This window comes from Xenopus laevis, chromosome 3L (genome assembly GCF_017654675.1).
Source record: "Xenopus laevis strain J_2021 chromosome 3L, Xenopus_laevis_v10.1, whole genome shotgun sequence".
NCBI lineage: Eukaryota > Metazoa > Chordata > Amphibia > Anura > Pipidae > Xenopus > Xenopus laevis.
Genome location: NC_054375.1, coordinates 134,366,294 through 134,420,632, shown reverse-complemented (window position 1 = coordinate 134,420,632; position 54,339 = coordinate 134,366,294). Strand labels below are relative to the sequence as shown.

Below are 54,339 nucleotides of genomic sequence, written 5' to 3'. Positions count from 1 at the left end.
GAGCAGTGAGTACCTGTCTATTTCTGTGTAAAATAAACAAACAAAAAGAAAAATGCTGGGACAGCACTTTTATAATCCAAGTATTGATTTTGAAATTGAATAGAATGCACAGCAGATAGAACACATAGCAACAGGTTGGTTCGTATTTGGCATAGTATTTAAATAGTAACAGCATACAAGAAAAGGAGGAACTAGAACAAAAATTATTTAAAGTAATTCTGTCATGGGAAAACATGTATTTTTCAAGATGCATCAGTTAACTGTGCTGCTCCAGCAGAATTCTCTACTGAAATCCGTGTTTTCAAAAGAGACAATTGATTTTTTTTATATTTAATATTGAAATCTGACATGGGGCTAGACATATTGTCAGTTTACCAGTTGCCCCCACTCATGTAACTGGTGTTCTGATAAACTTCAGTCACTCTTTACTGCAAGTTGGAGTGATATCACCCCCCTCTTTCCTCACCCCCACTGCAGCCCATCAGCAATTGGTAAGCCACCATACCAACATCAAGGTAAACCCCATATGGTTGTCCCTAACTATTTACCTATGGTCATAGTATTCAATGATAGGTCAAGAGACACTTATCCCACCATGCAGGGAGGTGCCAGCCTTAGAATACTATGACCGGAGGTAGATCGTTAGGGACCGCTATATGGGGTTTACCTTGACACGGTATAGTGGCTTACCAATTTTATGATCATAACTTTGTAACTAAAACCCAGTTTTTGCAAATGCATATACTTACATTGATACTAGATTACTTAGGGGAACAGGGGATGTACATTGGTCAATACCCCCTCTTTTTTGTACTTTTGCAGTATATATATATATATATATATATATATATATATATATATATATATATATATATATATATATATATATATATATATATACTGCAAACAGACCTTGTAGTATACATTAAATTTAAAATATACATTAAAAAAGGTAATAATAAAATATATGGAAAGAGCTAGTGGATCAACCAAGGAGCAAAGTCAGATGGATAGCGCCAATTTGAAATATGAATCATTGCAAGGTATTCAGTATAATGTCAGAGTAGGTTGAGATTAACGATATTGTAGTAATTCATAAGAATGTAGGATGAATACTGTATTCCTAGATCGGGGGATGTATACTGAGGGCCAAATTTACAATATCTTCAACTTTTAGCATGAGTAACACTGTCATAATAGCTTCTTGGTACGGTATGATTATGTATGGGAATGTTACAATGTTACCATGGGGATAATGAGTGATGTTGCAAGTGAAGGTTACAAGTTTCCATGATAACAGTGTTACATTTTGCTTTGTGTTTATCTTCCCTTACTAATATGATACACTTTGGCACAAAGTATTTAAATGTATATATGGGTAAGTTTTAAATTTTATGGATTATACATTACCACTACAGTGGGTTTTTAAAAGTCGCTGGTTTCATGACAACGTATGCACGTCATCAACTCATCACTGCTGTCTTTCCCGCCAGTTTGTGTATTTAAGCCAATTTCACTGTTTGTTGGGTACTTTGAGGGGCCGAAACGTTAGTCCATACCTGTAAAATAAATATTACTATTTCTTTTAAGACCTGTGAGTGCTGATCTTTCCTTTTGTATTGTACGAAGCATTTGCTGATCGCGCACCCAGGCACCTATACTGCATTTTTCGTGAGTGCTGGCATTCCTTGGATTATATATATATATATATATATATATATATATATATATATATATATATATATATATATATATATATATATATATATATACAAAAAATTGTAGAACGCCTCCTGCACTCACTTATCTGGGTTTGTTGCCCTGGTGCTAACAGAATATATGTATAAAAATCGAATGAATGCTGTTGCACAACAGGGTCTTGCAAAAAAAGTAATTATTTATTCCCTTACGTCCCCTACGGCAGCACCATGAGATTTATTTTGCTTTCCCTTACATGTAGGACAAGTGAGAAAAAAAGAGTTAATTCTCCCCACCCATAAATACCAGCTACTCAAAACCCCCTCTAGTGTTTTTTGTCCTACCTTCGTAGGCAGGTGAGTGTATTATCCGCGTAAAGGTGGATGCCATATTAACGTTCTTTCTGGTTTTTTCCTAGATTAAAGATGCCAGGTCCCTAGGGGACTTGAAGACCGCAGACTGCATTACCCAAGAGGTCTTTCAGTCGGAGGTGCGAGTGGCCTCTTAGGTTTTGCCGTCGCCGCAATAGACTGTGCAGCCGAGGGTTGCCCATAAACAAGATGGCGACGATAACCTATGACACGCAACTTAGAGTTGACGTGATTGGTTAAGAGATGTTTACACTGATGATGCGGATCAGGTGTGCTGAAGTTCGCACCAGAGGATCTTTAAAGCTAATCACGCTGTGTTCAGACGCTCCCCTTGTATAGGAGTGTGATCAGCCTGCTGCTTAGACGTTGCTGCCTGGGTTGCAGCCTCCTTATTCAGCACTAAGGTACAAGGTACTCTGTGGGCATGCTTTTTACCTAAGATTCCTTTATAATCTATGTGTAAATTTTCATGTTTTTTCAGATGTCTACCCTAGAGCCACCACCTGTCAAAAGACACAGGAAGTCAAAGCATCTGCAGTGTAGAGCATGTGACACACTTCTCCCAGATGACTATGGGAAAAGGTTTTGTAAGGACTGTCTGTCCTATCTGGCTCACAAGGATGTTGAAGCACTTCCTGAAGCTTCTTCTTCGTGGATTAAGGAGTTTATAAAATCAACTATGAAGGATATGTTTAACCAGTTGCAACCTGGCCCAGTCCCTATTGCGGATGATATTGTGAATTCTCCTACAATAGTTAATCCTATATCTTTAGACGGATCAACTCAGGATTCATCCTCGGATGAGGAAGAAATCTTAGCCTTGTTTCCGGTGGAAAGCACTGCGAAATTGATCAGGAGAGTAAGGTTAACGATGGAATCTCTGGAAAGCGAGGATTCGCAGGCAACCACTTCTCAGGTAGCTAAGAAATCTAAAAATTTTCCGGTTCACCCAGTCATGAAAGATTTAATGACTAGAGAGTGGAAAAATCCTGAAAAGCCTCCGTCTATAACAAAAAGACAAAAGCTTTTGTTTCCCATTCAGGAAGAGGAGATACAGTCCTGGGGGACTCCTCCGAAAGTAGATGTAGCCATTGCCAGACTGTCTAATAAAACACTCATTCCTGTGGAAGATGGTTCAGGATTAAAGGATCCTATGGATCGCAAGATGGAGTCCTTACTTAAAAGAGTTTATAATACGGGTACAGCTATTTATAAGCCAGCCTTGGCTGCCTCGGCAGTGGCTAGATCAACCAGGCATTGGCTCAAACAATTCACGGAGGATATCAACAACAACATATCCCGTGTGGAGCTTCTGGAATCCCTGGAAAAGGTCAATATGGCAGTTGAGTTCTTGTGTGACTCATCCATTGAAAGTATTAAGCTAGCTGCGAAAACTATGGCTTTATCTACAGCATCCAGAAGAGCTTTATGGCTAAGAACCTGGTCAGCTGATTCAGTATCCAAAAACAGCTTATGTGCCATGGCATTTGAACCAGGTCGTCTCTTTGGATCAGAGCTGGATAAACTTTTGGAATCTTTGTCAGGCTCTAAGAATAAGCGTCTTCCTCAGGAAAACCAATCAAATAGGAGCAAAAATTCCTTTTTCCGGAATAGAAGAACATCACCTAAAAGAGATAACTACTTTCAAAGAGACAGAAGAAGGAACGATACAAATTCCTTTCGGCCCAATAGAGCATTCAATTCTTCCAGAGGTGAGAGAGGATTTGGGAAAACCTTCCCACCAAAGAAAAGGCCATCCTTCTGACGCCAGAAGTTTACTGCCGGTAGGGGGCAGATTAATTTTTTTCTTTCCAGAATGGAAAGAAACCATTGCAGACGCATGGATACTCCAATTAATTGCAGAAGGCTACAGAATAGAATTTCTGAGTCTACCTCCTCAGAGGTTTATTCTTACTCCCTTAAATTCTCCAAACAAACAGCTGGCTCTCGAGCAGGCCTTCACAGAATTTGTTTCAGCCAGAGTTCTAGAACCAGTGCCTCCACTGGAGATTCATCGAGGAACCTATTCAAAGGTCTTTTTAGTCCCCAAGCCAAATGGGACTTTCAGAACGATTGTAGACTTAAGACAAGTAAATCAGTTCATCCACAAGAAGAATTTTCGTATGGAAACCATCAGGTCGGTGATAAACATACTAGACAGAGGCGACTATATGGCTTCTTTGGATCTCAAAGATGCTTATCTGCATATTCCAATTTTTCATGCTCACAAGAAATTTCTTCGGATTGCTGTGTTCATCAAAGGAGTTCTGCACCATTATCAGTTCAGAGTTCTTCCTTTTGGGATAACAACGGCACCTCAGGTGTTCACCAAGGTTGTGACCTCGATAGCAGCGGTTCTAAGAGAAGAAGGGATAACTCTTATACCTTATCTAGACGACTGGCTGATTACAGCAGTGTCAGCAGCGCTGTTAAAGAAACATTTAAACAGAACCATCGAGCTGCTTCAGTATCTAGGATGGATAATAAATTGGGACAAATCAACCCTAGAACCATCCAGAGCAATAAAATTTTTGGGACTCATCATCAAATCTGCGGAAATGAAGTTATATCTTCCCCAGGACAAGATTTACAGTTTGAGGGAAGCTGTTCAAGAGATAATCAGAAACCCTCTTTCGACAATCAGAGGCTTAATGAGAGTCCTAGGTCTCATGACGGCATCAATAGAGGCTGTCGCTTGGGCGAAGTTACACATGAGACCTTTACAAACAGAGATACTTATGAGTTGGAATCGGAAAGTTTCCTCCATAGATATGAAGATATGTCTCAGCGCAGAGACACGATCCAGGTTGGAATGGTGGCTTCAGGAGAATCACCTAGTACAGGGTCTATCTTTTCAACAGCCGGAATGGATAGTGCTAACTACGGATGCCTCTCAATGGGGATGGGGAGCCCATCTGAGCCATCTAACGGCACAGGGCATTTGGGATCCAATGGAAAGCTCCATGTCCTCAAATTTCAGGGAATTGAGAGCGGTCTACAAAGCCATTATGAGTTTCCAAAGACAACTAAAAGGCAAAAGCATAAAGATTCTTTCAGACAATTCCACCACAGTGGCTTACTTGAACAAGCAGGGGGGGACCAGAGTTCCCTTGTTGAATCAGGAGCTATTCAAGATCTTGAATTGGACAGAGAGACACAGTCCTCGTCTGATGGCGGTGCATATAAAAGGAAAGGAGAATTTCATAGCGGATCATCTCAGCCGGAAAAAGATTGCTCCAGGGGAATGGTCCCTAGATCAACACATATTCTGGAGAATTACAGATCGATGGGGAATGCCAGAGATAGATCTCATGGCCAACAGGAAGAATCGCAAAACACAGAGGTTTTGCTCCTTAAACAGACTAGATCGTCCGGATTATATAGACGCCATGTCAATCAGGTGGAAATTCCAACTAGTTTACATCTTTCCCCCAATACCTATGATTCCCAAGGTTTTACAGAAGATCAGATTGGAGAGAGTGCAGACAATTCTCTTAACCCCATTTTGGCCTCGGAGGAGTTGGTTCTCTCTGTTAATGAGAATGTCCAGAGGACAGTATTGGATTCTCCCGCACTTTCCGAAGCTATTGACCCAGGGGCCTCTGGCATATCAGCATCTTGCGAGATTGAAGATGACAGCTTGGAGACTGACAGGTCCATTTTAGAGTCGGAGGGACTCTCTAAAGAAGTAGTAGACATACTGATTCAATCCAGAAAAGCTTCTACTATCAAGTCCTATTCTAGAGTCTGGAAAAGATTCAGAGACTGGTGCAAGAGGAAACAGATTTCGGAGACTCAACCTTCTGTGCCGGTGTTGTTAAAATTTCTTCAAGAAGGTTTTGATAAAGGGTTATCGGTAAATACTATCAAAGCGCAGATCTCGGCTTTATCTGCTCTCCAAAATAGATCTTTGTCCACTCTACCGCTTCTTAAAAGATTTGTCAAGGCTATTTCAAAGATCAGGCCTAGACTCATTCAATCCTCTCCTACTTGGGACCTACCTCGGGTGTTGAAGAAATTATGTGAAGCACCTTATGAACCTCTGGAAAATATCTCCATTAAGTGTCTATCTTTCAAGACTTTATTTTTAGTAGCCATTACTTCAGCTAGAAGAGTTGGGGAAATCCAGGCTTTATCAATAAAGGAGCCTTACTTGACATTCCTTCCAGACCGTGTTGTCTTGAGAACCCTTCCTAATTTCAGACCTAAGGTTGTCAATACATATAATATCAATCAGGAGATTGTTCTACCAAACGTTCAGGAAGCCCAAGGCCACAGCTCTCAACTAGTCCTTTTGGATGTAGGCAGAATTCTGAAAGCCTACCTAAGGAGTACAGAAGAATTTAGATTATCTGAAAGTCTATTCATCAGTTTTTGCGGAAGAAATAAGGGGCTAAAGAGCTCGAAACCGTCATTAGCACGTTGGATTAGAGAGACTATCCAGACGGCCTACATTAAGGATAATCTCAATCCTCCATTTCCTGTCAAGGCACACTCTACTAGGAAAATTTCTGCTTCATGGGCAGAGGCAGCCAATGTATCCTTGGATCAGATATGTAGAGCGGCAACCTGGAGTAATCCAAATACTTTCATCCAGCACTACAGGGTAGACATCTCGGCTTCACAGGAAGCTTCCTATGGCAGTAGCATACTACAGAAGGCGATATGAAGATACCCTCCCTTGTTACTCGTTAACTCTCATGGTGCTGCCGTAGGGGACGTAAGGGAATAAGTAAATTTATACTTACCGTAATTTACTTTTCCCTTAGTCCCTTAGGCAGCAATAAATTACCCGCCCTAATAAAATACTTAAGCATCGGTCTGTGTGTCTTATTAAAAAAAAAAAAAAAAACACTAGAGGGGGTTTTGAGTAGCTGGTATTTATGGGTGGGGAGAATTAACTCTTTTTTTCTCACTTGTCCTACATGTAAGGGAAAGCAAAATAAATCTCATGGTGCTGCCTAAGGGACTAAGGGAAAAGTAAATTACGGTAAGTATAAATTTACTTATTGTTGCACAGATCGACGTTTCGACCCTCACTGGGGCCTTTGTCAAGATAATGAACATTACAGACAATGAGCTTTAAATAGGCAAACTCACCCAGCCACGCCCAGACACCAACCCCCACCAAGTGAAAAAAAAGTCCAACAGATCAGGCATAGCCTTCCCAGCATGCTCTTTTGTTCCAAAGTCAGAATCTGAAAAAGTGAAAAAAGTGAAAAAATACACATATTTGTAGATAAAAAGCCATAAATTACGTTTTCAATGAACAAGATAAAAACCATAAATATGTATCAAACATTAAAAATACTCCATTAGCGGCTATTTAAGAATGATACAAAAGAGCAATATTCGTTAAGGCCCCTTGGGGAAACTGTATTCAGAGTCTGTATCCAGAAAGTTTCTCTTTGTAACAATAATTTGTTCCAATCACCACCTCTTCTAGGTTTGGTTACAATGTCAATGCCCATGAAACGAAAAGTGGGAGGGCCATGTCCTTTTTCTAGGTAATGTTTGTACAGGGCAATATCACTTCTGCCAGTTTCAAATGCGGCCCGTAATGATGAGCGATGGTTGCCCATTCTCTCCCTTAGAGTATTCTGTGTTTTCCCCACATACATGAGGCCACATGGACATTTAATTATATAAACAACGTGGGTGCTGGTACATGTGATACGATGTTTAATAGAAATATTTTTGCCCGAATGTGGATGCTGAAAATCAGAACCAACGATCATATTACGACATGTGGTACAGCCAGAACATTTGTAGCAACCATTTTTTAGGGGGGCAAAAAGTGAGGGCTTCTTTTCATAGCAGCGTTGAGGGTCAGAGGGCATTAAAATTTCCCGCAGATTTTTTCCTCTGCTGTATCCCCATAAAGGCTTTTGACTTAGTATTTTAGGTAAACTTTTGTCACCGCCCAAAATTTGCCAATTTTGATCTACTATGTTCCGTATAGGTTTCGAGGCTGTTGTATATTGTGAAGTAATCACAAATCTATCCAGCTTTGTGTTCTTCTCAGTGGGTCTATGTGCATTATTTTTAGCACGTGATAGGGCCTGATCCAACACTTCATGTTTATACCCACGTGCCAAAAACCTACCATATGTCTCCTTTAGTTGGATAGCACAAATATCTGTATCAGAATTATTACGCAAAGTTCGTAAGAATTGCGAATATGGAACACTGTTCTTTGAGCTTACAGGATGGAAGCTATTATAATGAAGGATCGTGTTTCGGTCTGTGGGTTTCCGGTATAGTTTGTAACCTAATGAGGAGCCACATTTAAAAACTTCCACATCCAAAAATTGGACTTGATCGCCCCCTTTGTTCAGAGTAAACTTTACAGGGGTTGGCAATAAATTAAGTGTATGTACCATATTCACCAACGAGGCTTCATCACCATGCCAAATTATAAATATATCGTCAATATAGCGATAATATGCAATAAGGTTATTCATATATTGTGGCATGATGTATGAATTCTCGTAAACAGACATGAAGCAATTGGCATACGCCGGAGCCATTGCTGCACCCATCGCTGTGCCCTCCTTCTGCTGGTAGTACGTGTTCTCAAATTTGAAAAAATTCAGTTTCAACGTTAATTCCAATAGGTTACATACAAACGTAATTGGCGGACCATCATATTGTGAAGAGTTCTGTAAAATGTCACAAACGGCCTTAATGCCCTCATCGTGGGGAATTATGGTATATAAGCTGCTCACATCAAGACTTGCCAAAATCACTTCACCTTGAGGTAGTGTTATAGTGGATATCAATTCCAAAAAATGAGGAGTATCACGCAAGTAGTGTGGCAAAGCTTGTACTGAATCCTGTAATAAGAAATCTAGATATCGTCCAGAGGGGTAAAATAAGCTGTTGGTAGAAGATACAATTGGACGTCCAGGAGGGTTGGTTAAGTCCTTATGTATTTTGGGTAAGCAGTATAATACAGAGCAAACGGGGTATTCGGGTAACAGATATTTGTATAGATCATAGTTAATCCAATTGGCATCTAGGGCTTGTTGTAATGTTGCTTTTAATTGTAATTTAAACTCATCGAGAGAGAGAGAGAGAGAGAGAGAGAGAGAGAGAGAGAGAGAGAGAGAGAGAGAGAGAGAGATATATAGATATAGATATATAGATATATAGATATATATAGATATAGAAATAGATATATATAGATATATATATATATATAGATATATAGAGATATATAGAGAGATATATAGAGAGATATATAGAGAGATTATATATATCTATATATATATATATATATATCTATATATATATATATATATATCTATATATATATATATATATCTATATATATATCTATATATAATTTCTAGGGAGTGCTCCCGCAACCCATGTTTTTCTGCATTTGAATAATGTGAAGTAGCTGCCAGCAGTCCCACAAATGCCAACACCTGGTTTTTCAAAGCTGATCACTGCCATTAGTTTGGAATGCCATACCCCTGATAAAACGCCCAAAAGATATAATTGTGCACTCAATTCATCATTTAAAGAAGGCCATTTAGTGACGTTTTTAATATGCTACAAAACTAAACTTGAATGCCTGATAATTCGGTGATTTGAGGTATTTAAGACGTCAGGCCAAGGTCACCAGCTGATAACATTATCTGTTGAGATGGCCCATATTGCCAGCATGCTGGTGCAAGGTGAGAAAGCCAGGAACAGAGCCAGGAAACACAAATGCTCTAGGTAGATAAGGAAAAGTAAAGATAACTAGGTAGCAGGGGACTGGCTTATCAGCACTAAATGCCATAATAACTATGAAGGTGATCGCAACTAATAAGTCTTCGAAAGGGGCAAAGCATGGCAAAGTTCAAATAGTCAAAGAACTCAGTTACATACCAGGTAACAGCATTGAGACACTGACACAAAAGCAGGACACAGAATGTAGCCCAGAGCTGCAACTGGGTCTGCTTCCATCTGAGGCAATAGATGCCATGGCCCTCCCAAATACCTCTAGAGCATGGATTAGAACCAGGATAGCCTGGGGGAAGGCACACGCGGCACTTTGTTTTCCGAAGTCTCCCGAAGTTGCCTCACTGACGACTTTAGAAAACGAAGTGCCGCGTGTGCCGTCCCTCCGGCGATTTTCATTTTAGCCGGTGGAGGGCAGGGGGAAAGGCAGTTCAGGGAGATTTTCGCCCCTAAGAAGAGGAGATTTGTCGCTGGGGTGACTAAATCTCCCGAATCCGCTTATGTGGCCATACCCTAACACTTCAAATACTCCTGCCTTCCCCATGGTCTTCATTTTTCCACATTTGCTACCCTAAGGGCTAAACTCCACGGGCTCAGTAGCGGAACTACCGGGGGAGCAATTGTACCAGGGCCTGCACCCCCTGCAAGCCAACTGCCAGTTCGTGCAGGCGAAAAAATGCTCAGAAAGTCTGCACCCGGGCCCGCCTCCCCAGAGTGCCATTACTGCATGGGCGTCTTTTATTGGATCGTCTTGCGCAGGAGACAAAGTGCAGGAGACAAGTCGGATATAGTTGCAGTCAACAAAATAAAATGGGACTGAATGAAAAGTCACGGGTAAAAACTACATTACATCCAACATGGGATGCGCACACAGAAAGCTGCGTCTTCATCCGACAGTCTTATCGTGTGTCGTTTTTAGCTGCAACTTTTCGTTCAGTCCCGTAATCCTCTGTGTGGTCACAACCATATAAAGAAATAGTTAAATTATTTCCATAACTTCACAAACACTAGCAAGACCAAAACGAAAAAGTTGAATTCCATTGGTTTATTGGACAATAATTGATGAGCCATAAACCCTTTATAATACAAATTAACAGTAATGGCTAGCTACAGTTCATGTTGCATCTATCTATCTTCAAAAAGTTCATGATCATGCAAAATGTAAGATTTAGATCTTTCCGTTCAAATGAAGTACAACACTTTCTTCTATCAAGTAGGGATGCACCAAATCCAATATTTTGGGATTTGGCTGAACCCCTTTATTCCTTGTGAACGATTTGGCTGAAAATCAAACCGAATCTGAATTTGCACACGCAAATTGGGATGAGAAGAAAAACAAAAAAACAAACAAAAAAAAAAAGAATAGTGTGCAGTGCGTGGTTACATTTCCTTTTACTCCCTTACTTTGTGACAAAAGTCACGTGGATTTTAAAGATTCGGTTCGGCCAGGCACGAGGCTTTGGCCGAATTCAAATCCTGCAGAAAAAGGCAGAATACCGAACTGGATCCTTGATTTAGTGCATCCCTAATCAAAAGGAAAGTTACAAATTCAATTGTTATTAAAAATGTTATTTGCATATGGACATTTTGTATACTTATTATGTACTTTATGTGTCAATGCGTGAATCCGAATAGTGGCTCAGGGCTGGCCTTTGGAGTGCTTCACCTGTGCAGTCACAGAGAGCCATATATAAAAGGGGGAACAGGCCAGATTAATATTGTATATATGTCGTTTGTCGAATTGCATATTCGGTATCAGCTTAACATTCAATGAATGACATTTCAAACTTAAAAACACAGATTTTCTCCACTCAGTTGTCAAGTATTATGTACAATGTGCCATTAACTCTATGTCCAGCCCTGGATTTGGGTTCACCTTTAAAACAAACTGTTACTTAGCCATGGGCCTGTCCAAAATGGAGTTGAGGGCCATTTATGCGCCATATAAAGCAGCACATGCAGTTGTTGCTGAACATCCCCCTCATATTGCTATATTATAACAGGACAAGTAATTATGACATTTATCACATAAAGCCGTGCTGTCCAACATTTCCAACGTGGTTGGCGACATTTCTGAATGATCAAATGTTTGGAGGATATGTACTATATAAAAAGTATACAAGAAGTCGTATGAGTTACTGGGCAATCTGGATGCACAACCCCCCCCTGGAGGGCCATATGAAGCCTGCAGCTGGACAGCACTGATGTAAAGGACATAAAAAACATTACTACTACTTCTCTGGGGGAACTGAAGAAGGGTAACAGTCAGAACAATAGAAAACAGTAAAGAAACTAAACTGTACACAATTCACTGTCCAGACGAAATAAATAGTTAAAGATTTACACACAGCGTAGAAAATGGAGGTGGCTCAGGGTTTTTCTATGTCTGAAGAATGTACTTGCTGTTGGTTGCAGAGAGACAAAGGGATTCTAAGAGAAATGTTGATTGATGAGTGAACATTATGTAAGCCTGGGACATACATTGGGCATTACTTTAATTCCTGAATGTTGCAACAAAGCGCTAATCTGCACATATTTTGCACCCAGCATTTCAGGATGGATCTGATATCCTTGTCCTTTAACATCTCCACACATTTCCCCACTGGTCCTGCTGGCAGAGTTGTCACAAAAGGCCACAGTAGAAGATCTTACTCAGGTTTTCTCTTACTTTTGCTCTTTGCATATTTAAAGCTACGCAGTGGGTTCTGTCCCCTTTGGAACTGTAAATGAAAAAAGCAAGGCGTCAGATTGAGGCATGCACTGAAAGACAGCGCTGTGTTTGTGGCAGTCATTTTTAAAGTTTCATAATTATAAAAACAAAGAATATTTTTTTTTTTTTTTTTTAAAAAAAGAGCATTATTTGTAAGTGAGGACATAGTGTCAGAATTACCCACCTTTGACCTTGTGCCCTGGAATCCAGAGCTTCCAGCATTAGGCCTTTTCCTCTTTCTTTTCCTGTTATGGAGATCAGCAACTGCACGCAGGGTTGGGGGAACTGTAGACAAAAAAGAAAGTTAAAAGGAAGTAAAGTCATCAGGAGAGCGATTAAAAGCTACAAGCAGGGCAGAAAAGCTAGTTACGTTTATATGGCTACACAGAGTAATACGTACTGAGGTAGTCTGGGACATTCTTGAGATGTGGTTTGACAATTGCAGGGTGCAAGGGCTTATCATGTCGCAAAAGTTGGAAATCTCGGGGGTTATCCTCAAAATAAGTCTGCGGAGAACAAGAGGAATTATAGAAGATACACCAATGACAGGGAGGCTGGATAACACAGGAAATGAGAGATATGGAAGTTAAAGTAATACCATATGAGAACACTTTTTGGTCTTTCTAAACACCTCCGTCTGAGCTTTAATATATTTAAGGTTTAAAGGACATGTAAAGGCAAAAAATATTAAAATCCCATTTTTACTTTCTTTAATGAAAAAGAAACCTATCTCCAATATACTTTAATTAAAAAATATGTACTGTTTTTATAAGAAACCTGACTGTATGCAGTGAAATTCTCCCTTCATTTACTGCTGTGGATAGGAATTGTCAGACGGTCCCCAACTGCTCTGCAGGGAAACAATCATACTTATGAACAGCAGGGGGAGCCCCCGCCTTACTTCCCAGCCATGCAGAACTCAAGCAGCTTTGTTTGTTTCCCTGTAGAGCAGTCACGACTGTGTAGAGATTTGTATTGGATTTTAGTTTGGCTTTTCAACCCCTTTACTGTTTTCAACTCCAGCTGCAGGGACAAAGATCATGGAGCCAGATTTAAACAGATAAACTGGGATTCTATTTGGAGGATATTTTGCTGCAGCCACTTGTTCTGCAGAGCTGGAGAAAGTTTGTAACAATACAAAAACTATAAAATCCACATTAGATTACATGACAACACAGGACCCAGTGCAGTCTGTATATTCTGATTATTGATCAGTCTTGCTGTATCAGCTTCTGGCAGATATTATTTGACTTGTGCTGTTTTGATAATTTATGACGATCCCTAAGCAGCCCAGACCACACTGAGCATGTGCACAGTCTTGGTCTTGCAAAGATGTTTAACAAAGTTACAAGATGGCGATACCCTGTGGCCAACTTTGAAATAATAAATAATTTGTTTTATTAGGCTTGTCGTGCAGTAAGTTCATGTTTAGTATACAAAATACAGCATTTCTAGCCTTATTCTATTTTAGACTTTTCTTCCCCTTTAAAGGTAATGTAAGCCCTCAAAACAAATTAAATGTGAAATTGCTCAGTGAGCCTTCCTGAGCACTTTTGCAGTTTATGTTATCTTTCAAGATATTGGTAGTTTCTACAATACTATTTTAATTAACCTGATACAACAGCATAAACACGCTCTTCATTTCGTCTGACTGGACAGTATAATATTAGTGAAAAAAAGAAAGTCGTGTGATGTTGCTCTGCTTAGAAATGATCAGAGAAATATCAGATGACTCTTCTCTGCTCACTAACTACATTTTATTAGACTGTGTAAAGTTCTCCAAAATGGTGGAGCTGTTTTATAATGGAATGACTGATACAATGATTGATGAGGAACACCCTAAACCGGTTGTGACAAACGTAATGTTCAGTTAAAAACTTCACTGAAACAAGGAAGTGTTGTTTTTGGAATGCAATAACATATAATTGCAAGTATTTACTTGCCATAGTTAAATGTTTCCAAATAGTGTATACATGGGCCAAAACAATTGGAATAGACTGGAAATGTTGAGAGATCATCTCCTTTATTTTTATAGCTCCAACATATTCTGCAGAGCTTTATAGAGATTATATATCATTCCCATCAGTCCCAGCCCGTAGAGCTTACAGTCAAAGGTCTCTATCGCATTCGCTATGGCCAATTTTATCAGGAGCCAATTAAATCTGCCAATATGGTTTTTGGAGTGTGGGAAGAAACCAGGTGCAGGGAAAGCATACAAGCTACTTGCAGAGAGTGTAAGTATAAATTCTGCTCACACATGGATTGGTGGAAGCTTCTTTGCATTGGATCTTAAAACCTATACTACCGGACAACCGACTTAGATTTAAAGGGCAACCACATGCTGAATGGTTTATTTTCTTTTTCCAGTTATTCAGTTCAGTCATTTGGTGGTTGAAGCTGCAAAGTGCTACACTTTATACGTTGTTGGTCATCTTTCTACAGCCTGTGACGCTGATCATTTGGATTACATGGTTTCTGATTCAGTTTGGGGGGGGGGGGTACTGTGAGATCGGCTGAATAAAACGTTAAAAGCTTTTACGTTCTCTTATTATTATTATTGTTTTCATTGCAGAGAGTGTACTGGATGGAAAAGAACCCCAATTTAAAAAGGCAGCAGTATTACGCTAAGTGAATAGATGAGTAAATCAGGCCGGAGTGTTTTAGGGAAAAAAAAAGCTTAGACCTGATGTACAGGGGTGACATATTGAATCATTAATTTAATCGTAATAGCATGAAATAATAATGGCATTATTTACACAGAATCCCCTATTCAGTGATAGATTGGTGGGCATAGTCAACCAGACGTTTTTTTTTTAAACAGCAAAGATACAAATAGCAGTATCCTATAAATGGAGCGGGAGCTCCCCCTTCTGGCCATTAAATACTACTGGATGTTGTACTTCAAACCAACATCTTAGGGTTTACTTAGCCAAGATGTCAGTAACACACTACATGGTTTTCTATATATCGGCACGATTTATGAATCTAAATAATTTGTTCTGATAATTTTCATTTCCATTAACTGTGCAAAAAGCAGAGTCTGACATATGAAAGGAACTAGCTTCCTAACAGTACTAAGCAGCAGCCAATGTTTTATCAAGGGAAAGGAACATATATGTGTGTGCAGGTGTTGCATCTGCTCTGTTGTATTGTGGCACCTGTACTTTCACATTACTCATAAGGAAGATTCTAAGTAATTACACAATATTCAGCTCTGTTATAAAATGGTTCTATGCAAAGGTTGAAATACAAGATAAGAAGGCATCTATTCTAGATAACTGGTGGGCTAGAGAGAAAGGAGCCAGATTGACTCAGTCTATGATGGCACTATCCTATATGCAGCCTTCAAATCTATTTGTTGCATAAGGATGATCAGCCATCCACAGCCTGCACTGTGAACCAGGAACTGCCACAGGCTCTCTGGTGTTAATCACGATTACAAGCCATTATCCTTTTTAGCCAAAAGATTTTCGGGGCGATAGATACACAAGAGTACTGTGGCACATAATATTCATGCATTTACTGCATCCTTTGTCTTCCTTTCACCCCTTTCTCCTGACCCCGATATATACTTCTCTGCTCACCTTTTTCAGTATTTCCAACTTTTCACTCTCTCTCCATTTTTGCTGTGCCCCTCTCATGACTTCCCTTATTTGGTCTCTTCCCTGGTCAGTTTCCTTTTATTTCCCAACAAATGCCCATTTTTGTACACTTTTCTACTCTATTTCACAGCATTTCACACTGTTTACTGCTGGGCCAGAAGGAGGGACTTACTCTTTGGCCCGAGTCAAAGATTAGATAATACTAGGGGTTTATCCAAACCTGCAATCCATGCCAGAAGTGATCTTTAACCCTGCCTGATAGGTGGCCAACTCTTCCTAAAGGCGACTATTTCAGTGGATTGGAAACACAGTTTAGTACTGTATATCTGGTGCCGATGCACAATTTTACCTTAAGTTTTTCCGAGTTGAGCAGCTCCTCTTTTATCTCTTTTAGTCGGGCTTCTTTAATGGCTTGTTTGGTTACTGACCTCATTGCATCCTAGGGGGTGAAATTACACCACATATCAACATTACATTTTGCAATACTTCATACTTAAAAACGAATTCTCAGAAAAATATTTGCAGGCTTGAACAGTATGCTTGCAGAAATTGTGGGCCTCACAAGTTGCATTGCAAGAAAAGCCATAAAGACATTCACTGTTGTAGAATCTAAGTAGAATATTTAAAGATTGTTTACCTGACACTAGGAAGTTGATGGGTACTATGTGCTTATCAGAAAAAAGTGCTACAGTGCTATCAGTGATAGGTTAATTTAACAGACCTTTAAGCAGAAAGAAATATCATGATGTCAGATTAAGGTCCTGCGGAGATTAGAAGCAGTTTTTTTTATGTTGGATAAAATGCTCTCATTAGGATTAGTGCTCAAACAAGTGCATACAAGGCATGCCAACATTGCACACAAAAAACTGTACAGCATCTACAAATTGTTGAGTATATTTGCATTATCACTTGCTCAGTATCATCCAGGACACGAAGCTTTTAAAAAAAATTGTGCGCTTGCAACTGTGTTGCCATTCTCCTTTCTAGCCTTTTTCTTTTCGGCAAGGTCTCATTAGGACATTTGTCGTAGCTGCGGGAAGACAGAGGTTCCAGTTATATGTAAGTATCCCTGATCAGAACTAACCCGGCAACGGTAACGAAAGCCCTCAACCTCCTCCATGCAAAAACGATATGGCTTCAGTACATATTCATCAGGCACACCTACAGAAAGAAAAAAAAAAAAAAAAAGAATTGTATAAGGCACGGTGAAGATACATGATTTTTGAATTATTACCAAGTGTCCTGCCTCTTGAAGGATGGAGCTTAACCCCATCGCTCCGTGTCCTCCTTAGACGACAGATAAACATGATTCTTTGTTATTGATGCCATAGGCAAATTCTTGGCTTTGGCTCATACTGGGAATAATTAATGCCTTTACGGTAGAGGTTACTGCACACTCATCCTATATACATCCTGCTGGAGGGCTCCTTGTTCTCTAAATGTTTGTGTGTATCTTTATCTATATATACATCAAAACTTCAGCTGGGTGAAATAGATAGGAGTTGTAGCTCACGTTTTGAGAAAGTGGTTCTGAATGCGATATACATAGCAGGTGTTTATAATTTGAGGGGCATAATAGTATATATCTATATATCTCTCTAACTATATCTCTCTCTATATCTATATATTGCTTATTCTGGTAATTCAGCTCATCCATATACTTGCAGCTGCTATATACTGCTTATTCCGGTAATTCAGTTTATACCACTACTAGTAATTGTTAACTCCAATAACTTTTGTCTGTTAGGCCAACTCTGCTTTAGTGCTTCTGATAAATATCTCAAACACACATCTGTGTCCACTCCTCAGCGAACAAGAGATATTTTTATAGCCCCAAACCTGGTTCTGGTGTCTTTGAAACTCTGTCCTTTAATAGCTGGTTAATTGATTAATCAGTCAATTAGGCTCTGTTTTTTTCGATTAGCTACATATAAATTCAGGCCCAGTATAGGGGATGGCACGAGTGCCAATATTTCACAAGTGCTTCGAAATGACAGTTATACAAGGCAGTTGGACAAGGCAAAAGGAACTGAATTCCCCTGTAAACAACAGCGAATCAACTGGGATAAGAAAACAGATTTGTTTGTACCTGCTAGTTTGTTACTTCTTACTCCAAAATGCTTTATCCTGTGTTTCTCCTCCTTTCACTCTCATGCTTCATAAAACATTTTGCACCACCTCCCCTCATCAAGTCACAATGCTATACAAATCTCAGCCGCTCTACTTTCCTCTCCACAAATGTTAGAATTGATACAATAGTTTCTAATATTCCAGAGATGCTGCTGAGAAATGGATCAACTAAATGTTGCAAAATTGTAACAGTTCTGAATCTGCACCTGAATTACTGAGCTGCCAGACTCAAACACCAGAGACAGGGACATTAAACTTTAAACTTAGATTTTGGGAAAACAGTAAAAAAAATAAAATAATGGAAAGTAATTGAAAACAGTCTTTATTTCTGGGGAACAATCTAAAAACAACTAAATTGAAAAAGTGTTTGGAGGGTGAACAACAGCTTTAACAACCCTTCTGTCTCTAAACTTCTTTCACTTACCTCCTCCCTAGGCTTATCTTTGTGCTCAGACTCCCCCTCTCACACCAATGGTAACTCTGGATCTCGTATTTACCAGACTCTGTTCAACCACCAATTTTACTAACCGTTTCTCCTCTCTGATCACAATATGCTCACATTTCAACTCTCACCTCACCCCCTGCTATTCCCCAAACATGTACCTACTGTGACTTGCAAGCTGTAGACGTGTCACATCTCTCTTCTTCCTTTGACTCTCTTCACTCTAATATCTCGGCCATCTCTTGTCCTAATGTGACTACTTCTGTCTACTATAGCACACTCACAACTGCCCTTAATGAGCTTGCTCCTGCAAAAATTAACCATGCTAGACCCAAACCACTTCAACCTTGGCATACTGCTCATACAAAAGCGCTCCAAAGACACCAACGTGCACTTGAGCGTCGCTGGCGCAATCCCGCTCAAAATCAGCCCTGTGCTCCTTTAACACCAGCCTTTTCCGAGCCAAACAAACATACTTTACTTGTTAACTCCCTTTCTAAAAAACCGGCACACCTTTAAAGGAGAAGGAAAGCTATGGAGGCATTTTATTGCCAATAGATTAGCTGCAATAGTGCAAGCTAGAATGCTATATTTATTCTGTAGAATGTTTTACCATACCTGAGTAAAAAGCTCTAGAAACTCTGTTTGTTTAGGATAGGAGCTGCAGTATTAACATGGTGTGACATCACTTCCTGCCGGAGTCTCTCCCTGCTCTGGGCTCAGATTACAGTAGAGAAGGGAGGGGGGAGGGAAGAGGAGCAAACTGAGCATGCTCTTGCCCAGGGCAATGAGGTTTAAGCTGAAGGCAGGAAGTCTGATACAGAAGCCGCGATTATTGATGTATGGCAGCGCACTCCAGACCACATTCAATAGTCACCAACACCGCAGTTGCTTGTTAAAAAGATAAATTTTATTTGAACATTAGGCTAGAAAGCGTCTGAGGTCTGACGCGTTTCGTGTTCACACACTTCCTCAGGTCTCTGAGGAAGTGTGTGAACACGAAACGCGTCAGACCTCAGACGCTTTCTAGCCTAATGTTCAAATAAAATTTATCTTTTTAACAAGCAACTGCGGTGTTGGTGACTATTGAATGTGGTCTGGAGTGCGCTGCCATACATCAATAATCGTAACTTGGCGTTTATTTCTTGGCGACGGACTTGGGGCGGCTGCACCCAGGTCACAGCAGAAATCCGGTAAGCTAAATACTAAATTGAAGATTGGGGCTATCGCAGTTGGGGACGATTTTTCTCTTTCTCCCCCCTTCCTTAAGCGAGAGGCTCGGGGCAATTGGCACCTGAGCCAGTTTAACTTAATGGTGAGAAAGATTTGAAGTTAACAAACATTATCGAATAAGCCTATACCGGATTTCACAACTCTCTGTATGAGTGTGAAATAAATTAATTATCATTAATCTGATACAGAAGCCCATGTGTACACAATAGAAGGAAAGAAATGCTGTGTTTCTTTTGACAGAGGACTCAGAGCAACATTACTTTGGGGGTTTACTGGTATATTTAGATGGACCTTTCTGATAAGGCTTACTTAGTTTTAGCCTTTCCTTCTCCTTTAACACTCTCCTTTCCCCTTCTCCACCCACTCCATGCACATTTGTCTCTGCTCAAGATATTGCTGAGCACTTCAAAAACAAAATTGACACTATCAGAAGTAACATAACATTACTCAACCCCCCTAGGCTTCCACCATGCTCCCTCCACACTCCCCAGTCTCTCCTGTGCTCCTTCACCCCTGTGACTGATGAGGAAGTCTCAAAACTACTACTAACTCATCTATTTAATCTCTCGCTCTCAACTGGACTGTTTCCTTCTCCACTAAAACATGCTCGTCACCCCATTCTGAAAAAACCCTCTCTTGATCCCTCCAAACTTGACAACCTCCGACCTATATCTCTGCTACCTTTCATCTCTAAACTACTTGAGTGCCTAGTCTACAACCGACTAACCTCATTCATCTCTGACAATAACCTGCTGGACCCCCTACAATCTGGTTTTAAACCACAACACCACGCTGAAACTGCCCTGACCCGGCTAACTAATGACCTTTTCACAGCTAAAGCCAACAATCATTTCTCACTACTAATACTGCTTGATCTCTCAGCCGCATTTGACACTGTAGATCCTCCTCCATTCGCTTGGCCTTCGTGACAGAGCACTGTCCTGGTTCTCTTCTTACCTCACCAATCGTTCCTTCAGCGTCTCCTACAACGGAGTAGCATCTTCTCCTCTACCTCTTTCTGTTGGGAGTTCCTCAAGGCTCTGTCCTAGGACCCTTATTATTCTCCCTCTATATTTCCTCCCTCGGCAAATTAATCAGCTCGCATGGTTTCCACTACCACCTCTATGCTGACGATACTCAGATCTATCTCTCCTCTCCTGATCTCAACCCAGAACTCCTAATTTGCGTCTCCTTCTGCCTGTCTACTATCTCTACTTGGAAGTCGAAACGCTACCTTAAAGGGCATGTAAAGGCAAAAAAAATAAAATCCCATTTTACTTTTTTTAATGAAAAAGAAACCTATCTCCAATATACTTTAATTAAAAAATGTGTACCGTTTTTATAAGAAACCTGACTGTATGCAGTGAAATTCTCTCTTCATTTACTGCTGTGGATAGGAATTGTCAGATGGTCCCTAACTGCTGAGCAGAGAAACAATCATACTTATGAACAGCAGGGGGAGCCCCACACCTTACTTCCCAGCCATGCAGAACTCAAGCAGCTTTGTTTATGACGATCCCTAAGCAGCCCAGACCACACTGAGCATGTGCACAGTCTTAGTCTTGCAAAGATGTTTAACAAAGTTACAAGATGGTGACCCCCTGTAGCCAACTTTGAAAGCATAAATTATTTGTTTGATTAGGCTTGTGGTGCAGTAAGTTCATGTTTATATTTAGTATACAAAATACAGCATTTCTAGCCTTATTCTATTTTAGACTTTACATGCCCTTTAAATTAAACCTCTCTAAAACGGAAATGGTTCTCTTTCCTCCAACTAACACAGTAACAGCCAGGAAGTATCCATCATAGTTAACAATTGCACCCCATCTCCCCAGGCCTTGGGGTTATCCTAGATTCTGCCCTGTCCGTCACTCCTCATATCCAGTCACTTATTAAATCATGTCACTTCCACCTAAGGAACGTATCCAAAATAAGATCATTTATCACCCAAGATGCTGCCAAAATTCTTATTCACGCTCTCGTCATATCACGGCTAGACTACTGTAACTCTCTTAATTGGCCTTCCCCTCCAGAGACTGTCACCTCTCCAGTCCATAATGAACACTGCTGTGAGGCTCATACACCTCAGCAACCGCTCCTCCTCTGCCTCGCCATTCTGTCAATCCCTGCACTGGCTTCCTCTACCTTTCAGAATTCAATTCAAATTAATGACCCTGACATTCAAAGCACTTCATAACTCTGCCCCACCCTACATCTCTGAACTCATCCCTATATACTCACCACAAAATTCATGAAAACAATCCCAAGAGCATGCATGTTTGTAGTAAAAAAATAGTTTATTAAAAAGTATCAAAAAATGTCCCCACATGGCCTAACGTGTTTCATGCGTACCTAGCACTTAGTCATAGGCAATAGGCCTACAATATGGTTACTTTATTGTAAATTTATGCAAAAGCCCTACTTGTCCCAGCCCATCTGTAACACTTCCTACTCGCTGAAATCTTTGTCTGTGCAGGGGAGCCGGTGGCACTCAGCACACTGTACTGTAGGACAGGAACCAATCAGCCGCTAAGCTGACCTGATAAGGAACTGAAGCCTGGCTTTGCTTGTCTGACTCCAGGGCTATGATTGGCTGTCCCCCCCCCCTCCACTGGGCTGGCAGGGACTGTTAGGACACGCCCACCCCTCATTTGAAATATGGACAGGGACCAGTAAACAGGGGCTATATTTACAGATCATTTTTAGCAGAATCTGACACCAACACCACATATTCATAACTGCTTACAAAATTAGTCTTTTTTCATTCATCCTATGTGTCTCCTTTAATAATGCAACATTTCTTCCCACCAAACAGAATGTAACTAAAATAGGGTGCATAACTGGTTGGTTTGAATAAAAGTACAAAAAACACTGATCCAGAGTATATCAAATTACAATCTTTTCATGGGTACAGTCCCACTCCACTACTTTAGATGGATTAGCTCTGTCTCCATCTCTGGATGAAGCCACCTTCTTTCTACCACTTAATAAACAACATCTAAAGAGTTTGCTTTATGGTTTGTTGTCAGACCTGCCAACCTCCAAATACCGTGTGACCTGGCACAAACTAGAAAATGTAACTTGACCTCTGGAATCAACCAGGGTTACAATAATTAGATTTCCACACTGCACCGGAGTACCATCGCAAGGTGCCCACAGGCCACCCACATAGTTGGTAAAACAGAGTATGCGACAGGTACCCGCCCTGGTGCAGGATTCTAACGTATGGTCCCTTTACATGAGCAAATAAGCACCTCTTCTTCAGTGTAAAGCCACTTGGCCAGTCTATCATTATAACAGAGATCCACTAATCCCTTTATTAGTTGTTACCCTTCTCTGGATGCTCTCTAGTGCCATAATGTTTTTTGCATAATAAAGACCATAACTGCACTGCATACTTCAAACAAGACCTTACCAGAGGTTTTTAAAGGGTAAGAATTATCCTAGCAATCTATCCCCATGTAATAAAAGGTGCTAAACCTGCCCAGGTACCGTAATCCAGAGCAATTAATAAAATGTTTGCTTTCAAACAGGTGACCAGTAAACGCTACCTGCTTATTGCTTCTACAGATGAGACCTTTAGCAAACAGTCCTTTTATTACATAACCCTGTATAATCGCTTAAATACAGAGCAATATTTTGATGGCCCTTTGTTACGCTGATTGACTGATGCTGCCTACAATTATTAATGTTCAAACTTGCTTAATTTTTCTTCCCTCTTGAACTTGGGTTTGCTTAGAATAATATCACCTATGGAACCTGTGACTATATGAAAAAAGTAAGGTGATATTAGATAGGTAATTCACTTACCACCACCTAGTGCCTCCTCAACCCCAGCCAGAAGGGGGAGCTCGGTGTGTGCCACAAAAGTAAGAGCTACTCCAGGATTGTTAGCACGAGCAGTTCTGAAAAGAGAAAGCATTAAGTAGAGCTAACAGAAATTACTAAAAAAAAGTATCACAGAGATTAAAGCGAAGATGTTGGGAGCCATACAAGTACCTGCCTGCACGATGTATATAGGAATCAACAGACTGGGGGAAATCAAAGTTTAGTACTGTGGACACATTCTGGAAATCAATGCCCCGGGATACGCCGTACTCCTTATCTTGGCCTCTGCGTGAGAGAAAAAGACAGAATAACTGGGGTAGAATGACTACAACATCCAGCCGAGATGTGCTTATGGAGGAAAGCAGAGAATAATTAGTCTGCGAATGGACAGTACTAGAAGAATAAACAGGCCCAAGTGTTGTCTAAAAACTGCATGGTACACTGGGCTAGCATTCGGTCACATCTGCTAAACAACAGGTTTGGTATCCCTGAGTTAGAACAATGCAACAGTGATTGCTGAAGTGCAAACAAACAAGTAAGGAGAGGTTATGTGCTCACTTTTGTCCTCTTCCTCCTTTCTTCTTCCCCTCTCCCCTCCTTCCTTTCACAGAGGGATCTGCAAGGGATTGTTCATCAGTGGCAATAATGTAATCGTAGAATCCCTGGTTAAACTGACTGATGATGTGACACCTGCCGAAGATCAAAAACCAGCAGACATTAAGGATAAGCCCCAGATATACCCCTGGATATCACTCAGTTCTACAAATTCAAGATGCCTGCATGGAATATTCCCAGCTAGCATCATACTGGACAGGAGAGTTTTTACCGTGAATGGATTGGGAGCTCAGAGTTGAGGACACAGGCTGGGATACTGAACTGCTCCAGGAAGAGCTTGAGGCGATAGCTCCTATCAACCTCATTCACAAAGATAATGGTTTTCCCTCGAACAAGAGAGAGTTTCAGCAAAGTGTAGAGCAGCAAGAACTTGTCCTCTTCCTCACACTGGATGTGGTACTGAGTAAGCTGAGACGAATCAGGGAGCTGGGACTCCTCCAGTTTAAGGGTCACCTTAGGATATAAAATAGGATGGTATCAGGAATGGTAGAGCACAGAACTGCTGTTGCGGATGTTTGAGGAGCAATATAGCTCAATGCCTAGAAAGCCACTATATTGTTAGGAAAATATGTTCAGCTGATATGGAACAGTGTGAAAATAGTAGTTATGGATTTCTTTTTTTATCCTTTCCTAAAAATCTACCCACAGCCAATTGTAAGATAGGATTTGAATAGGTGGCCTGGAGACTAGGCATTGCCTTAAGGTCTGTCGCCTGACTAGCAACCTGCCGAGAGCAAAGTTAAATATGCATTAACCAAAGCAGAAGTGGGTAATCCACACAAAGTGGACAGAATCTATTAATAAAGATTTGGGGTTGTAATTGATCACATATTAGGTGCTCCTCATATCGAGCTGTGACATGCCATTAAAGAGTCAGATCTACCATGTGACAAATCGATGTCTCAGTGGAGCCACCTACAGATGTATGCCTCAGTTACGGTCACATTAACCACACTAAAGCGGAAATATCATTAAAAGATGCAAAGTTTGCTCAGGTCTAGTAACCTGGACATGCCTGCACTTATACCTATTGAGCACAACTGCAGATGTACACAGACTCAACACAAAGGAGAACGACAGAGAACACATACCAGGTGTCTAAAACCAAAACCTCCCCCCCCCCCCGAGAGATATTTGGGGAATATTTTAATGTAATAGAAAAACTACTTACAGGATTGTGCAGGACAAGTTCTTTTAGGGCCTGAACATCCTCGCTGAATGTAGCAGACATAAGGAAGGACTGGAATATCTTCGGAAGCTGGCTAAAAATACAAAGAGAAGGGTTAAAGCCCTCTGAATAACTGCAGTTGTACAACTTCATGTCTTGTTGTGCTTCATACACACACACACGTGAAGTACCATGCAATTTGGGGTTCTCACACTACTGAAGTCAACCCATCCTTGTTAAGAACACATCTTACCAAAGTAAGTTTTTTAAATCCTCCTCAAAGCCAAAAGAAAAGATAAGATCAGCCTCGTCTATCACCAGCGCCTGCAAAGTATCCCGTACGCAGATCGTCTGCTGTGTTATGTGGGTCAGCACTCTGGAGGGAGTCCCGACTACAATGTCGGGTTTCTCCATCAGGATAGGTCTAGAGAAGCCATAGAGACAGCTAGTGAGCCACAGAGATAGACTACTAGTGTTTGTGTAAGAAGAGAACAATTCGATACAAAGTAAATGTAACAATTTAATACACAAAGATTAATTAAATATAAGGGAACCACAATTAACATAGGCAAAAATCAACAGCTGTAGCAAAACTTAATGTCTATCACTGCTCTGCAGCACAACATAAGAAACAAGTCACGTAGTATTCTAAACATGGAGCCACCACCCTCAGCACTCACCTCTGAGCAGAAATGTCTGCTTGGCCAGAGATATCAGCAACTTTAATATCCCGTGCGCAATACACAGTTAGCTGTCGGATCATTTGCTGAACCTGCTGACCAAGCTCTTTGGTGGGAACCAAAATTATAACCCGAATGGCCTGTTCTGATACCATCTGTTTGGGGAGAAAAGAGTAAGCCATAATAAAATATAGATCCATCACTATGTCATGGTTATGAGCGCTGGTACAAGCCATTGTTACTTTATGTTTTTATTAATACAACCATTGAACTTTTATGCTGCCAGCATGTGTGAACCTACCATTTTTGCCTGAAGGAGATTCTGGATAATAGGAATAGAATAGGAGGCCGTCTTCCCTGAACCTGTCCTGGCACGAGCAAGCAGGTCCTTCCCCTCCAGTGCCAATGGTATGGCTTTCTCCTGGATCAAAGTTGGCTTGGCCCATCCTAAATCTGCTATTGACTGAAGACAGAATTTAACATTTATTGCATATAGCTCCATTGATACACGCATGTTAGTAATATTACACAGAACAGAATTCTCTTATTGCATGGATTTCCAGTGCGGGGCTCCTCAAATTCTTAACTACAAGAACTAACTCTCCCCACAGATAAAGCTTGTCGTTTTTATACTTTTGATTCTCAGTTGTCCAACTGCAGTAGAACATTGGTTTGGGACCTCTTCAGACAAGAGGCCTAACTATAGAGGAAGCAAATTCTGTTATGTGCTGGGAGGTAGGGATACTGGAGGGGGGGGCAAGTAGGGGCCCTGCAAGGGGGGGGACACAAGTAGGGGCCCTGCAAGAGAGGGGGGGGATAAGTAGGGGCCCTGCAAGAGGGGGGGGGACAAGTAGGGGCCCTGCAAGAGGGGGGGGGACAAGTAGGGGCCCTGCAAGAGGGGGGGGACAAGTAGGGGCCCTGCAAGAGGGGGGGGACAAGTAGGGGCCCTGCAAGAGGGGGGGGGGGACAAGTAGGGGCCCTGCAAGAGGGGGGGTGACAAGTAGGGGCCCTGCAAGAGGGGGGGACAAGTAGGGGCCCTGCAAGAGGGGGGGGGACAAGTAGGGGCCCTGCAAGAGGGGGGGGGGACAAGTAGGGGCCCTGCAAGAGGGGGGGGGACAAGGAGGGGCCCTGCAAGAGGGGGGGGGACAAGGAGGGGCCCTGCAAGAGGGGGGGACAAGTAGGGGCCCTGCAAGAGGGGGGGGACAAGTAGGGGCCCTGCAAGAGGGGGGGGACAAGTAGGGGCCCTGCAAGAGGGGGGGGGACAAGTAGGGGCCCTGCAAGAGGGGGGGGGACAAGTAGGGGCCCTGCAAGAGGGGGGGGGACAAGTAGGGGCCCTGCAAGAGGGGGGGGACAAGTAAGGGCCCTGCAAGAAGGGGGGGGACAAGTAAGGGCCCTGCAAGAGGGGGGGACAAGTAGGGGCCCTGCAAGAGGGGGGGGACAAGTAGGGGCCCTGCAAGAGGGGGGGGACAAGTAGGGGCCCTGCAAGAGGGGGGGGGACAAATAGGGGCCCTGCAAGAGGGGGGGGGACAAGTAGGGGCCCTGCAAGAGGGGGGGGGACAAGTAGGGGCCCTGCAAGAGGGGGGGGACAAATAGGGGCCCTGCAAGAGGGGGGGGGACAAGTAGGGGCCCTGCAAGAGGGGGGGACAAGTAGGGGCCCTGCAAGAGGGGGGGGACAAGTAGGGGCCCTGCAAGAGGGGGGGGACAAGTAGGGGCCCTGCAAGAGGGGGGGGACAAGTAGGGGCCCTGCAAGAGGGGGGGGGACAAGTAGGGGCCCTGCAAGAGGGGGGGGACAAGTAGGGGCCCTGCAAGAGGGGGGGACAAGTAGGGGCCCTGCAAGAGGGGGGGACAAGTAGGGGCCCTGCAAGAGGGGGGGGGGGGGGGGACAAGTAGGGGCCCGGCAAGTGGGGGGGGACAAGTAGGGGCCCTGCAAGAGGGGGGGGGGACAAGTAGGGGCCCTGCAAGAGGGGGGGGACAAGTAGGGGCCCTGCAAGAGGGGGGGGGACAAGTAGGGGCCCTGGAAGGGATTGGGGGCTGGTAGTGGTAGGGCTCCAGTAAGGCAGCCTAAAGCAGTTTCATAAAGTATGTCTAATATCATTACTAGCCCAAACCAATGCTAGAGAGATTTAAAGACACAGAGTGTCAGCCTGTCAGAGTCTTCCTGAAGTAGAAAGTCAGCATTCACCTCCCCCACCGAAACGTCCGGGTTTGTAGGCTACTACCCCATAGTTATGGAACCTCCAAATTTTCTAGATCATAAGTCTCCCTACTCAGACCCAAAGTGATCCATTACCTTCAGGAGACGGTCGTCTAGTCCCAGTTCGTGGAACTGCAAAGCAGCCATCTACACGTGTGTTCCGTGGAGGACTGAAACCATAGAGAGGAAAGACAGACCGTCGAGGAGTGTAGAAAAAAAAATGCAGTCAGGAACGGAAAGAGCGGCTCTAAACAGTCACCATAGAGGCCGAAGTGTTAGGCAAGAGCGAAATAATTAACCATAGAGATGGGGTGGGAGAATGTCTTTTATCATTTATAGCGTCTCGTTTGGGCAGTATGTTATTATTGTAGGCTGTGAGACACTGATGCCTAAACTGAAATACATGACAGCTGATTGAGACTAACAACATACGATTTGGGGTAATTCCCATTTGTTTCTTGGATACTTGTACAAACCCAGTCCATTGAGGCTACATTTGGGATTGGAGGGAACATGTTTTCACTGATATGCCTAGAACTTAAAGGGGAACTAAACCCATAGTCACTGGGGTGAGCCAATTCCTGTCACCCAGACAGAAAAAGCTGTATAATAAAAGTTATTTCAAATTAAATTAAATCCAAATTATATTTTCTATTAAAGCATTCATAGCTGTTGTAAGAATCTCAGCTGTCAATCAAATATTGCCTGCCCTTCCTCTATGTCTATGTAGCCAGGACATGGGGATGGACATCAGGCCCCCCATTCTGGTGCACAAACAAGATTCTGAGATGATACAAGGCTTGTCTTAATAACAGTGTCCACAAAATGGCTCCTGCCTACTTGTTGTAATAATGAATTCCCAGACTGAAGGAAACAAGAAATTAAAGTTAATTTTGCTTGACTAATGTGATACAATAGGATTTGGAATTATTATTTTGAGTGACGGGTCCCCTTTAATTTGCTCTCTAGTCGCGGGAAAACGTGTGAAATTGCAGGTCACCCTCAACCCCCCATGAGGAGCAGAAGGAGCCCGGAAGTTTGTTTTTCTTTTTTTTTTTGGGGAGCCTGGGGACCTGAAGTTATGCCATTTTGCTTTAGTGTGCTGCCATTTTGCCTCTATCCCCAGTGCCACTCAGGGAGGGTTCAGCCATTCAGTGAGTACTGCACATGTACCAAGTTTTATATGATACTTTGAAACAGGCAGCAAGAAGGTGGCAGCATTCTCAGTAATGATATGCAGATTTTGGAGCATCAAAAAAATAAAAAAATCAGTTTGGGGTAGAGTCATTAGGGGGTGCTTAAAGGAAAACTTTACACCCAAAATCAAAATTTAAGCAATAGATAGTTTATATCATATTAAGTGGCATATTAAAGAATCTTATCAAACTGGAATATATATTTAAGTAAATATTGCCCTTTTACATCTATTGCCTTGAACCACCATTTTCTGATGGTCTGTGTGCTGTCTCAGAGATCACCTGACCAGAAATACTGCAGCTCTAACTGTAACAGGAAGAAGTGTGAAAGCAAAAGACAGAACTGTCTGTTAATTGGCTCATGTGACCTAACATGTTTGGTTTGTTTGTGTGCACCGTGAATCCTATGATCCCAGGGGGGCGACCCTTATTTTTTAAAATGGCAATTTTCTATTTATGATTAACCAATGGCACATACTACTAGAAAAGTATAGTATTATTGAAATGTTTAATTTACATGAAGCAGGGTTTTACACAAGTTGTTTTATGCAATATATTTATATAGAGACCTACATTGTTCAGGGGTAAAGTTTTCCTTTAAAGGGGTGGTTCACCTTTAGGTTCACTTTTAGTATATTATAGAATGGCTAATTCTAAAGCAACTTTTCAATTGGCCTTCATTATTTTTTATAGTTTTTGAATTATTTGCTGCCTTCTTCTGACTCTTTCCAGCTTTCAAATGGGGGTCACTGACCCTTATATAAAAACAAATTCTCTGTAAGGCTACAAATGTATTGTTATTGCTACTTTTTATTACTTATCTTTGTATTCAGGCCTTCTCCTATTTGTATTCTAACCTCTTATTCAAATCATAGTTACATAGTTAAATTGGGTTGAAAAAAGACAAAGTCCATCAAGTTCAACCCCTCCAAATGAAAACCCAGCATCCATACACACACCCCTCCCTACTTTTAATTAAATGCTATATACCCATATCTATACTAACTATAGAGTTTAGTATCACAATAGCCTTTGATATTATGTCTGTCCAAGAAATCATCCAAGCCATTCTTAAAGGCATTAACTGAATCAGCATCACAACATCACCCGGCAGTGCATTCCACAACCTCACTGTCCTGACTGTGAAGAACCCCCTACGTTGCTTCAAATGAAAGTTCTTTTCTTCTAGTCTAAAGGGGTGGCCTCTGGTACGGTGATCCTCTTTATGGGTAAAAAGGTCCCCTGCTATTTGTCTATAATGTCCTCTAATGTACTTGTAAAGTGTAATCATGTCCCCTCACAAGCACCTTTTTTCCAGAGAAAACAACCCCAACCTTGACAGTCTCCCCTCATAATTTAAGTCTTCCATCGCTCTAACCAGTTTAGTTGCACTTAGTCTCTGCACTCTCTCCAGCTCATTTATATCCCTCTTAAGGACTGGAGTCCAAAACTGCACTGCATACTCCAGATGAGGCCTCACCAGGGACCTATAAAGAGGCAGAATTATGTTTTCATCCCTTGAGTTAATGCCCTTTTTTATGCAAGACAGAACTTTATTTGATTTAGTAGCAACAGAATGACACTGCCCAGAATTAGACAACGTGTTATCTACAAAGACCCCTAGATCCTTCTCATTTAAGGAAACTTAACTGCCATTTAGTGTATAACTTGCATTTATATTATTTTTGCCAACGTGCATAACCTTTATCATTTATCAACATTGAACCTCATTTTCCAGTTTGCTGCCCAGTTTTCCAGTTTAGACAAATCACTCTGCAAAGTGGCAACATCCCGCATGGAACCTATAGTTCTGCACAATTTAGTATCATCTGCAAAAATAGAAACTGTACTTTCAATGCCCACCTCCTGGTCATTAATAAACAAGTTGAAAAGCAAGGGACCTAGTACAGAGCCCTGCGGTACTCCACTAACAACACTGGTCCAATTAGAAAATGTTCCATTTACCACCACTCTTTGTAGTCTATCTTTTAGCCAGTTCTCTATCCAGGTACAAATACTATGTTCCAGGCCAACATTCCTTAATTTAACCAGTAACCTTTTGTGTGGCACTGTATCAAATGCATGGTTGCTAGGGTAATTTCAACCCTAGCAACTAAATTGCAAACTGGAGAGCTGCTGAATAAAAATAACTAAAAAAACACAAGTTTTAAAAATGAAAAATAATTGCAAATTGTCTCAGAATATCAATCTCTACATCATACTAAGGGGCAGATTTATCAAAGGTAGAGGTGAATTTTCGAATTTGGAGTCAATTGCTGGACTTTGAAAAATCAAAGGGTTTTTTTCTGGAAAAAACTTTCAATCAAATTTGATTGAATGTGCTATTCCTTTGAATCGTATGATTCGAATTTGGACCTATTAGATCAAAAACGGACCTATTTGACCAAAAAAAACTTCAACTTAATTTCGGTTGGTCTTTTTGAATTCGAATTTCGAAGTTTTTTCAATTTGAAATTCGACCCTTGATAAATATGCCCCTAAAAGTTAATTCAAATGTGAACAGCCCCTTTACCAAATTGGCTGGTATCACTTAGGGTTTACAGACTCATCCAGGTTTTTATATATATATATATATACTGTATATATAGCTTTGACCCAGCACCCACAGTATCTCCAAGACTGGATCAGAGTGCGAGTGTTTGTCTATGTATATATATATATATATATATATATCTGCCCATGTGGTAGATATCCTTTTGCTGAAATGAGTCGCTAACTTATTTTTTCACTTAATTGTTACTTCATACAGTTGTTGCATTAGTGATTGCTGCTGCCATGTTTCTTTCTCCTTCACTATCCTTTCCTTTGCTATAGCAACTGGACACTGTATGTGATTTGAATTACTTTTGAAGGCGGGCATTTGGGGTCTTGACGCGTACATTTGAAATGCTCCAGATCCCCTGCTAGGCTTGACACCCAACCAGTTTTTTACTCGCCTAGTCGGTAAAACACCTGCCGGGGCCAGTATTACAAATTTACCGGCAATGTAGCTGCCAGTAATTTGTAATACCCTTAACAAAAGCCCTCCTATAGAAATGTACCTTTTCTTCGTCATCTGGTCCTCTCGTGGCATGGCCCCACCCCTTTTGTGGCATAACCCCCATGGCTCCACCCCTTTTTGCATCACAGGCCGCCCCTTTAGTTACCGCCCCCACCACTGGGCGGTAAAGTTTTTTCAAAAGGTGCCAACTAGGGATGGGCGAATTTTTTCGCCTTGTTTCTCCGCAAAAATGACGCCCAAAGACTTCTATGGTGGCGTGCGTCAAAGAAAAAAAAAAGACGCGCGTCAAAAAAAATTCGCTGCACCCATTTGGCGACATTTCGCTGGCGGTAAATTTTTGGCGAAACAGGTCAAATTCACCCAATCCCAGTGCCAACCCTATCCCCTGCTAGTGTTGTATGCGCAGAATCATAGTCTTGGCTACAGAGAGACACTTTCTGGGTAATTGCAGTTCAAGTAATTGGCTCTAGTTTAGGAAAGAAGCTTCTGCTACATGAAAAGGTAATTCAGCAGCACTGCATAACTGAGGCTTTTCCTATGAGATAGGTTTGTTGGGCTTTCCGTGTCTTTTAAATGGAATATAATGGAACATTCATGGACCTTGGATACTTAAGTGTAATCCCAAAGCATCTCATCAGCTGGCTCGTTGGTCTAGGGGTATGATTCTCGCTTTGGGTGCGAGAGGTCCCGGGTTCAAATCCCGGACGAGCCCAGTTTTTTTTCCATCTCATCCCCAGAGCTAAATTTAGCAGTTAGTCTGTGCTGCTCTCATATTACTTGTGTTACTCAGGGAACAGTGTAAATCACTGTCAGATATGACTCATTGTACATAATAAAACCTAATCCCACTGAGCTAGTTCACAATTAATGGCTGCCAGTCAAAGCCTCAGGCACTTCGAAGGCATAAATAATGTTTATAGAAATACAGATAACACCATTATAAACTGAATTCTGAACCAACACCACCAGCATTTTGCTACATACCTGTAACTTAGAGGAACCAATCAGAAGTTAGTTCCCTCTGGTCTATTGTAGATGTAAAATGATGAAAATAAATACCTTACTGGTTGAGCAAACATTGCCTGTGTTTGTGTTAAAGGGGATGTTTACTTTCAGACAGGCCTGTGCCATTCACTTGGGAATCCTGCAGAGTGATAGGCACCCATTATTTTTTAAAAAACAAGTTCAATTAGGAAAATGTTAACTTTCAGTATGATGTAGAGAGTGATATTCTGAGACAACTTGCAATTATTTTTCATTTATTATTTGTGTTTTTGGCGTTATTTAGCTTTTTATCCATCAGCTCTCCAGTTTGCAATGTCAGCAATCTGGTTGCTAGGGTACAAACTACCCTAGCAACCATGTGTCGATTTGAATAAGACCGGAATATGAATAGCAGAGGCCTGAATAGAAAGATGGGTAATAAAAAGTAGCAATAACAATACATTTGTAGCCTTACAGAGCATTTGTTCTTTAGACGGGGTCAGTTACCCGCATTCGAAAGATGTAGTCAGAAGAAAAATGCAGATTATTAAAAAACTATAGAAAATAAATAATGAAGACCAATTGAAAAGTTGTTTAGAATTTGTAATTTTATACTTAAAAAATAACTTAAAGGTTTCACATTTGGACACTAGTTGGAAGGTGAATATCCCCTTTAATCCGAGGGCCGTGGCACACACACTGTGATATCAAGTGCTAGTGACGGGTAAAATCTTATCCAGTGCAGGCAATGACCCCATCAGAAACTTTGGGCCCCCCAGTTACTTAGGTAAGTAAGCCCTAGCAACCTTAATAGCTATTACAGTCCCAAGCCTGACAAACACAACAAAAAAATAAATCACAACCAAAACTGTCTTTAAATATCACTGTCTAGACTCTAGATCTTACTTACATATCTGGACTACTCCTTAAGGGTTAGTTCACAAGAGGAGATTCGGGGAGATTTTGTCACCTGGCGACTAATCGCCTCGTCTTCTGAGTGACAATCTCCCCGAACTGCCTCAGTATGTTTTCCCATAGGCTATAATGAAAAGTCGCCTGCGCTATAAACCACAAGCGGCGATGCGTTTTCCATAGTCGCCCGAAGTTGCCTCTGTGAGGTTGCTTGTTTTTGGGTTTATAACTCAATATACATCTGGCATAGAGCCGTTGTAACTAGGGATGGGCGAATTTTTTCGCCTCGTTTCGCAGAAAAAATTACGTCCATAGACTTGTATGGCGGCGTGCGTCAAAAAAAAAAGACACACGTCAAACCAATTTCGCCGCGCAACAAAATTTTTTTGACGTCCATAGACTTTAAAGGGCATGTAAAGGCAAAAAAATAAAATCCTATTTTTAATTCTTTAATGAAAAAGAAACCTATCTCCAATATAGTTTAATTAAAAAATATTTACCGTTTTTATAAGAAACCTGACTATGCAGTGTAATTCTTGCTTCATTTACTGCTGTGGATAGGAATTGCCAGATGGTCCCTAACTGCTGAGCAGGGAAACAATCATACTTATGAACAGCAGGGGGAGCCACCGCCTTACTTCCCAGCCATGCAGAACTCAAACAGCTTTGTTTATGATGATCCCTAAGCAGCCCAGACCACACTGAGCATGTGCACAGTCTTAGTCTTGCAAAGATGTTTAACACAGTTACAAGATGGTGACCCCCTGTAGCCAACTTTGAAAGCATAAATTATTTGTTTGATTAGGCTTGTGCTGCAGTAAGTTCATGTTTATATTTAGTATACAAAATACAGCATTTCTAGCCTTATTCTATTTTAGACTTGACATGCCCTTTAAAGGTGAACAACCCCTTAAACATAAGGAAACCATGCATTCCCCTCCCAAACACAGACTAAATGATTCCACTTACACTTAGAGATGGTATGGTCACAACTCTCCTTTATTACAATCAAAAATAGCGCCTCCGATTCAAGTGTTTTTGACAAACTATTAACAACAACCCTGTGTGTTAGATCTGCCATACATTTAGCCAGTCTCTGTACAGCAAGTTGTGCAAGGAAACTTGTATTTGCAGCTGCAGATCTGGCCGGTATGTACTTCTGTGTTGGCTACAGAAAACCAGTGGGCTGAATCCCACCATCTCTATGAATTCTTTCTAGATCAGCCTCTTGTGAACCTTTCCTTCCATGTGTTGCTTATCTGACTGCAATTGGATTCTTTTTGTATTAGAATGTCAATTATGTATTTGCGGACAGTGGACAGAAAAACTGAAATTGGCACTAAAACTACAATAATCCCCCCCTTCCCCACACCTGCTATAAATACATATCCCCAAAACAATATTATTCTGCTTTATTACAAAATAATCCAGGTATTATATTACTGCTTATCTGAACTATATACATGATCTAGTGTCTGTTGCTGGCAGATATTCCCAATTTCCCATGTATCTAGGGTTGCCACCTTTTCTGGAAAAAAATAACGGCCTTCCTTTATTCTTGCCGTTTTTTTTCTATTAATAACATTGGCCTCAATCATTATTTTTACCGGCCAGGCCAGTAAAATACCGGCCACGTGGCAAGCTTGCATGTATCACAGGTGTGTGGGAATGGCTACCAGAACATCACTGTAAGGGTAGGACTTCACAAACGTTTTTCGGTGCAATCCGACGCACTGCATCAAAACGCTGGCGTCAAATCGCATGCGACGGAAATAAGGTAAGTGAATGCATTGTCGGATGAAGTCGCAGCGTTGATCCGACACGACCGGACTGTCATATTTATATGGGATGCAGCGAATCCACTATTTTGGATTCGGCCGAACCTCCGTGAAAGATTTGGCCGAATACCGAACCGAATCCTAATTTGCATATGAAAATTAGGGGTGGGAAGGGGAAAAAATTTTTAATTCCTTGTTTTGTGTCAAAAAGTCACACAATTTCCCTCCCCGTCCCTAATTTGCATATGCAAATTAGTATTCGGTTTGGCCGGGCAGAAGGATTCGGCCGAATCCTGCTGAAAAAGGCCGAATCCGGAATCCCTAATATTTATCAAAGAATGAAGTTAAGAGATCGCCACAGTCGCTGGAGTGAAATTCTGCCACTCTCCATTCATTGCTATGGGATTTATCGATGGGTGGATGTGAAAGTTCATCCTTTGATAAATACGAATGAATGGCGAGTGGTGGAATTTCACTCTAGAGGATTGTGGCGATCTCTAACTTTACTCTTTGAGAAATATACCCCCAACTTTAAAAGAAACATTCACTAAGAGGCCCATTTATTAAAGTCTGAATTTATCTCACTATTTTCTAAAAAATACTCCGACCAAATCCACACCGGTTTTTTCCCCCCGTATTTATCAATACATTTTCCTGAAAATGTTCCGTGTGGGAAAAAACCCAAAGAAAAACCAATTGTAGGAATTTTAGGATTTTCCACCCGAAAACCGAATTTTTTATTTCAGATTTTTGTCTCAAAAACCACAAAATCTTCAGATTATTGCATGAGACCCAGCGCAGATATCTTTGGGGCTTCTCCCGTTGACTTATACGCAACCTCTGCAGTTCTGAGATGCCGGATTTCGCATTCTGACTTTTCCCATCCTCGGGGTATAATAAATCCCGAACAATTCGAGTTTTTTTTTCCCCACTAAAAATGTTATAGTAAAAAAACCATGAGTTTTTCGGGTTTTTGGCATCCGGAGTTTAATAAATAACCCTCTAAGTCTCTTGCAGCAAATGAGTCCATTATTTTCATTTTCAAGTTACAATACAGATTGGACTAGGGATAAAACCGGCGACGAGCAGACGCAGAAGTACTTGATAAATCTTACAAAGCTGCCATAGACCATTTCAAATGTTTGCCATATTTAGAAGTGTGTGCAGCCGTGCAGTGGAGAAGTAAGAACAGTTCTGATTGGTAGAAATGTTGTCATTGTTTTCTCAGTTGGATAAAGAGAAGCAAGCATACACAGGAATGCACTGTTCAGTCACCAAAGCACTTAACAAGTAACTTTCTTTATTGGGCAACGGGTTCAACTCTTCTGGCATGACTTATGATATATGGAGGATATCAGTGTACATTGTAACTAGGGATGCACTGAATTTTGGATTCGGCCGAATCCCCGACTCCTTTGTGAAAGATTAGGCCAAATCCCGAACCGAATCCTAATTTGCACATGAAAATTAGTGGTGGGAAGAGGGTAATTTTTTTACTTTCTTGTTTTTGACAAAAAATTGCGCGATTTCCCTCCACGCCCCTAATTTGCATATGCAAATTTGGTTCGGCCGGGCAGAAGGATTTGGCCGAATCCTGCTGAAAAAGGCTGAATCCTGAACCGAATCCTGGATTTGGTGCATCCCTAATTGTAACTGAAACACTGCTCTATGGATGCCACTCTGCTGTAGACCTCATAGAGGTAGGCAATGGGGAGAATACTTTCTCAGCATGGTAATATTACTGCCAAAATGTCGGAGGTGGGCAGATTAGAACATACTGTATGAGTACAGATGGTTAGCCACTCCACCATTCTGACTGTACCCTCCCATCAGAAAAACGGTTATACAAGTATAAAATGTAGTGGCATCACCTGAGCCGAGTCAGTTACAAACACACATTTCTGGCTTGTTATTAGTTGGAATTTTGTGTGAGCTAGTTTGTGTACGTGGGTATGTGCCGCATGGGTATGTTTATTGGTGTGTTGTGGGCGTATGTCTGGAGACATGTCAAGTAAATGTACAACGTAAGAGGTTTCAGACCAGCTTCTTGGCTTCAAAGAAGCTCTTGAGATGTCTCATTTGCCAGATGCCTGTCAGAATAAGGATGAGGGTCTGGGCAATGGACCACCACAGGACTCGCTGGTTGGTGCTTTCGCTGGTCAGTCGGAACCGCTCCTCTCGGTACTGAAAAGGAAAAAGTGGCATGTTAGATTTAAAGGAGAACTAAACCCTAGAAATGAATATGGGTAAAAATGCAATATTTTATATACTGAACTTATTGCACCAGCCTAAAGTTTCAGCTTGTCAATAGCATCAATGATCCAGGACTTCAAACTTGTCACAGGGGGTCACCATCTTGGAAAGTGTCTGTGACACTCACATGCTCAGTGGGCTCTGAGCAGCTGTTCAGAAGCTAAACTTAGGGCTCGTCACTAATTATCCAGCAGAAAATGAGGTTGGTCTGTAATATAAGCTGATGCTACAGGGCTGATTATTAGATTCTGATGCTAATTGCACTGGTTTCTGTGCTGCCATGTAGTAATTATCTGTATTAATTACTAATCAGCCTTATATTGTGACATTTCTATTCTATGTGTACTGTATATTGTGAGTGGGTCCCTAAGCTCAGTAAGTGACAGCAGCACAGAGCATGTGCAGTGAATCTGCATAACAAAGATGGGGAGCTAATGGGGCATCTTTGGAGACACAGATCTTCCCTGTTAAAGGCCTGGGGTTGCCTTGGGCTGGTACAACATTTCTAGCTACTTCTTTAGTTAAGCTTTAGTTCTCCTTCAAGGGCAGTGGCACACGCTGCTACTGGGGGGAGATTAGTCACCCAGCAACAAATCGCCTCTTCTTCTAAATGCCTTCCCACCGGCTAGAATGTAAATTGCTGACAAGATGGAACTTGGATCACTTCGGCTTTCCAAAGTCGCCCAAAGTTTCCTCGTGAGGCGACTTTGGAAAACAAAGCGATCCGAGTGCCATCTCACTGAAGATTTACATTCCAGCCGGGGGGGGGGGGAGTCATTTAGGGGAGATTAGTCGCCCAAATATGAGGCGATTTGTTGCTGGGCGACTAGTCTCCCCCCAGTATCAGCGTGTGCCACTGCCCCAAAGAGGCAGCTTTATAACATGAAAGAAGTTGCCTTGAGATCAGAGGACAAGCAGTGTTTTCTTTAAACCCACATCATGATTTCCTATCATATCTCTTTCCCAGGTTGGTGATTCAAACCATCCCATGCTCCACTTTTTCCCTCCTGTACAGGGATCAATCAGTTATCCCTTCCTCCACAACCATTTCTTTCTGCACCTTCACAAAGGGAAAAGCCCTTGTACACCATGCTGCTCCCTCCCTCACCCTCTGGTAGTTCTGCTCCTTCTGAATTTGCTCCACTTGATCCAGCAGCTGTCGAACCCGAAGCTGCAGCTCTGTCAGTTTGTCTTTTGCTGCAATCTCCGGGTAATTATTGGTGTGTTCCCCGATCTGGATGTCTAAGTGAACTCTCTGAAACATATGAAAAAAAGAAAAAGGGAGGCCCAAATCATGTTGAAACATTCTGGCTAGTTTTTTTTTTTATAAAGAGCAAATAAAGTTTCAGCGCTGCATTAAAAGATACTTGCAAATAAAACATGCAGATAAGAGACCAAATAGCCCTATTGGGATGTGATCTAAAGGAGTGAGATGGATAAACAGAAGAAGTTCAGTCTCATGTATAAGACAACTGTCACACTGATATACAGTTAGGTCCATAAATATTTGGACAGACAACTTTTTTTCTAATTTTGGTTCTGTACATTACCACAATGAATTTTAAATGAAACAACTCAGGTGCAGTTGAACTGCAGACTTTCAGCTTTAATTCAGTGGGTTGAACAAAAAGATTGTATGAAAATGTGAGGAACTAAAGCCTTTGACAACATGTGGTCAAAGGAGCTCTCCATGCAGGTGAAACAAGCAATCCTTAAACTGCAAAAACAGAAAAAAATCCATCCGAGAAATTGCTACAATATTAGGAGTGGCAAAATCTACAGTTTGGTACATCGTGAGAAAGAAAGAAATCACTGGTGAACTCCGCAACGCAAAAAGACCTGGACGTCCATGGAAGTCAAAAGTGGTGGATGATCTCAGAATCATTTCCATGGGGAAGAGAAACCCCTTCACAACAGCCAAACAAGTGAACAACACTCTCCAGGAGGTCGGCGTATCCATATCCAAGTCTACCATAAAGAGAAGACTGCATGAAAGTAAATACAGAGGCTGCACTGCAAGGTACAAGCCACTCATAAGCATCAAGAATAGAAAGGCTAGATTGGACTTTGCTAAAAAAAAAAAAAATATATAAAACCTCTAGCCAGCACAGTTTTGGAAAAACATTCTTTGGACAGATAAAACCAAGATCAACCTCTACCAGAATGATGGCAAGAAAAAAGTATGGAGAAGGGGTGGAACAGCTGATGATCCAAAGCATAGCACAGTTGTGTATAAAACATTTGGGAGGCAGTGTGATGGCTTGGGCTGCATGGCTGCCAGTGGCACTGGGACACTAGTGTTTATCCATCATGTGACACAGGACAGAAGCACAAGAATGAATTCTGAGACACTGTCTGCTCAAATCCAGCTAAATGCAGTCACATTGATTGGGAGGCGTTTCATAATGACCCAAAACATACAGCCAAAGCAACCCAGGAGTTTATTAAAGCAAAGAAGTGGAATATTTTTGAATGGCCAAGTCAGTCACATGATCTGATCCCAATTGAGCTGCATTTCACTTGTTGAAGACTAAACTTGGGACAGAAAGTCCCACAAACAAACAACAACTGAAAGCCGCTGCAGTAAAGGTCTGGCAGAGCATTAAATAGGAGGAAACCCAGAATCTGGTGATGTCCATGAGTTCAAGACTTCAGACTGTCATTGCCAGCAAAGGGGTTTCACGCAAGTATTAGAAATGAACATTTTATTTTCAGTTTTTTTAACTTTTCCAATTACTTTTGAGCCCCTGAAATGAAGTGATTGTGTTAAAAAAATTCTTTAGTTCCTCACATTTTTGTGCAGTGTTTTTGTTCAACCCACTGAATTAAAGCTGAAAGTCTGCAGTTCAACTGCATCTGAGCTGTTTCATTTAAAATTCATTGTGGTAATGTACAGAACCAAAATTAGAAAAAAAGTTGTTTCTGTCCAACGATTTATGGACCTAACTGTAGAATTCCAGTCATTTCCCTTGCAGATATTTTACAATTCAAAGCATATTCAGCCACACAACTACAACATCTGCATCTGTAGAATTGGCACATCACTGCCTGAGGTACTAGGGAAGCTGACAAGGTATTCAGTAGTTACACGGTTGGGTCAGGCTGCTTCTTAAACTCCCCCCCCCCCATCAAATCCATACAGAAGAAGGACATTATTCTGGCCTTACCAGCTTGCCTCCGGCAAAAAAAGACATTCGTGTTGAGTTGGAGTGAAGGCAAATTTGGTGCTCACCCGGCATATGTGACGTGAAGGTAAATCTCCCTTCAGATCCATACTGTCTGGATAGGATGACCTAAAAGAGACATTAAGCACAATGAAATACCAATGCTCCTTAATATAAACTCACATAATGTGTAATATAGAACAGAATTTGACCAAGGGGGCCTTATGCAAGCAGGATCAGTTGGGCTGTGGGTGGCAAGATCCTCTTCTAGACTGGACGAGTGTTAAAGGAACAGTAACACCAAAAAATGAAAGTGTTTTACAGGAACAACAATATAATGCAGTGTTGTCCTGCACTGGTAAAATCTGTGTATTTGCTTCATAAACTCTACTATAGTTTATATAAACAAGCTGCTGTGTAGTTATGGGGGCAGCCATTCAAGCACAGGATACACAAATAGATAACAGATGCGTGCTGAAGAATCCCATTGTATAATATAGAGCTTATATGTTATCTGCTGTGTATCCTTTCTCCCTTTTCAGCTTTGAATGGCTACGCAGTGGCTTGTTTATATAAAGTATTTTAGAATTTGTGAAGAAAACAAAGTTTTACCAATGCAGGGCAACAGTAAATTACATTTTCATTACTTTAGGACACTTTCATCTTTTGGTGTTCCTTTAACTTGTACTTAAAGGAAAACTATACCCCTCAAACAATGTAGGTATCTATAAAAAAGATATTGCATAAAACAGCTCATATGTAAAACCCTGCTTCATGTAAATAAACCATTTTCATATTAATATAGTTTAGTAGTATGTGCCATTGGGTAAACATAAATAGAAAATGGCCATTTTAAAAAATAAGGGCCGCCCCTGGGATCATCTGATTCACGGTGCACACAAACATACTATACATATTAGGTCACATGAGCCAATTAACCGACAGAGTTCTGTCTTTTGCTTCCACACTTCTTCCTGTTACAGTTAGAGCTGCAGTATTTCTGGTCAGGTGATCTCTGAGGCAGCACACAGACCAGCACAAAATGGTGGCTCAAGGCAAGAGATGTAAAAGGGCAATATTTACTTAAAAATACATATATCGGTATGACAAGATTCTTTAATATGCCACTTAATTTGATATAAACTGTTGCTCAAGTATTCATTTTGAGGGTATAGTTTTCCTTTAAAGCTGTAGAGGATTCCCACCATCCACAATGTAACATTACTAACAGGTGCAACTGTCTGTATGCTACTGAGCTAATCACATAATGCCTTCCAGTAATGCTGGACTGGGGGAGGCTTACAATCCAAAAAACAAAGCAGAAAAGGGGGTCACAGCCATTACCTTGGCATCGCTGTCTTTCACCTCCACGTGCATACCAAGACCAGGGGTAGAGGGGAGAAATGTCTCAGATTGCTTGTCCCATAACTGGGTTTTGTAATTACCTGGAAAGGGACAGAAAAATGTAGAAGGAAATGAATAAATTAAATATAGAGAATATGCCTTAAAGGGGGGTTCTAATTTACAATAACTTTTATACTACATTATAGAATGGCCAGATCTAAGCAACTTTTCAATTGGCCTTCGTTTTTTATTTCTTAAAGTTTTTGAATTATTTGCTTTGTTCTTCTGACTCTTTCCAGCTTTCAAAAGGGGATCACTGACCCCATCTAAAAAACAAATGCTCTGCATGGCTACAAATGTATTGCTACTGTAACTTTTTATTGTTCATCTTTCTATTCAGGCCTCTCCCATTCGTATTCCTGTCTCTTATTCAAATCAGCGCATGGTTGCTAGGGTAATTGGGACTCTGGCAACAAGATTGCTGAAACGGCAAACTGGAGAGCTGCTGAATAAAAAAAAATAAAAAAAACGAAATAATTCAAAAATCACAAATAATACAAAATGAAAACCAATTGCTACATTATACTAAATGTTAATTTAATCTGGTAGCTAGGGTCCAAATTACCTTATCAACCATGCATTGATTTGAATAAGAGACTGGAATATGAATAGAAAGAGGAGTAATAAAAAGTAGAAATAATAATATATTTGTAGCCTTAGAGAGCATTTGTTTTTTAGATGAGGTCAGTGACCCATTTGAAAGCTGGAAAGAGTCTGAAGAAGGCAAATAATGCAGAAACTATAATAAATAATGAAGACCAATAGCAAAGTTGTTTAGAATTGACCATTTTATAACATACTAGAAGTCAATTTAAATGTGAATCATCACTTTAAAGCATCACATATACTTCGTTCGAGACATTGCTGTTTGAGGGTACAGGGGTAAGTTCACCTTTAGGTTAACTTTTAAGGTGGCCATAGACGAAAAGATACGCTCGTTTGCCACTAACGGACATGGCTATATTGGGGGTAATCTGAACATTCGGCCCCATGGCCAAACGATCAGATTACGATGAGAGCGCAATGGGCTCCGGCGGGATCAGTCGGGACAAAATCAAACCTGTCCAATCGACCAAACGAAAAATGTTGGGACTCTCCACACATGGCTTGGCAGGAAGTTTTGACCTGGGAAATCCTTCAAAATACTGTCAAAACCAGACAGGTTGCAACCCTAATCTATATTCTGCTTCATAGTTAAACCCAATCCTTTAACTGCAGGTGTGGGATCTATTATAGAGAAATCAGTTATCCAGAAAGCTCTGAAATACAGCAATGCTAATTTATAAAAAAAAACACTTATTTTTGACAGATTTGTTTTTTTTTTTTGTATCTGTGATAATAAGAAATGAACTGCACTTAATAGTAACTAAGCCATGTTGAGGTGAGTATCTTAGAATTTAAATGCTTTTCGTGTACGGTATTGGCCAGATTATTGTTTGGGTTTCATAAGGCTGAAAACCAAACAGAAAGTTCAGACCCGAACAGGCCTTACAAAAACCGAACTGTTCAGGTCAGTGTTGGACTGGGATGCCAGGGGCCCACCAGAAAACCTTAGACCAGTGATCCCCAACCAGTAGCTCATGTGCAACATGTTACTAACCAGCCCCTTGGATGTTGCTCTCAGTGGCCTCAAAGCAGGTGCTTATTTTTGAATTACAGGCTTGGAAGTAACATAGTAAGTAAAGTTGAAAAAAGACACATGTCCATTGAGTTCAACCTTTTTTTTTCCTTTTTTTTTATATTAACTACCTATCTGCCAGTTGATCCAGAGGAAGGCAAAAAACCCATCTGAAGCCTCTCTAATTTGCCTTAGAGGGGGAAAAATTCCTTCATGACTCCAAAATGAACCAGTCCCTGGATCAACTTGTACTATGAGCTATTACCCATAACCCTGTATTCCCTTACTTGCTAAAAAGCTATCCAACCCCTTCTTAAAGCTATCTATTGAATTAGATATTAGAATTAGAGAATTCCACATCTTCACGGCTCTCACTGTAAAAAACCCCTTCTGAATATTTAGGCAGAAGTGAGTTTTAATTGCATAAAAATTAAGTATATTGCCAAGTAGAGCCTCTTGTAGGCTGCCAGTCCACATAGGGGCTACCAAATAGCCAATCACAGCCCTTATTTGGCACCCAAGGGACTTTTTCACGCTTGTGTTGCTCCCCAACTGTTTTTACATTTGAATGTGGCTCATGGGTAAAAAAGGTTGGGGATTCCTGCCTTAGACTGTGGGCCCACCTTAGACCATGGACTCACTTTCCAAACTATTTTTCCTCCTCTCCTCACTCAACCTCTTTATTATCCTAGTCTTTTATATCTACTTAATATATTCTTCCAAACCTGATCTGATTGTACTATATAATACACTGTTTTTTGAACAATAGGATTTTGGTTTAAATACAGGAAGTGCCTATTTCATCCCCTTTTTCTCTATACCCCCTCTACCCATATCCTTATCCTTACTAACAACCCTCCCTTTCCCTTCCCAAACGGTATACCTGGTAACGCGTAGAGAAATATGTATGCTAAATGAAAGTATGCTGTATAACCAACCTGCTTTATTTTATTTTTTTTTGGAAAACAATAAAGAATATTTGGAAATTAATATATTCTTCCATTATTAAGCATTTGCTTCCCATAAAGAAATAGGGAATGACCATAAAATATGCTAAATGTTTAGAAGCAAGAGGGCCCACCACCACCGGGAGGTTTCCTGGTATCCCGGTGGGCCAGTCCGACACTGAAACCGAACAGCAGGCAACCCTATCTCAGAATATCACTCTCTACATCATACCAAAAGTTTTCTTCTTCGTCCAAGCGATCTTCTTCCTATACTGATCGGCGTTTGGCGGAGAATGCGCAGTAGGAGGCATTTGCCGGTTGGATCTACTGCGCATGCGCCCAAAGTTACCGATTTCTTTTTTCATAAAGTTTGTGATTTTCGGGACATGCGCAGTAGATCAAACTAGCAAATGCCTCCTACTGCGCATTTGCCGCCAAATACAGGAAGAAGAGCGATTGGACGAAGATGACGCCCGTGAACTTGGCAAGAGAGGACCTGCATGGAGGGGTGAGTAACAAGTTAGGGGCATTTCCCCAGGGGGGGGGAGGTAGGCCAGGAGGGAGGGGGTCTGCGGGGGGAGGGGTTTTGCGCTGAAAGGGTTACCTTCTCCTTTAAGTACAAGCTCATGAGCAGAACACTGTGGGTCAGTGATCATTACTGCCAAGTGCCTAGCAATGAGATCCCGAGTTTTATTTTGACCTAGGCCATATTGATTTTCAGCAGTGCAAGTGCTCACACCCAGTGTCAGGAAGGTACAGAGTACAGTGTTATAGAGTTGGGTGATAAGTGAGGGAAATGTTCATGCATTCACTGGGGGTCATTTATCAACACTGGACAAATGTGCCCATGGGCAGTAACCCATGGCAACCAATCAGATTGCTGCATTCATTGTTCTACTTGCAGCTGGCTTTAAAAAGCTTATCGCTGATTGGTTGCTATAGGTAACTTTGCCCAGTGTTGATAAATGAGCCCCACTGAGTCTCCTAGAAAGTGATCATTGTGAGACATCAAGCAGCCTTGCCTTGGGAGGTGCCAATCTGATCTCTGTGTTCACAGACATTGCTGACACTCATGTGGGCAGAGTATCTATAGTAACAGACAAGCCCCGGCCCCTGACTGTATAATAAGAGCTAAGGGGGTCACGTTGGAACGATTACCATGGTAACTGCTATCCTGCTCACCTATCACCATGGTCTCATCTGGGATTTCCTCAATAAAACACCGCTTTTCCGTCTCGCCAATGTGGAAATAAAGTCCTCTTGATAAGCCAAGCTGTAGTAGTCCAAGGAGTAGCAGAAACATCCACGGTTTTGAGGTCCCGGAACATAAATCGAGGGGAGACATGACGTTCAGGTAGAGACAGCAAAATAGGCAAGAGACACCTCCAGCGTACCAGGCCTCGCTCTGGACAACAGCCTGCTGTTATGATTGGATAACTGTACCGTAGGAATTAGATCAAATCCATCTCAAAGCGAGGCCTGAAACGCCAGTGCCGGCAACGTCGCCTTCAGGCAGCCATCTTTACATCCTGGTCCGGCGCGGCCACGCTGTGTTTGCTGTTGGGCGGGGCAGGTCGCCATAGATGTTACTTGTGATAGAAAGACGATTTTAATAAGTCGTTTTGGCGCATGTTCCTTTAAATATTTTTAGCATTGCAGCAGAGAAGTCAGTGAGCTCCGTGACATCACAAGGGAAATGCGGGGCCCTAGTCTTGAATTTATTCCATGTTCTTTGCACTATTAATTAATATAATTAGGGTCCATGTTTGATGTGTTACTATTGGAACAGGGATATTCCTGACTCATATCCAGAAGCAGCAGCAACAGTCAAACTCAGGACTGGGATTCACAATAGGCCCTGGCGTTTCAATTACACAGAGGCCCAAACAGCCCCCCACAAGCCCAATATATAGTGAGTGTCTCTGGCATCTCACAGCAGCCCCTCTGGTATTTGTCTGACTCCTCAGATTGGCAGTTTGGGCCTGACTATATGTTGTGAGGTTCTCCATGGAAACATTTGTTTTGTGTGACATAACACTCTCCTGTTGTGCAGTCCTGAATTCCAGGTCAGTTTTTGCCCTTTCCAGATCCCATAAATATAAATCAGGTTCCTGGGAAGACCACCTGTGCTCCAATGGGAAGGTCTGTCAAAACCCTGTGGCCCCTACAAGAATCCATGGCCATGTAGTAAAGTTGAACTCTTGACTATATACATGCAAACATGGGCACTTTTAGTTTCAGATTTATTTGTGAGTCATCACTCTTTCATGCTGCAGGGAGAAGAGCAGCCCAAGGGATCCAGGGCAAGAAGACGAGCAGCACGAATGGAGGGAGGACGGGGAGGAGACAAGCAGCATAAGGGAGGGAGGAATGGAGCAGAGACAAGCAACAGGGAGGGAGATGAGCAGCAGGAAGGGGGAAGAGACCAAGGGGCAAATTCACTAAGATGCGAAGTTCGCCAGGCGTAGTTTCGCCAGGGCTCCGCAAATTCACTTAAATCCGAAGTTGCGCACAGGGGTAGCGTAAGGTTGCGGAGTTGCACTAGCGTTGATTCGCTATATAAAGCGAAGTTACGCTAGCGAAGGCTAATTTGCATACGGCGCGAAATTCAAATTTCAATGGAGGAACACGTATCTGCACTACAAATGCCTAGAAAACCTTCAAATCAGCAAATAAAAATTTTATTTTGCCCTACACATGTGCCCACTGTCTAGGTAAGTTGCCATGAGTCAGGAAATGTAGGGGGGAGGAAGGGGAGCCCCAAAAAATTTTCAATCTTTTTCAGCCTATCAGCCATCATGTAGAAAACACGCCAGCGTTTTTTGGGACTTAGAAAAAAAATTAACTTTTTTTTTAAACAATCCCTATCTACTCTATTGCGCTTCGCCAGGTCTGAGGTGGCGAAGGAAGTCTAGCGTAAAAGGTAGCGTTCAGTACACTGCGCAAGTTAGTGAATTTGCGTAGTTTCGTCGCTAGCGAAAATTCGCCTGGCCTAAGGTTGCGAAGTAACACTAGCGATACTACGCCAGCGTTCGTTAGTGAATTTGCGCAGTAGCGAAAATGCCAAACGCTAGCGAATTAACGCTAGCGTTCGGCGCTTCGCGGCTTAGTGAAATTGCCCCCAAGGGAGGGCAGGGAGAGGAGAAGAGCAGAACGAAGGGAGCGCAAGAATAGAAGAAGAGCAGCATGAAGGAAGGGCGGGAGAGGAGAATAGCAGCACTAAGGGAGGGCAGGGAGATTAGAAGAGCAGCACGAAGGGAGGGCAGGGAGAAGAGAAGAGCAGATATTATTTGAGCCCAGGGCACTTCTGTAGAAATGAATCTGCCACAATCTTCTTCCCCTTCCGTTGACTTTCCTCTGGGTGTGGGCAGGCACAGAAGAAGATGGAGACGATGGATTTCTGCAGCAATCCCCTGAGCTGGTGCCGTTTGTAGAGAACAGAAGCATCCGTTCTGGGTAACATTTTGGCACCCACCGTGATTTTAAGTGTAGCTCTCCTTTAAAGGGACACTATCATCATCTAAATAAAGTTTTTTCGGTACCAAAATATTGTCAGTCCAGATATGCTTTATGGACTTTTTCTTTTTTTTTTCTAATTGGCACCATTACAATAATAAAATTGCTAACAAACAGAGAAGCCAATAACATGTATAATATATAGCTTTATTTATTTAAAAATTGTCCTGAATTAATCATCATGTATTTAGGCAAAACATTATTTCCACAAGAAATGGTTAAACAATGCTCTCTTTCTTAATCAGGACCAGGCTGGCTGCCAGAGAAACAGAGGGGCTCTCCAACCAACCTTCATTTGCTACCCCTAACCTATAGGGACATATTTACTAACTGGCGAAAATTCGCCAGCATCAACATCGCACCCAGCACAACACTTCGCCTGGCGAAAATTTGCTCAGACTACGCTAATTCACTAAAATGTGGAGTTTCGTCATGGCCGCCGAATGCTGGCGAGTTTTCACTAGCGCTAATTCAGCAATGCATTTGATAGTGAAGATGCGCTAGCGTTCATTTCTGCCTAGCCAAACTTCGATAGGGATCTTGCACTCAGGTCATTTTGCATAGGGCAGGAAATTTAAAGTTGTATGGACGTCTTTATGTTAAATGTTGGTACATATACTTACAAATTACACTTTTTAAAACACATGCCCAGGGAACCTAAATAAAGACAATAGAGTTATTATAATGCCCTACACATGAGCCTACTGTAAAATGAATGTTCCATATGTATGTGGAAAACAGGTTACCCAAAAAAAAGTTTAAGTGAGGTCTTTTGCAGGCAATCAGGCTGAAAAAAGGAAAAGACGCCAGCGTTTTTTGGACTTTGATACATTTTCGGCTAACAGAATATAATGTAAGTGACAGAAGATTGAGGAAGATCTAGCTGCTTTAATGCACTTCACCTGGTCTGAGGTGGCGAAGGCAAAAGAGGAGATGTTTAGTAAAATCCGCACTTTAGTGAATTTGCGGAGTAACGTCCATTCGATAGAGTGCGAATGACCGCTAGCGTCTGTCTCTTTTGCTAGCGAATTGTGATGCTCCTGCAGACACTGATGCTAGCGTTAGCCACTTTGCACTTTGGTAGATCTGCCCTTAGCATTTTTTACATAGTGTGTGAGAGGGCCCCAGATGTCAGGTTCTTTGGTGGGCCTGAGAAGGCCCAATTTGACACTGACAGCCTCAGATGGGAATGATATCCCTCCCTACACAACTGTGAAAGCCTCCAAATATTATGTATGTCACATCGCAAACTGAAAATGGGATTACCACTAGAAATTCAGATATTATTTGAGCAGTTTCTTGTTTGTACCAGTAGGGGCCACCAAACAGGCAGAGATATAGCATTTCCTTGTTCCAGGGCTAGAAACTGCACTACAGATGCTAAAACTGGCTGGAAATAGAGGAACTTAAGGGCACAAGTTATTTTAGGACACAATGCCAGGGTGTATGAACATAGCAAGTTGTTAGTTTTCTAATTAATGTAAGCAGGACTTGCATTAGAAATCATTGTGTCTTATACACCTATGTTAGCAGGCCCTAACCCCTAGGGTGTCTGTGAAATGTCTGCCTGGGCCCCTTCCAAGTAGCATGTGGTCCAAAATGAATAATGCCATTTAAATAAGCCACTGCAGGGGAATATAAGAGTAAATGCCTCTGTAAAAGGACCCTATAGCTTTTGTGTCTTTTCCATGTGTATCATTGTGAGTAGGGATGCACCGAATCCAGGATTCGGTTCGGGATTCGGCCAGGATTCGGCCTTTTTCAGCAGGATTCGGATTCGGCCGAAACCTTCTGTCCATCCGAATCCTAATTTGCATATGCAAATTATGGGCGGGAGGGAAATTGTGTGACAAGGAAGTAAAAAATGTTTTCCCCTTCCCACCCCTAATTTGCATATGCAAATTAGGATTTGGTTCAGTATTCAGCCGAATCTGTCACGAAGGATTCGGGGGTTCGGCTGAATCCAAAATAGTGGATTCGGTGCATCCCTAATTGTGAGCTATCACTGCTGAATTGTCAACTTCTCCAATCAAAATTAGTGACGCCCCTAAAGAACAACTTTTCCCGTTGATTTTACCTCTTCCCTATGGCTGGACATGGGAATGCAGATACACCTGCCCTTTGCACTTGCGTGTTTAGCCCCGAACTTGTGTTTATCTTATATTATGAACTCTCACCTTGAACATTCTGTTTTTGGTTGTCAGTTTATTATCAGCAGAAGGTTAAATACACACTGGAAACAATTCACTGCCTTGAGAACGTCACTGTGAAGCAAAATGGATTTTCTACGTTCCAGTGTACAGAGTCTTCAAATATATTAAACCCGTGTCAGGGTTACCTTCATCTACTGTCAGGGAATGGCAGAAATGTATGTGCATGGGCACCAGTGTTCAGAATTCACTTTGTGGAGGGGTGCAAGCAGGGAAATCTATGGGGCCACATAAAACTGCAGCTGTGTGCAGTGGGAAAATAAAGCACTTCATCTTCTCCCACAGATTTATTCTTTCAAAAAAGGAACTGCAAAGAAATACTTTTATATATATATATGGTTTGTGGGCCATGGGCTTTGACACCAGTAAAAACAGCCCAGATACTGATCTCCTAAGAACCAGGCTGCCTTTACCCATCCACTGTTTCTGCCACAAACCAGATCTCTGTGTATTTGCTCTCTGCTCTCAGGTCATATTCTTTCTATACAAAGTTTAAAGGCAAAATCAATATGTTAAATGAGCATGTGATTAGCCACCAACGCTCCGCACGTACCACTCTAATCTCAGCTCTAGAATTCGCCCGCAATGTACTTATTCTGCATATTATCAAGTGCTGATTACTAGCTGCCATTTAGCTGCGGGCAGGGCCGGGCCGAGGTAGTTTGGCACCTTAGGCAAGAGCTTCATTCAGCGCCCCCCCCCCCAGTCCTGCATTACCATTTCCCACCTTACCATGTCGGTTTTTAAATAAAGAAAGCAAGAAAGTGTACAACATATTAACAAATGAAACTTTTCATTTACATAAATATATACTGTTAACAAAAATAAGATAAACTGAAAAATGTCAAAAAAACATAACATAGGATAATTTGATTCTGTTAACCAAAGTGCAAATGAATGGTAAACTGAACACCAATACTGGAATGTCCACAACATTTTACTTTTAACACAACTCCTATGAGAATAATGCAATAAGCTGAAACCTTCCAGCGATGAGGTAGCCCTTCCACTGCCAGCCCTCCCAGTTTTGAGGTAGCTGAATATGTAGCTGCAGAGTATTCCGCCAATCCTTCTGCCACTATTTATACATTCAACTGTACAAATATGAAAAGTGCTCATGTTGTGTGGCAAAAACACAAAAAATATTTAACTACATTTGTGAACACATTCAACTTTCAAGTAAAAGATAATAAATAGTGTAAAATATTGAGAAGTAAATTAAAGTGCAATTTTTCAGCCTCCATACTGCCCCCTGTACGGTACCTGTGTCAGCATGCCCAACAGCCATCCATCATACAGCCCCCCAATACCTGTGCCAACATGCCCAACAGCCATCCATCATACAGCCCCCCAATACCTGTGCCAACATGCCCAGCAGCCATCCATCATACAGCCCCCCAATACGTGTGCCAACATGCCCAATAGCCATCCATCATACAGCCCCCAATACCTGTGCCAACATGCCCAGCAGCCATCCATCATACAACCCCCCTGTACCTGGCACACAAGCCCATGCCCAGTAGCCAGCATATTGCTCTGAATCTTTACCTGTGCCAGCAGGCGCAGCAGCCAAAAATAAATCATATCACATCATATTGGCTATTGCCCCCAACTTACATACCTGTGCCAACTGCCAACAGCAAATCTGGAAGCGTCACACTCACAGACTAGAAGAAAATCTTCCTTCAGTTCAGGGCAGCCAGGCTCAGCTGAACCACTGAACTGTGAATGAAAGGCTCAGGCTGACACAGAGCACAAACCACCCCAGCGCTCCTAGACCACCAGCTCTCTGCCTTCTTCTCTCAGTCGACCAGTGACAGTGCAGCCGCCTACTCTGCCTACCCCTAGTTCTGGCCCTGGCCAAAATCAGACAAGTGTGCATGCACCTGGGTCAACACAAATATTCCGGGTGCAGGCTGGGCAGGGGGCTAATGCCAGCTTAGGGTATTTGGCTAAGTGAAATATTGAGCTGCAGTGCCTGGCTTCTGGGCGATCACAGGCTTGTGGGTGGTGGAGGGTGGTTGGGGCTTGCAATGTGCCAGACCCCCTTCGAAGGTTTTTCTTGCGGTTGGGTCAGCACACTCTAATTACACCACTAAGGGTAAGCCACATATGTCCTGGGCTATATTAGGCTAATGATCCGATCGGTTGTCCTTTGGGCCAACAATCAGATCATAATGGAGGCCGTTATCGAGGCTGTTAGGAGAGAACAGCATAAAAGGGCCAATGCAGTTGTTGCCAAACAGAATTTTCAAAGCTGCCCATAGATATCATAGAGGCTGTCAGGGAGGGCCCAAACAGGGGCAGGGAAGGGGCTGATCCAACAGCTTAAATCTGCCTATGTATGGGCAACTTATAACCCTAACAAATCAAAAGAATCAAATCCATTGCAAATGACCTTGGAATATTATTGTGCACATCAAAGTAAGAAATAATTTTAGAGACATTTTTCAAAATGTAATGTCATCTTTATTTGAATATGTTCTAGATATAAAGAAAAAATGGGGATCAATGGCAAAGAACAGGTTGGATCAGGGTCACGCTGGTTGCAGAGAGCCTCCCTTGTAGCTTTTTAGGGTCAGGGCACACAGGCAGATTCAGGGCGTGTAGTTGCCCGGCGACAAATCTCCTCTCCTTCAATTCATTTTCCGAAGTCACCCAAAATTTTTCCGTGAGGCAACTTCAGAAAACAAATCGCTCTGAGTGCCTCCCTGCCAGCGATTTACATTTTAGCCCAGGGGTGTCCAAACTTTTTGCAACGAGGGCCAGATCTGGTGAGGTGAAAATATTTGGGGGCTGACCATTCAGCCTGACATTCTTTGAACCATTAACATCATTTAATAAAACTATATTTTGCCTCCTTAAACAGCTTGCCAGGAATCCTTAAACCTTGGCAGTCCGATACGGTAAAACTACAACTCTCAGAACGT

The 54,339-nt window shown here is 41.7% G+C and overlaps 3 protein-coding genes and 1 non-coding gene across 4 annotated transcripts; 2 read left to right on the top strand and 2 right to left on the bottom strand.

Moving 5' to 3' along the window:
* Nucleotides 1-2,024: 2,024 nt before the first annotated feature.
* On the top strand, nt 2,025-3,834 carry LOC121401251 (lamina-associated polypeptide 2, isoforms alpha/zeta-like). Its single transcript, XM_041585588.1, has 2 exons — nt 2,025-2,473; nt 2,551-3,834. The coding sequence occupies exon 2, from the start codon at nt 2,551-2,553 to the stop codon at nt 3,832-3,834; it is 1,284 nt and encodes a 427-aa protein (XP_041441522.1). The 5' UTR covers nt 2,025-2,473.
* Nucleotides 3,835-12,183: 8,349 nt separating this feature from the next.
* Nucleotides 12,184-28,576, bottom strand: ddx56.L (DEAD-box helicase 56 L homeolog; the record flags this gene model as incomplete). Its single annotated transcript, NM_001091153.1, is given in 14 exon segments — nt 12,184-12,523; nt 12,698-12,798; nt 12,914-13,019; nt 16,465-16,554; nt 17,200-17,276; nt 23,731-23,825; nt 23,920-24,033; nt 24,307-24,438; nt 24,575-24,816; nt 25,535-25,625; nt 25,785-25,955; nt 26,212-26,366; nt 26,513-26,674; nt 28,502-28,576. Coding segments are annotated over 14 exon segments (1,659 nt in total). The 3' UTR covers nt 12,184-12,451.
* A 4,687-nt stretch (nt 28,577-33,263) lies between these two features.
* Nucleotides 33,264-33,335, top strand: trnap-ugg. Its single transcript has one exon. It is a non-coding gene; the product is annotated as a tRNA-Pro (tRNA).
* Nucleotides 33,336-37,580: 4,245 nt separating this feature from the next.
* tmed4.L (transmembrane p24 trafficking protein 4 L homeolog) lies at nt 37,581-47,220 on the bottom strand. The gene is made up of 5 exons (XM_018253461.2): nt 46,866-47,220; nt 43,059-43,159; nt 41,718-41,843; nt 39,659-39,805; nt 37,581-38,481 (listed from the first exon to the last, which is right to left on the bottom strand). The coding sequence occupies exons 1-5, from the start codon at nt 47,026-47,028 to the stop codon at nt 38,332-38,334; spliced, it is 687 nt and encodes a 228-aa protein (XP_018108950.1). The 5' UTR covers nt 47,029-47,220; the 3' UTR covers nt 37,581-38,331.
* Between the last annotated feature and the right edge of the window lie 7,119 nt (nt 47,221-54,339).

What these genes read in the sequence shown, in the direction of transcription:
- LOC121401251 (XM_041585588.1), top strand. Translation starts at nt 2,551, where the DNA reads ATGTCTACCCTAGAGCCACCACCTGTCAAAAGACACAGGAAGTCAAAG.
- tmed4.L (XM_018253461.2), bottom strand. Translation starts at nt 47,028, where the DNA reads ATGTCTCCCCTCGATTTATGTTCCGGGACCTCAAAACCGTGGATGTTT. An exon ending in AGATGAGACCATGGTGATAG is followed by an intron (nt 43,160 to 46,865) that starts GTGAGCAGGATA and finishes GTCCCTTTCCAG; the next exon opens with GTAATTACAAAACCCAGTTA. An exon ending in TTTTTGCCGGAGGCAAGCTG is followed by an intron (nt 39,806 to 41,717) that starts GTAAGGCCAGAA and finishes CATATGTTTCAG; the next exon opens with AGAGTTCACTTAGACATCCA.